We start from the raw sequence: 60948 nt of genomic DNA on the forward strand, positions 1-60948 counted from the left end.
ATTTTGAATAATTGGGTTGATCCTAGTATCTCACCCCATTTCTAGCAAACAAAAATATTTTGTTAAACCTTATAGTTTGTGTGAGATGTTCCCAAGTTGCCCAAATTATTGTCCCAATTACTCTTGTCATTTTAATAGTCCTTATTGATCATGGTGAAGTTCTAATGACCTAAGGAGCCAAACACATTCCCAACTCCCTCCTTAAATGACTAAATTCATTCTCCGGAAGGGGTTTGGTGAAAATGTCGGCTAGGTTTGACTTTGACTCCACATATGTGAGCACAATGTCACCCCTAGCTACGTGATCTCTAATGAAGTGATGACGCACTTCAATGTGCTTGGTCCTTGAATGATGGACTGGATTTTTAGTTAGGTTGATCGTGCTAATGTTGTCACATAGCACTTGTACACCCTTATAAGAAAGTCCACAATCCTCTAGGGTGTGTATCATCCACAACAACTGTGATACACTCTCTCCCATGGCAATATATTCGTCCTCGGTCGTGGAGAGAGCAACACAATGTTGCTTCCGACTTGACCAACTAACTAATGATGAACCTAAGAATTGGCAACCCCCACTAGTGCTTTTCCGATCCAATTTGCACCCAGCATAATCGGAATCGGTATAGCCTATCAAGTCAAAAGACTCTGTACGAGGGTACCATAGACCTACTCGAATTGTGCCCTTAAGGTATCTCAATATTCTCTTAACTGCAATTAAATGAGATTCCTTGGCACAGACTTGATACCTAGCGCACATGCCCACAGAAAAGTATGTCCGGTCGACTAGCTGTGAGATATAGAAGACTACCAATCATGCTTCTATATTGCGTTAGATCAATTGGTTTTCCACTCTCATCATTGTCAAGGCGAGTGTTTGTCGCCATTGGAGTGGACACTTCCTTAGAGTCACTCATATTGAATTTTCTAAGCATCTCTTGAGTGTATTTTGCCTGATGGACATAAATTCCATCTCGAGTTTGTTTGATTTCAAGTCCGAGGAAGAATGTCAACTCTCCTACTAGACTCATCTCAAACTCACTTTCCATGTGAGAAATAAATTCATTCAAATAGCCCTTGTTATTTGAGCCACAAATTATGTCATCGACATATACTTGGGCTACAAAAATATTTTCACCATCTCTACGCAGAAATAGTGTTGGGTCTATTTGGCCTCTCACAAAACCCTTTTCTAGTAAATATGTTGACAACCTTTCGTACCAAGCTCGTGGTGCTTGTTTAAGCCCATAAAGTGCTTTCTTGAGCTTGTACACGTGGTTTGGAGCTTCGGTATTCACAAACCCCGGTGGTTGTTCAACATAGACTTCTTCTTTAATAAAACCATTTAAGAAGGCAGATTTAACATCCATTTGATAGAGTTTGAAACCTCTATGTGCAGCAAAAGCTAGCATCAAACGAATGGACTCTAATCGTGCCACGGGAGCATAAGTCTCATCATAATCGAGACCTTCGACTTGACTATAGCCCTTGGCTACAAGTCTTGCCTTGTTTCTTACAACTTCTCCCTTTTGATTTAACTTATTTTTGAAGACCCATTTAGTTCCAATAATGGTGGTCTTTTTCGGTCTAGGAACCGTCCCACACTTTCAAATTGACCTAATTCGTCTTGCATAGCTATGATCCAATCAGGATCGTGCAATGCCTCATCAACTAATTTTGGTTCAATCTCTGAAATCAATGCGACTTCATTAGACTCATTTCTGAAGAATGATCTAGTCCTAACCCCTTGTTGGATGTCTCCCACAATTTGGTCTTGGGGATGCCTAGTGGCTATCCTAGATTGTCTTGGTGTTGGTGGTGCCTCATGAATGGTCTCACTCGGCACAGGCGAGGACTCAATATCAGGCAAAGGATCAAATTGAGTTCTTTGTTGCCTTTGCTCATCAACATCAGAGTCAACTTCGACTCGTTCTTCATTTTGATCATTCAAACTTAGATTTCTAAGTTCAAATTGAATTCCTCCTACATCCCTTGGTTGATCATTTAAGTTAGGGATTTCTTCAAAGGCTACATCAGAGGACTCTTCAATCAATTTGGTCCTATTGTTGTAGACTCGATAGGCTTTGCTGGTAAGAGAATACCCGACTAGTATCCCTTGATCAGCCTTAGCCGTGAACTTCCCAAGATGGTCCTTGGTGTTCAAAATAAACACCTTACAACCAAACACCCTAAGATGTTTAATTGTAGGTGGTTTCCCAAACCAAAGTTCATGGGAAGTCTTTCCTAAAAACCTATGTATTAAAACTCGATTTTGCACATAGCAAGCTGTATTCACAGCTTCAGCCCATAAGTAGCTCGGTAGTGAGTACTCATTGAGCATGCTTCGTGCAGCCTCTTGTAAGACTCGGTTCTTTCTCTCCACAACCCCATTTTGCTGTGGGGTCCTCGGAGTAGAGAACTCATGCCTATATCCCTTTTCTTGACAAAACTCTAAAAACCTATGATTTTGAAATTCCCCACCATGATCACTTCTAATGGTTTTAATTGTTGTCGATTTTTCATTTTCAGTTCTTCTACAAAAGGAAATAAAAATATCTATAGTTTGGTCCTTATGTTTCAAAAAGAAAGTTCATGTGTATCTAGTAAAATCATCAACGATTACCAAGCAATATCTACTTCCATTCAATGATATTACACTACTGCAATCAAATAGGTCCATGTGCAATAAATCTAAAGCAGTAGATGTACTTACAATGCTTTTACCTTTATGAACACCTTTTGTTTGCTTACCCTTTTGACATGCATCACATAGTTTGGTCTTATGGTACTTGATGCTGGGTAAGTCTCGCACTAATCCTTGGTTGGCCAACTTCCGGATGTTCTTCATATTGACATGTGCCAACCTTCTATGCCATAGCCAAGACTCTTCTTCTTTTGACATGAAACACTTAATCAAAGCATTAGTAGCACTTTTAAACGCTACTTGATAAATATTATCAACCCTTGTGCCTACTAGTACCGTGTCAAGTGTGTCAATGTGTTTAACCAAACATTGACTTGAATGAAATTCAATTGTGTAACCCGTATCACACTGGTTAGGGATACTTTGGAGATTGAAAGTCATCCCCTTGACTAGAAGAACATTCTTAATGTGGAGACATTCGGATATATGAATGTCTCCAACCCCTATAACCTTAAGACTACCATTATTGCCAAAAGACACATTACCTCTATTTTTATTTTGTATGGTAGAGAATAGTGACTTGTCCCCTGTCATGTGCTTGGAGCATCCACTATCAACAAACCAAGTTGATAGACGCTCCCCCTCGACCAATGCCTACAAGACACGAAAGACGGATGTTTTAGGTACCCAAATTCTGGGACCTAATGCATCTACAATGAGAGACTTAGGCACCCATGCCTTAGTCACCTTCTTCCTAGTCTCATGAACCCTAGAAACATGTGTTCTATGAAATTGGGTTCTTGACACTAAAGAAATAAAGCTAGACTCCTTAGGTTGGTATCCTAATCCAGCCTTGTTGTAAACCGCCCTTTGGGCATTTAGAATCATGTCTAAGGTCTTAGAGCTGGTTGAGAATTTCTCAAGCATTTTCTTGAGCTTCTCAATTTCACCCTTCAAGGTTTTGTTTTCATCCTCTAGGGCCTCTTGATAAAGGTCATCGACCTCATCTTCCCTAAGGGCCCTTAATTTCTCTATTTCATCTTTTAGCAGTTTAGTTTCTGTTTTTTATTTTTTAAGGGAAGTAGACAAATGTGCAATTGTTTTATAACACTTTTCTAAATGGGGAGATGTTACCTCTTCATCATCCGAAGATGATGAAGTGCGGCTGAAGAGCTTGAGTCCTCACTCTCGGACTCGGACTCCTCTCTTGCCATGAGGGCTAACTGCCGTGTACTCTTCTCCCTCTTCTCTTCCTCAGATGAACTTGAAGAAGACTCATCCCATGTAGCTTTTAGAGCCTTCTTCTTCTTGACTCTTTCCTCCTTCTTTTTGGCTCGTTCCTCCTTCCTTTTAATTTGGACACTCGCTCCGATAGTGTCCCTTTTTGCTGCACTCATAACATGTAACATTAGTTTTGTCAATATTTTGTTCACTAGGTTTACCTTTCCTTTGTATCTTCTGCTCCTTCTCATGATTCTTCTCACGAAGTTGGCCATCTCGCTTGATGATGATTCACCTTCATCATCGGACTCGGAGGAGGATGAAGATGAAACAATTTCTTTCTCCTTCTTCTTTTCTTTCTTCCTTCTTCCCTCCTTGCTCTTTTCTTCTGCAACCAAAGCAATACCTTTCTCTTTTTGCCCTTTGTTAGCAAGTTCATGTAATTCCATTTCACAAAAAAATTCATCTAACTTAACAATGGAAAGATCCTTGGATACCTTGTAGGCATCCACCATAGATGACCACAAGGCATTCCTAGGAAAAGCTTTTAGAGCATACCTTACGAGGTCACGGTTTTCTACTCGTTCATCCACCGAATGGAGACCATTGATGATCTCCTTGAACCTTCCATGTATCTCACTTACAGTTTCATTTTCCTTCATGACAAGGTTCTGTAGTTGGTTTAGGAACAAATCTCTCTTGGCGATCCGAGAGTCTCGAGTCCCTTCTTGGAGCTCGATGAGCTTGTTCCATAGATCCTTCGCACTAGTGAAAGGACCAACCTTGACAAGTGGATCCTTGGCTATCCCACATTGCAAAGTGACAACCGCCTTGGCATCGGCTTGTCCCTTGCGAGTTTGCTCGGTTGACCATCTCGATGAGTCAAGTTCCTTACCTTCTTCATCCTTTGGAGGTGAGAATCCCTCCTTGACGGAGAACCACATGGAGATATCGGTCTTGAGGTTATACTCCATGCGGCTCTTCCAATACTGGAAATCTGCTCCATCGAAGAAGGGTGGTCTGTTGGTGCTGAATCCTTCCTTCATGGCCATCTTGTTGCTCCTTGGAATGTTAGTCCAGATGAAGAGCAGCTCGTTCTCTAGGACCAGATAGTCGGAAAGGGCTAGGGAGCTCATTTTTCAGAACTATGTCAGAGATTTCTCAAGAACTGAGTAGAAAAACTGAAGAAAACCGAAGAACACAGCAGACACAAGGATATACGAGGTTCGGGGATAACTTGCCCCTACTCCTCGGCGTGTCCGTAAGGAGGACGACTCCTTGATCTTTCGGTAGATCACACCCCGGACAAGATCCGGCTAAAGATGTCTCCTTCTCGGTGGAGCAACCTCTCAACAAGGTCTCAGATGATTATAGATTTAAGCACAAGACTTACAGTGGCTGAGAAAAATATTAAGATGAGCTTACAGCCACGCGGAGAAGAGAACAGAGCAGAGAGCGCACAATCAACCTTCTCAGCAAAGAGCTCACAGCTTCACCAACTTGCTTTCTCGAAGGCTTGATCACAAAAGACAGAGAATTCGAATCCCTTTCTGAACTCCTCTTCTTCCTTCTTATGTCTCTCTGCTTCACTGGCTCGAATCACCGCCGTCTGTAGAATCGCTGCTGCCAGCCAGGCGTAGCCAATCACACCTCCTCCTCTTCTGATTCTCTGAACCCATGCCAATGGAAATCACTGGCATCTCTGGATACGAACCAATAGCTAGAGGTCAAACTGAGCAGCCCAATCGTAATCAGATTTCGTCAGAGAACGTTGATGCCTCAAATGCATCTGTTGCAGCAAATTACAGTGAAAAGGGTACTTGTCTCCTTCTCTTAATGAAGCTTAATTTGAATCCAAACATGAGAATGTGACCTGCAACCTGCAAGCTAGAAAGACTCACAGCAAATGGTTAAAAACAGATAGGTGAATACAAATACGGCAATCAGAAAAAGTGCATGCAAAGCAAACAATACCGTGGGTCGGTCTGCAGACCGAACCACGCTTTCTGGATCATCTCTGATCGGTCTGCGGACCCTAAACCCTAAACCCTAAACCCAGACCGATCAGGCATCGCTCTTTCCGAAGGTGCGCAGCTTCTGATCGGTCCGTGGACCGATCAGGCACTAATCTGATCGGTCCCCAGACCGATCAGATGTCGCTCGTCCCAGTGCTTAAAGCCTCCTGATCGGTCTCCAAACCGATCAATAAAAGCTCAGTAGGCTACTGATTGATTTCTGATCGGTCCGCAGACCGATCAGTAAAATCACAGTGGGCTACTGATCGATTTCTGATCGGTCTGCAGACCGATCAGTAAACGTTCAGTAGCCACTGATCAATTCCTGATCGGTCGGCAGACCGATCAGGTATAAAGGTTTCACTGGATCGGTCTGCAGACCGATCCAGCTTCTTGACTCAGTCCGGGTCGAGCCCTCTCTGACCTAGTCCGGAGAAATGAGCTCCCTAGCCCTCTCCGACTTCATCTGGTCCTAGAGAACGAGCTACCGAACCCTCTCTGACTCCGCATGCCAAGTTTCCTTCTTGGACTTTTCAACACCAGATGTCCGATCACCCTTGATCCATCTGGATTTTCCCTTGTCCGGCTTCACTCACCAGGACTTGCACCTAGCTTCACTCACTAGGGTTTTCACCTGGCTTCACTCACCAGGACTTGCACCTAGCTTCACTCACTAGGGTTTTCACCTGGCTTCACTCACCAGGACTTTCCAACTGCTTCAATCAGGTCAACCTAGTCAACCTGGATTAGCAATTAATCTGAGTTAATTATCTGATACAAACTTAAATCAGTGTCAACAGCAAAACAACATCCAGGTCAGACTGTATCAACAAATAGGACCTAACCTGACTTGGTTGATCACATCAAAACTACCTTGGAGTACTAACAATATCTTTTTGACTGAGTTAACATGTTAATTATGTATATGATGTTGAGTGTACATCTGTTTGGTATGTGCTATAGGAGTTATAATGTTGAATATCCATTTATATGTTGGGTGAGCACATGTGCCTAGTGTAATGATTGGAGATTCATGCTGATTATATCTATGTTGTAGTATGCATACGTGCCTGGTATGACTATTAGAAGTATCATGTTGATTATATCTACGTTGTAGGGTGCGTATGTGTATAGTGTGTATATATCTGGTGTTGCTACTTATTGTATTTATGGTTTAGTAGATACCAGTTGGATCTACCCATATCTATAGATATGGGTGGTAGATAGATCATATACTGGAGGTATTTATGATAATTGAGATGTTGCATTGATGATGATCGTATTGTTATCATGATTATTTACATCATGTTCATCATTGCATTGCATGATGATGACCATTATCTCCCTTGTAGTGTGAGAGAGTCATCAGTCATTTTTAGCTGGTCATTCAACCACTCAAGGGGAGTGGTAGCTTGGAGTGGAGCTTGTCCTGTCATGCCACCTAGCCACTCAGGGGTAGTGATATCCAGCATTGTGAGAAGTCAGGAACCCCAATGCTATGTAGTGAGATAGCTACTTAGCGAACTGTCCACCTCGACCACTCTATAGTAGTATCTGATGGGTAGTACAGTTGTCATTGTCTCAACCTCTTAGACACACAGGGGTTGTTGTGTCTTGAGGGGTGGGCGGGAGTGACCATGTTGCATGCACGTGCATATGCATATGATGCGTGGTACATCTTTCAGATATATATCTATATTTGCTTGTGATTGTTGCATTTGCTTGAGATATGTTTGTTGCATATGGTTGTCATGTTTCACACATATTCATATGTCATACATGTATATGTTGTCAATTATGTTGCTCAGGTGTTTTGAGCAGATTTGTTGCTGATTCCTAGTGAATTTATTGATCACTGTATCATGCGTGTTAGATCTAGATTGGATATGTGCATTTATTATGTCAGTTATGGTTATGCGTATTTATTATATCAGTTATGGTTATATGCATTGATTATGTCAGTTATAGTTATGTACATTGATTATGTCATTTATGATGATCATGTTCTTATTTCCCTATTGAAATTGTATACTTTGATTTCCATGTTTTATATTGACCATGCACTATCATATTTAAAACCTGCTGAGTCACTTGGTCTCACCACCCCACTTGTCCTTTTATATTTTTCAAGTAGTGTGTAGATGATTGTGGAGTCACTTGGAGTATCCTGTCTGTAAGTTCCATGTCACATCCGAGGATGATTTCTAGTTTTGTTTCCTGCTTTACTTGTATTATGAATTTGTGGACTTGGCATTGTACAATTCAACTTGGTTTTGGAGTTTAGCTTTGTGGTGTCATGTATTCGCCTTGTGGTTGTTATGTAAAACCTAGTCGACTAGCAATCTATCATTTTTAGTTTATGAGTTTTCCTTTTGTCTTTTGCTATTTTTTTAGTATAACCATGTGGACTGCTAATATAACTACGTGGTTGTGATTATTTCTAGTCGTGCGGGCTGCATATATAACTTCGTGGTTGTGATTGTTTTCCAACCGTATGGGTTGTAGGTTATTATACTTGTACAGCTGTGTGACTATGTATCTTGGATCCATTGGTCACTGTTACAGGGGAGTTACTGTCTGTTTGTCGGTCAGAGACTCTTTTGGGGCGTGACAATATCTATAAGTAACTAGGATATCATCTAAATTTGTTCAACTGAATGTCTCTCCACTTGTTCATTCTAAAATGTATCTTTATGGGCATGATGGAGCTCGACATTTCTATGGTCGATTGAGGTTTCATTCAACAAACTATTAAGTATTCACTATATCCTCTTCTCTTTGTAAGGTATTAGTATAGAAAATTTGACTAGCTTGTACCATAAAAATGAAATCTTTAAACTTGTTGAATTTTTTATTAATATTGACTTCAACTAAATTGTAGTTCGAATGTACTCTGTACATATTCTAGGAATCAGATCATACCATGAACATTTAAATAACATTAATCTTTGTATGGGTAAAACAAGATATTCCCTCTCAATGATTTTATCAAGATTACTGATGTGGATATATCCTAGGGGTAGAGGAGAAATTAGAAGGGGGAGGAGGGGCATAGGGCTCTTTTCACTGTGTGGGCCATTAAAGGGGAAAGAGGGCACTGTTCATTGGGAGTTCTCTTCATGGTTTTGCCTTCGCCGCTGCCAAGGAAGGAGTGATTTCTTCCTCTCACGCTCTTCGTCGGCGACGACGACAGCCGCCAGGACCTTCTTCCTCCTCATGCTCCTCGCCCGAGCCGACGTCGACCGCCACCTCTTCTCCTCTCCTTCTCCTCCTCTTGATGCGATGCCACCCTCCTCAAGCATCGCACCCTCCGACGTCACCCCATGCCTTAGCGTCGTCTTCTCTTCCTCACACCCCTGCCACTGCACGGACCCAAGCAATGACGCCGCAGCTTCTTCTTCTCTCGACGACCACGCTACCGCTAACACTGCTGACTCCTACCCTCATCTCCTTTCCGCGCGCCTTTACTACCACAGACACCGTGGCAGTCTCGTCCAGTAGTCTAGCTGGCCAGCAACTCTTTGCGACCACGTGCACTGTCTTTCCCTCTACCGAGCAGTGCCGGAATCAGCCAAGGAGGCACCGAGGCATTGCCTCCCCTTACACTAACAGCCAATACCTGCACCCTTGCTACCGGCTTCGCCGGAACCCCCTCTCTTGTCGCTGCTCTTAAGCACCGATTTGGTTACTGTGGCCGTAGACCCTATGGTGGCCGATCTGATGGTGTTACACTTTCGTTGTGCTCTGGACTTCGCGCCAATTTGTGTGTGTTGTCCCGACCTTCGCATTGATTTGATTTGCGTGTCATGTTCTGGCCTGCGTGCTGATGCTTTATCCCGATCTATGTACCGATGTCATAACTCGGACTACGTGCCGAGGTTGCTTGTGGTTTCGTGCCACCACTTCCAGCTCCATGATGCATCCGGCTCCGCTTCATCAGATCCAGCTCCTCATCCGACGCATTCATCTACCATTCTGGGTCACGACAACTCGAGCAGCGTCCCATCTGAGGGCGCCCCCTGGGCCAGGGTACGTTTTTCGTACTCGCCCCTCATTTATTTCACTATTATATTATTATCCTGTTACTTATATATTCGTTGGATCTGCCTCGAGCCTCGGGGTTCTAGGGACCGGGGGCAACCCGGTTACTGACTGCAGGTAGCGTTGACCAAAGGATTTCTGAAGACTTGATAAACACAGAAGCCATCTCAGCACACCCTCCTCCGGGACATCGCGACTCGATCAACATTCCATCCACCTCACTCGGCGGTCCATCTGACTTAGATTCCGGACAGGATCAATTTGGCGCCGTCTGTGGGAATCTTCTTCACCTATTCTTGAACGTAAAGATGGACGACGTTAGGAGGTTCTCTATCATTATCACAGTTCTGGAGGATCCCGATGAACATATTATCTTCTACCCTCACTCCACCGGTATTCGGGAGTCGAGGGATCGAGTGGAGCTTCAGCTGGCTGGCATGTTAGTTTTCTATTATGTTTTTTCCTTAGCTCCACGGGTATTCGGGAGTTAAGGGACCGAGACAAACCCTCAGCCGGTTGGCATGGCTCCCCGATCAGGTATGTTACAAGCTCTGCTCCCTTTTTACAGTTATAGGAGTTCCTATAGCTCCCTGATAGGAGAGTAAGATCCTAGTTCCTTGATCAAAGACTAGGGCCTTCGATTTTTGATCAGACACTAGGGGCTCAGCTCCCCAATTATACACTAGGGACACAGCTCCCCGCTCATACACTAGGAACACAGCTCCCCGATCATTGACTCACAGTACGACTTCCAGATCAGGATCTAGGGGTCTCACTCTTTGATTATAGGCTAGGGGCCTTACTCTCTAATCAAGGACCAGGGGCCCAGCTCCCCGATCAGGTGTGTTATAGGCTCTGAACCCTTCGCCATGAGGCTCTGCATCCTCTTACTACTACAGGCTTTGCACCTTTCACCATGGGGCTCAACATCCTCTTACTGCTATATGCACTTTACTCTATTATTATTATATGCTCTGCATCCTCCATCTGTTTTGCATCCTCTTACGTATACAGACTCTGCTACCTACACCCACGGTGCTCTGCTTCCTTCTATGGTTACGGACTCTGCTCCCTCATATGGCTATGGGTTTCACTCCCTTGGACGATCAAGGTTCAAATTATTCTCTCCCTGACTCCGCGGACATTTGGAAGTCAAGGGATCGACACTATTTCTCTCACTTCACCATCAGGTATGATAAAGTCTCTGTCCCCTTATATTGCTATGGGCTCCGCTTCTATGGGCTTCAAGGCTTATCCTCCCCCGGTTGGGGTCGAGTTATCGCCACTGGTCTCAGACCAGAGTATCACCACTGGTCTCGGATCGGAGTATCGCTAACGATCTTCCGGTCGAGTTTCTAGACCAATTCTCGGTCGGGCTTCCAGACCAACTCTCGATCGGGCTTCCAGAGCAATGCTCGGTCGAGTTTCTAGATCAATTCCTAGTCAGGTATCCAGATCAAATACTGGTCAGGCCTCCAGAACATATCCTAGTCAGGCCTCCAGAGCATTTCTTGGTTAGGACTCCAGAGCATTTCTTGGTCAGGCTTCCAGATCTTTTCCTGGTCAGGTCTCTAGATCAAGTATTGGTTAGGCATCCAAAACGTTTCATGGTCAGGCCTCCAGAGCATTTCTCGGTTAGACCTCCAGATCATTTCCTGGTCAGGCCTCCAAAACACCTCTCGGTCGGGATTCCAGACTCTCGCTCGAGTGCGAGTTATAAGTGAGCATGCTCTCACGCCTCCAGACTCTCGCCCCAGTGCGAGTTATAAGTGAGCATGCTCTCACACCCAACAACCTGCCCGATCGGTGTCCCAGACTCTCGCCCCAGTGCGAGTTATAAGTGAGCATGCTCTCATGACTCCAGACTCTAGTCTTAGTGTGAGTTATAAGTGAGCATACTCTCACGCCCAACGGCCTGTCCGGTCGGTGTCCCAGACTCTCGCCCCAGTACGAGTTATAAGTGAGCATGCTCTCACACCTCCAGACTCTCGCCTCAGTGTCATTACAAGAAAATTGGGATTCTACAAGACTTAAACGACAACGCTTTTTATAAAAAGCATTGTCTATTTTTTTTAACAACGCTTTTAGTGAAAAGCGTTGTCTATTTCATTATTTTCTTATTAATAGATAACGCTTTTCTAAAAACCGTTATCTATTAGTGATTTTTACGGGTCAAAGACAACGCTTCGTAAAGAGCATTGCCTATTAGACTTTTTTTTAGTGTCTACGACAACATTTTTTAAAAAGTATTGTCTATTGCTAAGTTCTCATCTAAATCTTGATTAATACAAACCGTTGGATTTAAGTAAGGAGTAGAAAATCCGAACCCTTCTCCCAACTCCTATCTTCCAATCATTTTTGATCCCGATCCCTTCTCCCAACTCCTCATCTCATGCGGCCTTCTCCAACCAACTCCTCTCCGGCAAACCCCTCTCTGGCGAAGCCCTCTTCGCAAACCACTCCTCCGAACTCCTCTCTGTCAAGACCACACCTTCGTCAAGCTGCAGATCCCGATGCTGAGGTGATTGACCACAATAGATTGACCCATCTCTTCGCCTCCTTCACCCCCGACGTTGAGGCGGTGACTGGTATAAAGAGGACAAGATGAGCGTGAGTCCAGTGTCGGCCTCGGACACCCATGGCAACCTGGACGAGCAGATCGCGTAGCTCATGCAGTGCAAGCCGCTTGCCGAACAAGAGGTTACATCTCGCCCTTTCCCTTGCTTATTTTCGTCCGATCGCTCCTTCGATTTATTCCTTCTCTGGTCAGGATGTTTGTTTTCGGGGTTTTCTGCTCGATTCATGCGTATTCTTTATAGATCTGAGGTTGAGTGGGTGTTTAGCAATTTACAGATCTGCGATGCTATTATGGCGTGTGGTTTGGCTGAGATGTTTGTTTCTAGTGATTACTGGGATCTGTATATGTAAAATGGTAGATATTGGCGTTAGAACTATTTTAATCTTTAGTCGATCTTTCTTCGTAACGAATTGGTTCGGTTGCAGGTCTTTGATCAAGTTCCCTGGATTGTTCCACATATCCTATGGTTCAAGCTTTAAACAATGGAGTTTGTAGAGAAATTTGAGCTCTTCCCAAACTTGAAACTGCTAATGTAGAACTGGCCAATCCATATTTCATTCCTGGACTGTAATGATTTTCTTTGTTGGACTATGGTGTGGGTTAGTGTCGCTTGTTAATGAATAATCTGATGATTTATTTATCCGATGTGACTTAATTATTTCTCCTTAATACAATTATAAATGCTTTAATTTGTTAGAGACGATGGGAAATAGTTTATCTAATCAGCATGTCATTCGGAATTCAGTTTTTGATTGAGCTGATTTTTCTTGTAAGTTATATAGAAAAAATATTTGTAGAGGTTTCTATTGTATCTTTTCATAAGCCTCTGGAAATTTATGAAATATTACTCAAGTTATAGGAGGACTCCTCTAGTTACATGCATTAACTGTTTGTTCTATTAACAAGGAATAGAGGTAAATGCTTCTATTCCCTTCTTGTGTCTTGCTAATTGCTAAAAGTTCACAATGAGTTCACATTGTTAAGACATTAGCTTTTGCATTCCAATATTTGTTTAGTGTTCTTTTTTCCCTATGAAAATAATATTTGGAATTTCTTGCAGTTTATCATTGTGAGTTAATAACTATATTTATAAGTTTTTAAATAAAATTTCAGGTTAGGGTGCTTTGCGAAAAAGCTAAGGAGGTTTTAATGGAAGAATGCAATGTTCAGGTAGACATTTCTTCTTTTAAGTAAGTTATTCAATCTAGTTAAGGCCCTTGTTAAAGTATAACGCTGTTGAATTTCCTTAAAGTTGTTCACTCGCATGCTGGCCATGATCATTCTCTATTAAAATTAGAAAGGAATGTAAACAACACAAACCTCAACTGATGTCTCATAAGAAGTTCTTATAGAACTTCATTGGTTGTAGGCATAGAAGCTTACTATAGATCTGTATTATTGAACTTCAGGATATTTGCTTGTATTACAAGATATATACTTCATGTAAATATGAAATAAAAAACACAGATGCAACATAAGACAAAAACTGAGAAGTTATATTAAGTACTATAAACCACAGTTTATTATATTATAGTTGATTTTTAACAAAGTTTCACATTTTGAACTCGTTTATTTTGATTTGAAATGTCTAAAACTTTTACTAATGTTTGCTGGTAAAATTTGGTGTTTGGTTCTTTATGCAACTTTTTATTGTTTGCTATGAAGTCGCCATAGCAATGTTGTAACCTTCACAACTCTAATGTTGATCAATACCAGTGGGTATTCTCTGAGTACCTCCATTTATGTTCAGAAGTTTCTTATATGGGTTGTTCACCTTTTTGGCATTTCTGTTTTGAATGTGGCTTTTGAGCTATTTCTAGAACAGGACAATTCCTGTAAGGTCATTGGTATGTTGATTTGTTAACCTTGTATAATATTGGTTAATGTGAGTATTCATTCATTCGTCTCCAATGATTGTTTTGTTTCTTTTGAGAGCCATCAGTAATGCTCATGTATGGACTTGAAACATATTATTGCTACTTTTGTACGTGGATACAGGACAGTCGAGATCAGTACACTAAGGAGCGTCTGGATTCAGTAATTGATGAGAAATTTCTCATATTCTAAACGTTTCATTTTAGCTTTTTTTCTGCAAATATTGTATGCATTTTAGAATGGAGAAATACTGTATGCATTTTAGAATGGAGAAATTGCAAGCTTTCCTGCATATTAGAAACTGCACAGTTTGAAGAATGCAGTTTAGAAACTGCATGCATTTTAGAATGCACATTAGAAACTGCATGCATTTTAGAATGCAGTTTGAAGAAACGTTGCTTTTCTGCAAGCCAAGCTTTCTTTCTGCAAGCTTTATTTCTGCAGTCTGAAGAAACGTTGCATTTCTGCAACAACAGTGCTTTTTGCAAGAAAGTGTTTGCAGAGAAGAAAGCGTTTCATTTATGCAAGCTTTCTTTCTGCTGTTTGAAGAAACGTTGCATTTCTGCAAGCTTTCTTTCTTTCTTTCTGCAAGCATTTCATTTCTGAGTAATGAGTTTTGGTTCATTTATTGAAAATAGCTAGTAGAAGTAATTTTTTGGTTCAAACTATTGACTGTAATTTTTTGTTTATATTTCAGGCCAACTGTTCAATCTGTTCAAAGCTCACAAAGATCCTAGACAAAATCCAATTGCTTATTCCTGTAATAGATTGAGAAAGACAAGCTACTTCTTCAGTATTGTGGTAGTAATTACTGTATTGTTTTGTCCTGTTCTCAAGCTGATAATAATTTTTGAGTGTAGCTAGTAGAAGTAAACAGATTGTTGGCTTCGAGGTCGGCTAGTTATTTTGTGCTCTTTTGTTTTATTTGTGAATATCACTATCTACTTTGAAACAGAATTAGTGTTAATTTTGATATTTACTAGCTTCTCATGTAATTAAATACTAATATTACTTCAATGTCAGAATTCTATTATTTTGGTATGAGTTTGAAATCATTAGCTGAGTTGATTATATGTAAAATTCGAATCTATACATGGTAAAAGAAAAATAATAGTTTCGTAAATATAAAAATAATGATTTTTAAATAATTTTTTTAAATTTTTTTCTTTAAAATGACAACGCTTTTAAAGCGTTGCAAAAAGTGTTGTCTTTGCATAAACCGACAACGTTTTTAAAGCGTTGCAAAATCGTTGTCTTCGCTACAAACGATAACGCTTTAAAAGCGTTGTCTTTGAGTAGACTTTTAACAACAGTGCCTTTAACAACACTTTTTCAAGCACAAAGACAACGCTTTAAAAGCGTTGTCTATTAGCTTTTTTCTTGTAGTGTGCGAGTTATAAGTGAGCATGCTCTCACGGCCAACGACCTGCCTAGTCGGTGTCCCAGACTCTCGTCCCAGTGTGAGTTATAAGTGAGCATGCTCTCACGTTTCCAGACTCTCGCCCCAGTGTGAGTTATTAGTGAGCATGCTCTCACACCCAACGACCTCCTGGTCGGCATCCTAGACTCTCGCCTCAGTGCGAGTTATAAGTGAGCATGCTCTCACGCCCAACGACCCCTCAGTAGGCACTCACTCCTCACTCGCCGCTCTGCCCGACACTCATCACACTTGCTTCACTTGCTGCTCTACCCTGCACTCTCAGTTCGCGTTTTCGCTCATCGTTGTTGCTCGATCGGCACTCATCTCACTCGCTACATTGCTGGAGACTTGAGTCTCACTCGCTGCTCGATTCACGAGCTCTGCGCCTACTCAGCTCAAGGGCTTTGTTCCCGTTTGCCTTCGATCTCATTGGCTCCATGCTCACGTCGTTCACGAGATCTGCTTTAGCTCTGCTCATGAGTTTTGCAACCATTCGTCATCGACCTCTTGGTTCAGCTCGACGATTGTCTCTTTACCTGGTCGTCATTTTTTAGTCACCCAGTCGTGGTTATTGTCGCTTGGTCGGTATTTTCCTGGTCGCGCGCTCGACATCGCTCGCCCGTTCTCATTCTGATCGATCGGCATTATCTTTGTTTCTTGGTATGTATTTTCTCGGTTGCGTGCTCGACATTGCTCGCCCGTTCTTATTCCGCCCGACCCGCATTTTCTCTATTTGCCCGGTCGACATTTTTCGATCGTCCGGTCGTGATTTATTGTCGCTCAGTCGCACGCTCGACATCACGAGTTATAAGTGAGCATGCTCTCACGCCCAATGACCTCTCGGTCGGTGCTCACCTCTCGCTCGCAGCCCTACCTGGAACTCATCACACTTCACTCGCCGCTCTGCCCGACACCCATCCTTAGCGTTTCGCTCACCGCTATTGCTTGGTCGGCACTCATCGTTCACTTGCAGCCCTACCTGGCACTCATCACACTTGCTTTACTCATCGCTCTGCCCGACACTCTTCCTTAGCGTTTCGCTCATCGCTGTTGCTCGGTCGGCACTCATCGCTCATTCGCAGCTCTGTCTGACACTCGTCATACTCACTTTACTTGCCGCTCTGTCCGACACTCATCCTTAGTGTTTTGCTCACCGTTGTTGCCCGGTCGACGCTCACTGCTCACTCACTGCTCTGCTCGACACTCGCCATTCACGTTCCGCTCATTGTTGTTGCTTGGTCGTTTGCTCGACTATTCACTAGTACCACTCGGCTACTCGTTTTATGCCGATCGATCTATCGCTTGACATTTTTTCTCCATCGCGCGCTTGTCACTGCTTGTCCATCATTCTCTCTATTGCCCGGTCGCGATTTATTGACGCTCGGTCAATATTTTTCCCGGTCCGGCTCATGACTTTGCTCGTCCATCATTCTCTCTATTGCTCGGTCGCGATATATTGACGCTCGGTCAGTATTTTTCTCGGTCGCGCTCATGGCTCTGCTCATTCATCATTTTCTGTATTGCCCGGTCGTGATTTATTGACGCTCGGTCAGCATTTTTCTCGGTCGCGCTCATGGCTTTGCTTGTCCATCATTCTCTCCATTGCTCAGTCGCGATTTATTGATGCTCGGTTAGTATTTTTCTCGATCGTGCTCATGGCTTTGCTCGTCCATCATTCTATCTATTGCTCGGTCACGATTTATTGACGCTCGGTCAGTATTTTTCTCGGTCATGCTCACGGCTCTACTCGTCCATCATTCTCTCTATTGTCCGGTCATGATTTATTGACGCTCGATCAGTATTTTTCTCTGTAGTGCTCAGGGCACTGCTCGTTCATTATTCTCTCTATTGCCCGATCGTGATTTACTATCGCTCGGTCGATATTTTTTCGGTCCCCCGATCGTGATTTATTGTCGCTCGATCGCGTGCTCGACATCGCTCACCCATCGTCTTTTGACTTGCTTGGCATTCTCGATCACTCGGTTGACACTTTTCGGTCGCTCGATCGTTTTACGCAGCATCTCTCGACCGTCTGCTCGATATCGCTCGACATTCGCTAGATCGCTCTTTCGACACTCGCTCGATATTTCTTTTGTCGCTCGGTCAACACTTATTCTTTTCGTCGCTCTGTCAGGCACTCGCCGTTTGCAGCTATTCGTCCGAAGTTATAAAACAAGTCTAGTACGTGATTTGAGTTTGCGTTCAATAGCAATTCTGTTTTACGTGGGGATTGGTCTAGTCAGTCGGACTTGTGCCTCCTTCGACTAGACTTGAAGGGGAGGCTTGTGATGTGTATATATCCTAGGGATAGAGGAGAAATTAGAAGGGGGAGGAGGGCATAGGGTTTTTTTTTCAGTATGTAGGCCATTAAAGGGGAAAGAGGGCACTGCTCATTAGGGGGGGGGGTTCTCTTTGTGGTTTTGCCTTCGCTGCCGCCGAGGAAGGAGCAATTTCTTCCTCTCATGCTCTTCGTCGACGACGACAGCCGCTAGGACCTTCTTCCTCCTCACGCTCCTCGCCCGAGCCGACGCCAGCCACCACCTCTTCTCCTCTCCTTCTCCTCCTCTCGACGCGGTGCCACCCTCCTCACGCATCGCACCCTTCGACACCACCCCATGTCTTAGCGTCGTCTTCTCCTCCTCACACCCCTGCCACTGCACGGACCCACGCGATGACGCCGCAGCTTCTTCTTCTCTCTTCTCTCGACGACCACGCTAATGCTAACACTGCTGACTCCTGACCGTCGTCTCCTTTCCGCACGCCTTTACTACCGCAGACGCCTTGGCAGTCTCGTCCAGCAGTCTAGCCGGCCAGCAACTCTTTCCGACCATGTACACTGTCTTTCCCTCTACCGAGCAGCGCCGGAATCAGCCAAGGAGGCACCGAGGCATCGCCTCCCCTTACATTGACAGCCGAGACCTGCACCCTTGCTACCGGCTTCGCCAGAACCCCCTCTCCTGTTGTTGCTCTTAAGCACTGATTTGGTTACTATGGCTGTAGACCCTATGGTGGTCGATCTGATGGTGTTACACTTCCGTTGTGCTCTAGACTTCGCGCCAATTTGTGTGTGTGCTATGTCCCGACCTTCGCATTGATTTGATTTGCGTGTCATGTTCCGGCGTTGCGTGCCGATATTTGTATCCTTGCTTGTGTGTCTATATTTTATCTCGGCCTACGTGTCGATGCTTTATCCCGATCTATGTACCGATGTCATAGCTCGAACTACATGACGAGGTTGCTTGTGGTTTCGTGCCACCACTTCTAGCTCCATGATGCATCCGGCTCCGCTTCGTCAGATCCAGCTCCTCATCCGGCGCATTCATCTACCCTTCTGGGTCACGACAACTCGAGCAGCGTCCCATCCGAGGGCGCCCCCTAGGCCAGGGTATGTTTTCCGTACTCGCCTCTCATTTATTTCACTATTATATTATTAGCCTGTTACTCATATGTTCGTTGGATATGCCTCGAGCCTCGGGGTTCCAGGGACCGGGGGAAACCCGGTTACTGGCTGCAAGTAACGTTGACCAAAGGACTTCTGAAGACTTGGTCAACACAGAAGTCATCATCTCAGCACACCCTCTTCTGAGACATCACGATTCGATTAACATTCCATCTACCTCACCCGACAATATATCTAATCATCTACCATGATAATCAAATTTCATGTCAGGGTGTTGAATCGTGTTATATCACATGAAATTTGAAATTAATAAAATAGTAACTAGAGTAAACTCTTATGTTACCAAAAAAAAAAAAAAAAAAAAAAGTCATGCTGTGAGATCCTTTATCATTTGATCCTACACATTTGACCTTAGCTCCTTCGCTTAAAAAATAGTTATGATAAATTAGTAATGATATAAATTTATGATTGTATGATACAAGTAAAGAAAATTTCTAACTTACGTGGCTTGCAAACTATAATTTAAATTTTGTCTCTAAGTTTTTTCTCCACCCCCATTGATAAATTTTATAATTATATTCTTATTCGTACAAGCTACCATAGAAGCAAATTTTAAAACGTACAGTATAATTTTTTTTTCTATGAGTTCATTAAACGTAAGGGTTTGATAAATACAATATTTATATCCCCGCCCACCTACGACCAACCTCTACTAAAAACTTTGAATTATTTTCTTTGCCTATTCTTCAGAGGATAACTCTTTTTGTTATCGAGTTGTATGAATATTTTCAATTCTGCTAACCACCCAGTCCTTGTTCAGGCTTTGCTCTCTCTCGCAAGGGTAACTTGCCATCATTTTAGCTTCCAAGAAAGGACTCTGAGATTGAAAACTGGCAGCCTGCTACATCACAGTTTCAGTTTGTGAAATGTTCCCAATGGGCAGTGGCAGTCCAGAACTTGTATCTCTCAATGCCAAGTAAGATTGCATTGAAATCTCCACAAATTAAAATTTTACTTTGAGCTGATTGATCGAGCCTAATTTTCAAAAGAGGAATGATATTTGTCGCGACAATTTGTTTGCCGTGACACACTCACTGATCAATCTATAGATCGATCAGGAGGCACCCTGATCGGTCTACAGACCGATCAGTGAGTGTGTCGCGGCAAGGTGTCGCGGCGAATTGTCGCGGCAAATATCATTTTGCTTTTCGAAAGCCGTTACTATTTCAACCATGGCAACGAGACTGTCACCCGCGGTATGAGAAAAAGAAAGCAAAAAGGAAAAACGAAAAATAAATATTTTCTTCTTTATCCAAATAAGAATACAGTGCCTTTATCGAGTGGCGGAAAAGTTGAGGTATTAAAATTAAAAAAAAAATAAAGATAACATTCCTTGCCTTCTCTTTTTAATATAAAAACAATAATAACAAAGTTGTGTTGACAATCTATCATATATATATTAGAAAAAATTTTGAATTAAAATTACAATATCAAATCAGACCTATTTATTGAAAGGTCTGAGCATATAATTTTAAATTGCCAGTTGGACTAATTTCTATCAAATATTGCCTAGTCACCGATTGTCAACTTCGAGTGCTGATCTGGCTGACTGCAAGTCGCTGAGTTGGGACTTGGGAGTCAATCGTCTTACTCTGAGTCGTTCCCAACTGCAAACCGCGAGTGAAGTCAAGTGCTCCGGAGTAAAAGTCTTGTACTCTCGAGTGGATGCAGAGTTGGTCCCGAGTGAATCGCTGAGTCGGGAAAAGGTTCTCCCGAGTGGATGCTAAGCGCTCCTAAGTGGAAGGTCGAGTCAGGAAGCGTCGAGTCCTCTCAAGTGGATCACTGAATCAGGAACCACTGAGTGCTCCCGAATGGGTTTGTAAATCGCTCATGAACAAGTTGTCGTCAAGTCAAGAATGGAAGATCCCAAGTGCTGAGTCAAGAAGATGATTCTCAATTCAAGAAAAAGATGCTTCAACTGTGCTTTGAGATTTTCTCGATCTATTTCTCAGGATATAACGATAGATCGTTATCGCCACCAAGCAAGTGGATCATGGCTAATAAGAATGTACTCGATTGCTATCACGGATAGAAAGATGCACGACAGAGATAAAAATAGGGGAATGAATTGGATGAAGATTTTATTTTTCCTTATATAATAGCAACATCTCTTATCTGTATTGAACACCAAGTAAAAGTCATTCAATACCCAAGGTTTTATGATGGTCGTCGGTAAAAGAGATAAAGAGAATCATCAGAATTGATCAAATTAAATCATTAAATCAAATTAAATTAATATTAAGATTATTCTAATAATTATATTATAATTATTAGAATAATTTTATTATTTATTAATTAGTCAATTGACCAAATACTACTTAAATATTATATATCTTACTTTCTTTAAGACATGAACAATTTTTATTATTCTTATATTTTTTTTTATCTTCATTAATTATTATTCTTATATTTTTTTTCTTTGTCCTCTTCTTATGTTTTTTTTCTTATATGATATTAGAGTTAATATTCTTCTACTTTCGCGGCTTTCACCAATAAAGGGTGAACCAATTTTTAATCTCTCATAATTTTTTCCCTCGTTTTTAATTCCCTCCTCTGTCCCTCTCGTTTTTAATTTCTCCTCCTAATTTTCTTCTCCTCCTCCAAACAGTAGCAGCCCCTTTCTGTTTCTCCCACGTGCCAAACCCTCATTTTTTAATTCCCTTCTCCAAACAGTAGCTTCAAGCCTTCAACGCTCCTGATGTTTCGGCCGCTTCTTTTCGGCCCAAATTGTTGCCTCTTGATGCCTCTGCTGTCGAACTTCTTCTCTAGATCCATACTTACCGATCACAAGATAGAAGATAGAAGCTCTTCTTCTTCACAATCTGCAGAGTCAACATTACTTACAGGATAAATTATTTTGCTTCTGATATCAAATACTCAACCATATCAAAGAAATCAAAAGTAATGTTCAGATCGATGTCAAATTTATCACATCGTTAATCATACAGAAAATCTATGTCTTAAAAAATTTGATTGGTCATATACTCAGGCGAAATGTTAAATTTGTCTCAGAAATGAATATTTTGATATTCAATGTCCTAATCAATTCGACTCAAATTTCATTGGTAGTCCTACAGCTTCAAGACAACCATCTATTTTACAAGTGTATCCTAAAGTTTTCTCGTCCGTGCCTACTTATAGTAAAACCCCAGAGTTTTCATCTACTAATTGATATATTGATATTGGAGCAACTCATCATGTCACATCAGATTATAATATCCTTATAAACGTAATATCATGTTATGACTCAAATATGGTTCAAGTAGGCAATGATTTAGATTTACAAATTGCTAATTTTGGAAACACATGTTCATTTATCTAATCGTACTTTTCACAGCACAATGTCTTTTATATTCTATCTATCACTAAAAATCTACTTTCTACACATCAGTTTTATCTTGATAACAATGTCATTTTTGAGTTTCATCGTAATCATTATCTTATAAAAGATAAAGAAATAAATACTATTATGTTTTATGGGAGAATCAAAAATGGCCTCTACTATCTTCAAAGTTCTTCAATCAAAGCTTTTGTTGGTGAATGCACAAATAAACCAGCTTGGCATGCTCGACTTGGTCATCCTTCCCTTCGCATTGTTCAGTAAATCATTAATAGGTATGTCACTTAATAACTCTCCTATACCATCAGAATCACCTTAGGTTGCTGCTCCAATCTTGGAAGCCTCGTCGGTTGAAGATAATATGCTCTCTAGTTCTAGATCCTCGGATAATGCAAGTTCGTCATCTACATCACCATGTTACCCTACTTCCTGGTTGTCATCAACAAGTGACTCAGATGATAATGCTCCTCGTCGTATGCTTCCCGTTAGTGACATTTATGAACGTTGCCCACCAAATGTAACTCGACATCCTCTTCCACGAGCTCTGGTGGTCTCTTCAAAATACATTGAACCAACTTGTTTTACACATGCAAGTAAGGATCCAAATTGGCGTAGTACAATGGCTATAGAATTTGATGCACTTCTCGTAATGGAACATGAAATATAGTTTCGCGCGCTCCCTCAATGAATGTTGTGGGCTCTAAATGGGTATTCCGTCTTAAGCATCGAGCTGATGGTTCTCTTGAATGACACAAAGCTCGACTTGTAGCCAAAGGATTTAGTCAACAATCAGGTATTGACTTCAATGACACTTTTAGCCAGTCATCAAAATTACATCTGTTAGACTATTATTATCGATAGTTGTTAGTTCTAATTGACACGTACATCAATTGGACATTTCAAATGCGTTTCTTTATGGCCATCTTGAGGAAACTGTATTTATGGAGTAACCACCTAGGTTCATTCATCCACAACTTCCGTCTCATGTTTGCCAACTTAAGAAATTCTTATATGGTCTTCGACAAGCTCCTCGTGCATGATTTCATCGACTCTCTAATTGGTTACAAGCTCAAGGATTTTCTGGATCAAAGATTAACTCGTCTCTATTTCACAAATATAATGATGGATCTATGATATTTTTTTATTTATGTGAATGATATTCTGATAATCAGCAATGATCATAAAGGTATCACAACTTTATTAAGTCTTCTCAATTAAGAATTTCCTATTCGAAATTTGGGTATTACTCGTTTTTTTCTTGGTATTGAGCTTATTCGACATGAGGATGATTATTTTCCCTTTTAGAGCAAATACATTATTGGACTTCTTAAAAGGGCCAAAATAGATGGAGCACGTCCGGTCTCTAGACCAATTGCTATAAACAACTCTCCAACTTCAGCATCTCCTGCTCTCTCTAATCCATAGATTTATTGAAGCATTGTTGGAGCCATACAATATGTGTCTATCACACGCCCTGATATTACTTTTGCAGTAAATCGTACTTGTTAATTCATGCATGATCTAACTAAACAAAATTGGGGTAATGTAAAAGAAATACTTCGTTATCTTAAAGCTACTATTCTACATGCATTTTCTTTTATATCGCCATTCGTCTCAAGATTTACATGTCTATAATGATGCGGATTGGATAAGCTTTCCTGAAAATAGACGCTCTACTAATGAATATGCAGTATTTCTTGGATGAAATTTTATCTCATGGAATTAAAAAAAACAACCTACGGTATCTCGTTCAAGCATTGAGACAGAATATAAAAGCTATAGCAAATACAACATTTGAAATTATTTGACTTCAATCACTTCTCTCTCAACTTCATCTTGCATCAAATATTGCACTAAAAATTTGGTATGATAATATTGGAACAACATATCTCATAGCAAATCCAATCTTTCATGCTCATACAAAACATGTGAAAATTGATTTTCATTTTGTTCATGAACGTGTAGCAACTTAACAGTTATCCGTCTCTTATATTTCCGCTAAAGATCAAATCGCTGATATCTTTACTAAGCTATTATCCAGACAGCATTTCAACAAGTTAATAAGCAAACTCAACGTCAAAGATCTCCCGTTAAGTTTATCGGGGGTAAACGAGATAAAGAGAATCACTAGAATTGACCAGATCAAATCACTAAGTGGCGTTTGGTTAAATGATGGGAATGACTATGAGTATGAGTTTGATAGTAAGGTGTAATGGGGATGGGAATGGAAATGAAACTCACCTAGTTATATGAATTTAGTTGATTCCCATTAATCTAGAAATAATTCCCAAATTGTCATTCTTAAACCCACAATCCAAACACCATCTTTTACTATGATTCCATTCCTTCATTCTCAAACCCATCAACCAAACACCCCCTAAATCAAATCAAATTAGTATTAGGATTATTCTAATAATTATGTTATAATTATTAGAATAATTCTATTATTTATTAATTGATCAATTAACTAAGTACTTCTTAAACATTAAATATTATCTTGTTCTTAGGATAACTAAGAATGAATAATAATTAAGATTAATTATTGCTCTCATATTCTTTCTTGTCCTCTTCTTATTCTTCTTCTTACAGTTGGCGGCTTATTAGTTGTTTTACTTGGGTAAATTTTATCTTGATCGGTCCGAGTCCACTTGGCACAAATCTATGTTTTGTAGCCCTAACACCCATACATGTGAGAAAGTCTCTCCTATGCATTTGTTCATATCATGTGTGTGTGCAACAATATAAACTAACAACTTTACCTTGAACTTTCAATATGAAACTAAAGTCCATTCAAAGTAAAATTTCTTTCCCCTCTAATTCTATCAAGAACCTTAACTCGAACTTCCAAACAACCGTTGCGGCATCATCGTAAACACCTACAAATCTTTCGCCTCTTCCTTAAAGTAATTAAGTCCTTATAAGTTCTCTTTCACAATAACTTAAATTCACTTAACCATTCATTATCAAATTTTCTTCTTCATCATCTCTTTCAATGATTTAAAAACAAAAAGAAAACTGTAAATTGTCTCTACGATCATTCTCACACAATGACGTAACAAAAAGTCATTACAATATGTATGAACTTGAAAGTAATCAACATCCATCAATTTTGAGATGTTTAGTTGTTTTGTTAAACAGCTACTGTGCCAAAATGATGCTAATAAACTGTGTGGGATATACTAACTAAAGACTCATATAATCATATAAAAATCCTTATTGTGATATTTAAATGCTTAAAGTTTTGCCAAAAATCTATTAGCCAAGTTATTATATACAATCTATCATTGCATATTAGTCCGTTAGCGCTAAATTGATGTTGTTCGTTGGAGTATGAGATGATATCGCTCATCCTAAGTGATCCAGTATCGTCAATCCTACGATAAAATATAGACAGATAAATTACAGAGGCATTTTACCAGGGCCGTCTCAAGATTCCTTGAGGCCCTAAGCAAAAAAATTAAAAAACAAAATTTTTTAATATATTTTTAAATTTCTTTAACATTTTTCATTTAGATTTGGGACCGAAAATAATAATTTTTTTAAAAATTTAAAATTAGTTATTAAAACGAATTAAATATTATTTTTTTAAAAAAACTAATTTTTGATATAAAATTTAGTTTTCTGACGGGTTTTTTGATAATAATTTTATTTTTTATTAATAAAATTATTAAATTATTTAATCTTTTTAGTTAGAATGTAAAATAGACTTTAATAATTTTAATTTTAAAAAATTTATTTTTGCTAATGTATTTTACTTTGTATTTTATGATAAAAAAATTTCTAATTCATATTATTATCGAGAAATAAAAAGAAAGAGCGAGGAAGAAATATTATCGGCAAAAGAAGAGAAGGATGTTCTCTCCGAGTATCATCGGTGAGGAAGAAGAAACATGCAAAATCGCTGATGAAAAAAAGAAAAGGGCACAATGCATTGATGAGAGAACTATTAAGATTTTTAAGAAATATTGAGGAGAAAAAAATTCATTAGTTTTTATAAGAATAGTAGTACTAATTGCAAAATAAAATGGGAATCGTAGTAATAATAAAAAAAGAAAGAAATATGTCAATTTAAAAATGAATTATATTTAAGGCAGAATAAAATCTCATATAAAATTATGGTAGACAATTAATGAGGAAATAAAGATATCTACAATGTATAAATTGGAATCGATAATAAATTAATTGACAAGGTGTCATTAATGAATTAGCAAGACATTTATAATTAATTAATATTAATGATGCTAATTTAATTTTTTCAATATCTTTAATTAATTAAGGAATAGGTCCCAATAAAATTGGAGCCTTAGACATAGATTTTAATGGCTTATGCCTTGAGCCGGGCATGTATTTTACCCTAGATAACGACCCTTTAAATGAAAAGATCATATATCTAACAAGATATTTTACCTCCGTTTAAAATTGACCTTAAAATTTATTAAAACAAATACAATATACGTGGACAAGAGTGATATTGAATATTGGTTGCGAAGACCGACACCAATAGTCAAGTTATTTTTTACAACTTGCAATGCCTGACAGGGTTATTGAAATGTATAGTAGCTTTAAGATAATTAACTAACAGTTAAGCTATTTCAATTTTTTGCCAAAACATATGCTAAACAATATGTATTATATCTAATCCTTTCTTTGGAGAAAGGTGAGGTTTTTCCAAAAAAAAATTAAAAATTAAAAAAAATAAAGGGAGATTCGATTTGTACAAAACTATTAAGAGTTTAATTTAAAAATAATTGCTCTAATAATAAAATTGTGCATGTGATTTTCTTCCCTGATTATTTTGTTTTATATTGGATCAAAAATATTTCATCAAATTCGATTCAGCATAATCGAACCTTACTCAAACACGCAGTCGTTTTTGCACCACCAATTTAAGTTTAAATTATTCCAGAAAGTACAATTTGTAATGAAAATAAAATTCCAAATTTGACCAGAAAGTACAAATCATAAATGGCGTTGTTGAAGGAGGAGGAGGAGGAAGAAGGCAGGGAACTTCCCTCTCACTCACACAAATGCAGATGGAGATGGGACGCGGGATTGGGTAGGCCATTCCATCTGTTATTTATTAAATTTCTCCTTTTAAAATATCTTATGAACAATTTTTAATACTTATTCTGAGAAATTGGGTTGGAGCAAATTGCCCATTTTCATTATCCTATTTATTTGTTTTCTTTATATAATTAATTCACATCCCTTCATCAACTTGTTCTCTGATGCAGGGCATCGCTTCTTCGTTCTTCTCTGTCTCCTGCCACTGCTTCTACTTCTTCTTCGAATTCTTTCTTGGATGTATTCAACTGGAATCTCAAATCCTACCCAGGTATGTTGACGCCTAAGCTACTTTAGATGCTTAATTGGCAGAGGATACTTCGAGTATTCAGAGACGTGGGATGTTCTTGTTGACCAAATTTCGAACTTTATGTGATTTCTAGCCCTTTTCCCCCTTTATTCCTAAGAAAAACGATTTTTTGGTTCTTGTATGTCGGGATTTTTGGAAGGGGGTTGGCTAAGGTGAGTTGGGCTTTACATGAGATTTCTATTGCTTTTTGGTGTTGATTTGGAAATCCCTCATGGGCGGAGCTGCACTGCCTCTAAATAACGCAGGGATCTTTTCTCCCTATCGCTTTCCCTTTGCCTCGAGGTCTCTTTTGATGCTGTTTCTGTCTTTCTTTCTTTTCTTTCTTCTTTCTCATCATGGTTATGTACATGCCAATATGTGGGTGGAATTATGCATTTGAGATCTTTGAACAATTGTTTTTTTATTTGCCATTTGCTTCCTCCTTTGTGTTTCTTTCATTTTCTGATTATGTCTGTCTTGGTGAATAGTACGGGAGTTGATGGTTTTCATGGTGAATATGCAAATCTTTCTTCCTTTAGCTTTCAGGCACCTTACCCTCGGGTAGGATCAATCATCTAAGTGAAACGGTTACTAATTTCTGTGTATTTTAGTTGAAACTTACTATGGATCCTGGACTAGGAGTCTAAGACACAACTACTGTTCTTTACACTAGTTCTTTTCTCTAGTAAGTTCAATCACTTGCTTTTGGTACAAAGTTTACTTATTGCTAAGTAAATATGATAATTGTAAAGTGTCACAAAACGTTAGGACGACCAAAAAGGATATATTTTTGGAACTCATTTATCAAACTATAAAAATTAAGCAAAATGATGCCATCAAAAGTTGTTGGATGCTTGTTGATCATTTTTATTGATTTCACCTAATTGATTCCTCTCACATCCTCCTTGTAATCCTCTCCTCTTTTATGCTTTTATGTGGACATCTTGTATATGTGGTACTTATTCGTTCGAGGGAAGTTGTGATGATTTTACTGGTTATTTTGTGTCTTTATCCTACATTTCTCCTGACTATTGAATTTATCACATTAAAATATCTTTTAGTTGTGTGGCTGCTTCAGTTATTAGAACAACAGAAAGAATAAGTTGATGCTCATCCCCCTATGGATATATCTTTTTTCAGATAAATTCTCGTTATGATGTAAGTAGTGGAGAAAATGCAAAGGAGTGTTCACTTGGATGATCTTTCAGTTAATCTTATTCAGATTTGCTAGATTCTTTACAAGCTACATAGTGGTTATGCTTCAGGATGCAAAGATCTGCAAAGTATGCAGCCTTTGACAAACACCAGAAATCACCGTATCAAAACTCCATGCCTTCCGGATACAATGACTCTCAATTTAGGCCTCAAGATCACCAATCCGCAGATTCCTTCACTTCTGAAGATAGATCTCAGCCAAAAACCACTCAATCACAGATCAATCATGTTCAGTTCTGTACTCTGGAGTCCTCGTTAGCAAACACTAATTACACTAGACACCATTCTCCATCTTTTGATTGCACACCTAACAGTGGAAGCCCATTTTCCCCGCAAGATTCTCAGTCTGATAATATCTATGGATCTCCAATTAGTGCTTCTTGTATTACTGAAGACCCAAAGGATCTTAGAAACAGGTTGAAGGAGATAGAGGCTGCTATGCTTGGGCCTGATTCAGATATGGCTGAGATCTTTGAGGACACCTACCTAGGCCATCCATCGCTGGAGCCAGAGAAGTGGAAACAGGCAATGGGAATTCCCAGAGGAGACCTGAAACAACATCTGATAGCCTGTGCTAGAGCTGTTGCAGAGAATGATCTGATTGCTGTTGAATGGCTAATTTCAGAGCTAAAACATATGGTTTCAGTTTCCGGGGAACCGATGCAACGATTGGGAGCATACTTGCTTGAAGGCCTGATTGCTAGATTGGCTTCCTCAGGGAGTTCCATTTACAAATCTTTGAAGTGTAAAGAACCCACTAGTTCGGATCTTCTCTCTTACATGCACCTTCTTTATGAGGTCTGTCCATACTTCAAATTTGGTTACCTGTCTGCAAATGGGGCAATTGCTGAGGCTGTAAAGGATGAAGACATGATTCACATTATTGATTTCCAGATTGCCCAGGGAAGCCAGTGGGTAACACTCATTCAAGCTCTTGCAGCACGACCTGGTGGTCCGCCATGCATTAGAATTACCGGAGTCGATGATTCAAATTCTGCTTATGCACGAGGTGGTGGTTTATATTTAGTGGGTCAGAGGTTGTCACGACTTGCTGAATCTTGCAAAGTGCCCTTTGAATTCCATGGTGCTGCTATTTCAGGCTATGATGTGGAACCTGAGCTTATCAGCATTCGACCTGGGGAGGCAGTGGCAGTGAACTTTCCTTTTCAGCTGCATCACATGCCAGATGAGAGTGTGAACACAAGGAATCACCGGGACAGGCTTATAAGGATGGTTAAGTGCTTCTCTCCCAAGATCGTTACACTTGTCGAACTAGAATCCAACACAAACACTGCTCCTTTTTTTCCTAGATTTCTCGAGACCCTGGACTTCTATACCGCCATGTTCGAGTCAGTAGATGTCACTGTTGCGAGAGACAGCAAAGAGAGAATCAATGTAGAGCAGCATTGCATTGCAAGGGACATAGTTAACATAATTGCTTGTGAGGGGGAGGAAAGAGTGGAGAGACACGAGCTCTATGGGAAATGGAGGTCTCGGTTTATGATGGCAGGGTTCAGACCATGTCCTCTTAGTCCTATGGTTAATGCAACCATCAAGATTCTGTTACAGAACTACTCGGAACACTATTGGCTTGAAGAGCGAGATGGTGTACTTTATCTTGGATGGAAGAATAGGACTCTGGTTGTTTCATGCGCTTGGAGATGAACTTAATGACCTGACAAGCTAAATCTTCAGTTTTTGTTCATGACTATGATGTAGATTGAAAACATCTTTGCTGTTATTAGACTAGAATTTTTGTCTACTTATCGTCGTGAATTGATTGTAAACTGGTCATAAGATGTAGGCATGTAGATGGATTAGCAACGAAGCTATTAAAATGTCTAGAACTGGCTATGATCTGGAGATACTACTTCTGATGTTTTCTTACTGCATTTTAATAGAATTATGGCCAGTTGTAATGGTTGAAAATAATTATGGAATTGTATGAGATGTGTGTTTCCTGAATTAGTTTGAACCAAGACAGGAGTCACTTATAATCTGGTGAACTTGCCTTATAATTCACCAGCCAGTGTCGATTTGCTTCCATTAAGAAAAGTTCGAGTTACAAAACTTCTGACGTGTCTCCCAAATGAACTCTGATTCAGTCTGATTATCCATATATTGACATGAAGGCCAGGTAGGGTTGACAGTGAAGAAAGGACAAAAAAATATCTTTTTGGGTATATAATACAACTAGGGCTACCTTAGGCAATAAAAATTCATTTATTCTGTTGTTTTCTACCCTTAAAAAAGGAGATGAAAGGTAAAGGAATCATGCCAATACAGTTTGAAGAATAAGCTTCTGCAATCACATTTCAGAAGCAAACAAACATCCTGCACCAAATAACATTCGGGAGAGTGTTCAAAATTAGCCAATGTTAAAGTTTTATCTAGTGGAGAAACTGATCTTTTAGAACAGGAAAACATACATGAAAGTACAAATCTTATATTTACTTTGTTGATCGACCATTCCTCCTACTTCACATTTCAACTACTACTATCTCACGAAAACTCATCCAAGTTCTTCATACTCCGGCTCTATGTAAGACAAACCCTATAAAATTTTGGACTATAGGTTCAAGGGTCACTCATTCATCATATAACGAGCAACTTAGCGATTTTGGAGTCTACTATTCCATTTAACAAAGGTGATAAGATTTATGTTGTTTATGGGCAAACTCTTCCTATTACTAGAGTTGACTCATTGAACAATAAAACCTCCAAACTCACTAGTAAATTTGCTGAGAGTTTTATCTCTGTCCAAGTGGCACTTGTAGCTTGCAGAGAAGACAACTCCCTCTCCCCCTTCCACACATAATTTTTTGTATAATCTCAAACTTAACATTTATCGGTTCTTGTTTTCTCAAATATAATTAGATTGTGTTGAGTAGAATATAGTCAATTGATGGAAAAACATTCCTCAAAGAAGTGCATCCTTGATTTTCTTCCTCGATCATTAGAAATAATTTTACTTAGATGATTTTTTTCAACCACCTTTGTAGTGTTTCTAAACACTTCAAAGGTCTCAATCTTGTTCTCGATAAATCTCCATATCTCATACAACCATTCATGAAGGTTATTCTTCATGGTGAAAGGACAAAGGCTGTAACACCTTTGGTAAGTTCTTGGACAGCACATGTCTGCATTTTAATTTAAATTGTGTATCCTTATTTAGTCTCTTGATCATACTGAACTAAACTTATAGTCATCCGACCAAGATTGTGTATGGTTTTTAGGACTATTTGTCCTCACGGGATGTCCAGTTGGTTAGAGAGTGACAAATTTGTTATAATGGAACAGAGATTAAATCCTAACGGACACATGCCCTCTGGAAAAAACTCCTCCCACTCTCTATTCACTTGATGGTCAACTATAAACTGATCTCGTGATTTACCTTCTTTCACATAACCTAAGGACGAATTGTGAGGACCATCATATATGAGCGTAATTACCTTTTGTTACAATTTAGATGGCTTGATCCAGAGAACATACATCATTTGAATTTCTGATTTTACCAAACTAAAGCTACAATTGTTCACCTGTTTGGAGGGTGTGGGATGGAATTATCTTCAACAGCATGAATGCTTCCAACAAAATGCTTCATTTGGAGGATGCTAAATAACTGATTTTACAAAGTTCCCTCTGCTTTAAGAGCAGACTAATTTCAGAATTCTTCTGGAAAGATTAAAGTTAACATATATGATCATGGTTTATTAGTAGCCACAAGAGATGAATATTATCCTTTTTCGGAAGGTATTCCGCTGTATTTTTAGAGCTGCAAGTTTTCTATTCTACTCTAGACATACTACTGCAGTGGCTGGAAATTGCAGTATGATAGTTGTGGGCGTGGCTCTAAGTTTCAGTAGACAACTGAATGATCTTCCCACTGCTGGTTACATTCTCTTCTTTACTGTAACCTTCCCACTTTGTCACGAAATCAGCAACTTCTCTCCTTCCTTTCTTCATTTGTTATCTTTGCAACTGCATATTGAGGTACATAACAAAGCTCATTTATTCTTCTCCCATAATAAAGCCCTGAGAAGAAATATATATATAGTGCACAAAAAAAAACCCAACAAAATATAGAAACAAAACTACAGTATGTTAGAGTGCCAGCCGATGAGCATCCCTAGGTTATATACTCCATAAAAAATTCCAGCAACTATCAACTCCAACCAACAAAAAATGTTCTTAAGAGCATTAACAGTCCTGCAATGCATTAACCTGTACATGATATTAGGCCCAACCTCATGTTCAGAAGTTCCATACCAACCGCACCCAACACAAATGTTCCAGGCTCAACTCAACCTACATCAGAAACCAATGCACAAGTGGCAACATCACTCAGACAGCTTAAATGTCTACAATTTTTGTGGGTGCCAAATATGTTCTGACCATGAAAGATAGCATTTTCTAACCAATCAACTTGCACTCTCACGATTTTAACATTTTAGTTTCGTTGTGGCAAGAAAAAAACAGAGTCAGAATTGCCTTACAATAACATATCAAAAAAGACCAACAAATAATAAGTAAAGGCAGTGTCCCGTGTACATAAGCTAGGACCTGCAAATCATTTAAACATGAAAACCTACACTGCAATTTAGCAAACTCTGATAAATAGAATGAATTCCCCTTCAAATGCATACAGAAACTTTTTTCATCTTCAGTTGATGTAATTCAACAAGTATATGCTAGTCACTAAACAGTAAGAAGATAGTCCACGTGACAGGATCTGCTTCATCATCGTCTCTTTGATTTCTTGAATGCTTTCTTGGTATTGACAGCAAATTCCTCGGCTTCATCATCATCATCATCTCCTCCTTTCTTTCTCTTCTTATTGCCATTACTTTCCTTAATTTTCTATTTAATCAGAAAGATTAAGACCAAATTTCCCAAGCTATAACATAATGCGGGAAATTAAAGCAACAGTCAAAAATTAAAAAAAAACTATCATACCGCAAGAGCAATCCTCTTGGCATCTGAAGTACGTTCAAAGAACACAAGAACTTCAGCTTCCTCAGCTGGGTACTTTGGTAGCTTTTTGCCTGCAAAAAATATTATCTCAATCCTACCATGTGATATTTATAGCAAAGACTAATAGTGGTGGTACCAACCAATAAGCTGCTCTATCTGCATATACCATGCCACTTCATACTGGTTTACTAATGATATGGCCATTCCAGAACGCCCAGCACGTGCAGTTCTGCCCACACGATGAACATAGTCCTGCATTAATTTAGCCAAGTAACTTAAGTCATTGCTTAATAAAAAATAAAAGGTAATTCCTAATGTGAAGATGAGAATTTCCCTGTTGATTGTTGCCAGTAAACAAAAGGAATTATCTACAGTGGGCAAATTTCTTAAGGAGACAAAGGATAAACCATAAGAGAAGCAACTAGAGAATCAAATAGGGGTCACATATAGAAGGATCAACAAATTGAATTTATCAAATGCCAGAAAAAATATATATATGAGAATATCAATAATGATGCTACAGAAAGAGAAGTTGCAAAAAACTACTTCAACAGCATATCTCACACGATTGCAGAGATGATTGAAACATCAAAGATACAGAAAAATTTATACGGGTTAAGGTCGAGATTCAACAGATATGTAGGTCTGCTCGCGTGGGGTGCAGGCCTTGTGTAGCTAAGGTGGAGAGGGCATCAAGAGATTCCACCTAAACTCAACCTGGGTTTGGCCAAATTCCGGGCAGTGCAATCTAGTTGCAGAACCTGCTTAGTAGAGGTCGTTGGAGAGGAGTTTCAAGGTTGGGTTAGTGTCTGAGGTGGGATTGTATCATCCTTTTCTCCTGTCCAGGAAGCCTGGTTATAGGCCTCGGTGTGCATGTTCAAGTGTACAATGTTGGCATGTGTTATTATCTGTCCTTGCTACCATGGGCCTTAGATCCATGACGTGTATACCTAAAAGAGATCCATATGATGGCCTAACCATTTGCTCTGCTGTGAGTTTCTATTACTCCAAATCAGTTACTCCCTCACTTTGAGATTAACAATGATATGTTGAACTCGCGGCAACAAATATAAAGACATCAAAATGGAAAAACTTAGAGTCGTTTTTAGAAAAGACATCAAAATTTGCCTAAACCTATAAATATAAAGATTTTAGGCCATATTGAACATATGGAAAAGTCATGCACCTTAGAATTTGTTGGTATATTATAATTGATAACCATATCAACTGAAGGAATATCCAGGCCCCTGCTAGCCACATCTGTGCATATCAGGATGTTACAGTCACCCGCTTTGAATCTGTTTAGAGCCCCCAACCTCTTGTCCTGTCATATTAATTTACCAGAACAGAGTCAATTATGAGTTTGTGCAGGCAATGTATTGTAAAGAATTCCTATGACAATTTAGTAATAATTCAAAATTCAAATAGCCAGCCAGGTCTGAAGGCTATGACAAGGCCATTCAACAACTTGAGTTTCTCAAGATTGCTTTTACCTGGCTCATTTGACCACTAATAGGAATTGCTCGCATCCCTATATTTCGAAGAAGTAGGGACAGAAGCCGGGTTGATTCACAGGTTCGAGTGAATACCATTGTTGTACAATTCTGCTTCTCATTAAGAATGTAGACAAGATAACAATCCTGAATTTAATAGAACTACAAATTAGTTGCCTGCCAAATGAGAGTAACTATCACTAGTTGAACAAATTTAGTTGACATATGGATGATAATAACCAACTAAACCAGTTGCAAATCCACATAAAAATAGATAAGATATAACAGAGAAAAACAATTCAATAAGGGAAAAAGTGGAGTGTATCCAAATAATATTTACGACTTCAAAATAACAACTAACAAACAAATACACATGTAAATTAACTACATTCTAGCACACCCCTAAAAACAGAGCATTAGATATCCATCAGTGTCTAACCTATCAAACTAAATAGAAAAAGATCTCATTGACTCCAAAAAATAGATACTGATCATATCCAGTTTAGAAGCACTGGTTCAACATCTGACATCTTCTAATGATGTGATGCTAAAGTCAACTTCATTGGAACCTGAAACTATCATCTTCTTCATTAATTCCCCTCAAACTAAAGATAATCACAAAAATCTGAAGCTTCCGAATACAGTACAAATGTCTAAAAATTTCAAATGAGAAAAAGATATATTTACAAATATCAACTCCAGAATTAGACTTTGGAAAATATCAGGAGAGGTAATGAGTAAAAACCTGGTGTTACTCTAAGTGAAATGTCGAAGAAGTAAATAAGATCAGTTTTGACATACTTGACAAAGAGAGAGCATATACTACAAGATAAAAAATAATTAATCCAGTTTTTAAAGTGTGGTGACCGATGAAGAGAATTGATGAAAATGATTGCCAACAAAATATCGGAGAAATAGGAAAAGAAAAAGAGTAAAATTTTGACCATTTTACTTCAACAAAGATAAAATATTGAAAAATAAAAAAGAGAAACATTGATTACCGAAGTGAGATTATAAATGAGAAGTAAATAACTAATTTCTTAAAATCTAGCAATCTACAAACAAAATAGTTGACAAGACAAGAAATTGATAATGAATAGGTATTTGAGAAAAAGAAAGACTTAAACATCCTTGTGTTTCTTCTTCCTCTTTGTCCCTTCAATTTCCTAACAACTCTTCTTTGTCAATGCGGTCATCAACTAGGCATGGCTGAGGTTTGGTCAACATTGAGAGAAAGATGTTAAAAACTTGATAGCTGGGTTGAAAGGTGCGGAACGCTTATGCTAGTCCTCAAGATCATGTAAAGGAAGGATGTCAAAGATCTATAGAAGAGGTCAAAAGAAAGCGGCATCAACTTGAGGTGGACCTGAAGTAGCGCTACTGGCAGGTCTTCAAGCAGTGGCGAGAAGTTGCAACCAATCTTGAGGTGGGATCATTGTAATCAATAAATGAAGGGTGTCGCACTGCGGTTTGGTGGAAGAATTCAGAGTTGCCATTGAACCCAAGGAAGAAAGTCAACCAGGGATTGTGCATCTCGGGCTTACCTTCACCTGTAGCAAGTATGGTAGATTGCCAATTGCCATAATATCATTTATGTTGGTGACTAGAAGTTGTTAGTGGGGTCTGTTAGCAAAGGAGGAATGGTGATTTGCACACATTGATTTGGTTATGGCAAAAGTAGTGTCTTCACATTCTTGCACAAAAGGCAAATGAGGTTTGTGCAGTGGGTGTTAAAAGTAAAACAGAAAAATTAAATAAAAATGGTAATCACATTAGGACTTGAACTTGATATAGTCAAATGCTTTAACAAAAAAAACAAGATATTATAACAAAATTGCTTCAACAGGCTCAACGTAACCAAATAAAAGTCTTTATAACAATGGATCAGATCTTATGTTGCAATTGCCAGCCTAGAAATTGTTACAATCTTAACAAAAATTAAACTAGAACGAAATTGTCATAAATGCAAGAAGGAGATGCTTAAAAGGCATTTCCACAGAAATAGTAGCTTTTAAATAATATAATTCATGTATCAAAATCAAAACAATGTGAAATACCACTACATTTAACTTAAATTATTCTCAACTATTAAATTTCTAAAAAAGTGAAACTAATAAGATGTACGAACAAACTCATTCTGAATCTACGAAAAGACAGAACAATTGAGGAAATATTTTTAACCTTATGCTTTGCAGGAATAAAGCAATACTGTTGATTAAGGGTATCCACCGTGGAATATTTAGTATCAGCTTCTATCTGTAATCAACAAGCAATTGACACAAGCTAGATCTGTGATGATCAGAGCAAAAGAAAACCAAGAAAATGCTAAGATATAAAAAGAGGAAAATTAGAGGCAAGATGGCTGTTAAACAGACCTTCACAGGATGCCTTAAACAAGCTCGTTGAAGTTTACTGACCTACAGAATCAATAACACAACACAAACAGTTTGAATAATTTGTACTCTTTATCTTTCAACAAGTCTTGGGCAAAAATATTGAATACACCATCAGAACACGATGCAAATCTTATCATGCAAAGCATGCCTTGAATACAGTTCAAATATGATGTTAGGCAATTTTATGTACTACTATAAACAAGGCAAGAGGACAGGCAAATACGAAGATTGAGTGCACTTTATTTAGTTGACACAACCTTTTCATGCAATCATGGTGCATTGTCTATGTTCAAACCTAGGGAACTGAGACATTTTCAGTTACAAAGCCAATAGCCTATTGTGATATGTTCATGTTCCTCATAATCAAGTGCAACAACAAGAGAAGATGCATGCAGGACTTGATTGAAATAACCACATTCACACAGTCTTCTCATAATGGCAGATTGTGATTTTCTAGTTATTAGCTAAGTCTACCTACCGCTTTTACCACATACATATTAATATCCGCAAAGCAATGCAGAAATATTGAAACCCTAAGAGATAGAAAAACATCATCAATATGCAGAATATAAGAAACTTCTACCGACCTTTTTGGTCATTGTAGCTGAAAATAAAAATGTATTCCTTTCAGAAGGAATAACCTTCAAGATATCATCAATAGCTTTCTCAAATTCCAAGTTGAGTAACCTATCAGCCTCATCAAGGACCTGGACAGAAAAACAAGCAATTCAAACCAATTAGAAAGTAAAAACATAATGTGCCTTATTCAATATTAAGAATCATGCTATGGGACTTGATCAAAATGAATATCCATGTAAAACAAAAAGGAAAGAAGATTCCTCTGATGCACTAGAATGCAACTTCTAGAAAATCAATTTGCACTTAATTTAAGTGATTTTGTGATATATTTGAACTTAATTCCACTTTTTTAAATATATATTTCTCAGACAATTATTAAATTCCTTCTTTAACTTATGGTAGAATCAGTTAACATTTTTTTATACTTGCCATCTTCAGAATGTAAAAAATTCATAAAAATCAAGATTTTCTAGTTTACTTAGGTTAAAGAATACTAACACTTCAGTCATGGTTTAAAATTTCATTTCATGCCGGGTAAAACGGACAAAATTTATCGTTTCACCCGGCACCACAAGCCGCTGCGGGGTTATGGTAAACTTTGCGGCCTTAAATCCCACGACCGCCACTGGTCGCGACAGGTCACAGGGCAGACATTCACGAGAACAAGAGTGGGATGCAAAATAAAAGATAAATAATTAAACTTAAGTTAATAATTTCAATCAACTCCTAACCATAAATATAAATAGGATAATCTAAACAGACTTAATCAAACCTTAATAAAACTATCCCATTAATTTAATATATATTTTTAATTTATTTTGATTTCAAAAATATATAATAAATAAATTATTTATTTACCATATGGAGGTGCCACAATCCTATAATTTTTTTTAAAAAATATATTTTATATTTATTTTTTGTATTTTTAATTTTTAGATTAATTTTTTATTTTTAATTAATATATTTTATATTTAAAAAATATCAAAACCATATCAACATGGCATGATACGCTACCAAAATCATACTGTTCCAATCATAAATCAAAACTTAAACCATGATTAATTAGGTATGGCTTGAATTAAATTATATGTAGAAACTATCAACAATTGGCAGGGTCTATGACTAGTTTGCTAATTGAAAATATAATTTTCTTCAACCAATAGAAAAATAAAAAACAATTATAAATAACTAAGAAGCCATTTCCCTGACCAGGTAAGTCTACAACCAGATGGAGAGAGATATCACTCTTCCATTATTCCCCTAGATGAATAAACAAAGAAGACATATTTTGAACATCCATCCTTAACTCATCCTCTCAAAACTAGATGGTGAACTAATTGGCAATTATTCAAGATAGAAACTTATCCATCCTTTTATGTATATCTATTTAAGGAAACAATTAAAAGATTTATTTCTTTTTTGTTCCTCCATTATATTCTCTCATCTTTCCAAGCCATCCATTTTTTCAATTCACCTAGGAAATGGGATAACAAATTAAAACAGTGGATTTCAAGATGAATATTAAACAGTAAGTATTTTGCAAAAAGAAATTGTAAATATCATAATGTGGCAGAGTTCATACCAAATACTTTATTGTGCGAAGGCTAAAACCTTTTGTATTGGTTAAATGATCCAAGAGACGCCCCGGTGTGCCCACCTATGAGAAATAAAATCAGCAAAACAATTAAAGTGATGTTTGAGACACATACAGCAATTATAGGGAAGATCTAATGGTTCATTACAAAAGGCCAAAAGTAGCCATTTTTTCTATGTTGAAACTTTAATAAAGGTACCATTCTGAACATACTCTGTAAAGTCAATTTCCAAATCACAAACTATGGAATATGGCATAAAAATTCATTGATGGCACAAGACCCGATACTATGGAAGGGAGTTTTGAATTACAAATGTGTCAAAGAATTAATTAGTTCCAATAAATCCTGAGGGATATTCTCATGTATAGAAAAGCCTTGAATGGAACATTCTCTTCAACTGTGAAAAATTTAAAATTCCTTAGATCAAAATGTTTAGTCAAGCACTCAATAGAGGAATTTCTCTCAAAGAAATACAATTACAAAGTTTACATCCATATTCTTTGAGAAGAATTTCTGTGAGCAGAGCTAAATTGAATGTTTTCTAAAACTTTGGCCCCAAATCCTGTATAACTGAGAAAGTATGACAGCATTCATGTCTAAGTGATTCTTGTCTAGAAGGCATATACTTAAGCCTTACAGATAGAAAATCCATGTTCACATTCTACAAAGAGCCAACAAAAAACACAATGATGATCATTACTACATACCACAATATGTGGGCGCTTTCCAAGAGAAATTGCTTGTTGTGTCATGTCAACACCTCCCACTAACTGTGCAAAAATAAAGAAAACAGTTCATACAGAAAGCAAAATTGAAAAGAAGATATATTGATCTCTAATGCAATTACTAAGAGCATCTACACTAAGCTTCTTTTTCAAGGACTTTGATTGAACAGTCGTACAATCTGATTGGTTTGTCATATCTACATTACCAACTAAACCATAACTAATTTATGCAGAGAGATCTATGTTTGGCTAAGAACAACTGTGCACATAAGCATTCCCTACACATGCAAAAAATCAGAAAGGTGCTAACCACAGTGCATTTTACTCCAATGCCAGATCCTAAAGCTTCAAATTGTTCAGAAATCTGAATTGCCAATTCCCTGGAGAGGAAAAAAAGGGGAAAAAAAGGGGGGAAAACAAGTCAATATTCGTAATAACCAACTAAGAACTGTCATTAAGAATTCCTGGAGAAAAACAAAATCAAACCTAGTAGGGGAAAGTACACAAGCAAACAATCTTTGTGGAGTGTCCAATAAAGCTTGAAGAATTGGCAATGCAAAAGCTCCTGTCTTGCCAGACCCTGTTTGTGCCAATCCAATAATATCTTTGCCTACACCAATATCAAGAACAATGTTTTCCCCCATAAAACTCCATTTTCAGTAACAAAAGTCAACTTGAAATACACATCATAACAAGAAAAGGAATCAATTAGCAAAGTTCCATATCAAGCTTCCAAATTATTTTCATCCAAAACCAATTAACAGTTTAAAATGATAAGGACAAATAAACTAAAAAATGGGAAGGGAAGAGAACGAACCTTCAAGAGCAAAGGGAATTGCCTCAATTTGGATCTTTGTAGGGGCTTTCCACCCCAAAATCTCACAAGCTTCCACCAACTCTTCCTTCAAACCAAGAGTTTTGAAGGTCTGCGGAGACCCGTCTTCCTCCATCTCTGAAAAACTAAGCTAGATCATGCATGTTGTAAACATAAACTTAGAAGAAATAAGCTAAACGATGACAATATATGTCTTGACTCTTGAATGAACATGTTATTAAACATCAAAAATGTAGGCATCATACATCCTCAATGCACAAATATACGAACATAACAACCAAAAAGAAGGGCCACATTTTGACAACCAACACCGGTAAATAGGCTACGCCTTCCAAAACCCTAGACCTTAGGAACCCACCCAAGGGCCTTCTTGTTGTTCATTCATATAGGTGCACAGAAGTCACGAAGACAAAAGGATATTCAAATCAAAAGGAGCTTCGAAAATCAAAGAAAGAAGCGAGTTATCGGCGAGTGATAATGACTCAAGGAATGACTATACCTTGTTCGAAGGAGGATGAACGGAGATTTAGAATTTCGGCGTGAATAGAGGAATATGAAGGGTTTTTCGGCAGAGAAGAGGAAAGGTTTTCGGAGGTTATGAATGGGCGTTGTGGAAGGTTATGGACAAAAAAAATCTAAGGAAAATAAAATTAGAAAAAAAAAAAGAAAGAAAATGATACAAACAAAATTAAAGAAAACATTTAACGAAAATAAAAATAATTAAGATTTCATAATTAATTTTTTATTATAATAATTATATATTAAATTTTTATCAACAATCTTAATAAACTTTATCATAAAATTTTAAAAAATAAAAATTCAAATAATCAAGATTTAATAAAATATATATCAATATAATACATTTTAAATAATATTTTTAAATTTCTTACTGGTTAAAGTAAATATAAATATTCATTATTATTATTGAAATAATAATTTGTATTTATTAAAATTACTGCTCAATTATTTTTAATGGTAATTTTATAAAATTTTATTTAAAATAAAACTAACTTGGTGGCAAAATTTTACCAGAAAAAAAATCATAAAAAAAATATATTTTATTTTTAATTTTTTAGAAATCAAAATTAATATAATTATTAGATATACTTTAGGCAAAAGAAAAAGGATGAAAAAAAATCATGACCAATTTTTTAAAATTTTTACATGATAAAATTTAATATAATTACTTATAAAATAAAATAATGTTAATGATATTTAATTTTTAGATGTTATATTTAATTTTTTGGAAATAAAAATTAATATAATTATCAGTTATATTTTAGACAAAAGAAAAAGGAAGGAAAAAAATCAGGACAAATTTTTTAAAATTTTTACATGGTAAAATTTAATATAATTACTTATAAAATAAAATATAATTAATTATAAAATAAAATAATGTTAATGATATTTAATTTTTAGATGTTATTTTTAATTTTTTGGAAATAAAAATTAATATAATTATTAGTTATATTTTAGACAAAAGAAACAGGATGAAAAAAAAAAGCAGGACCAATTTTTTAAAAGTTTTACATGGTAAAATTTAATATTGCATATAAAATAAAATAATGTTAATGATTTTAATTTTTAGAGGTTATTTTTCATTTTTTGGAAATAAAAATTAATATAATTATTAGATATATTTTAGACAAAAGAAAAAGGATGGAAAAAAATCAGGACCAATTTTTTTCGAAATTTTTAGATGGAAAATTTTAATATAATTACTTATAAAATAAAATAATGTTAATGAAATTTAATTTATTAAAATTATCAATTAAAATTTTTATGGTATCTTTATTAAATTTTATTAGTATTTTTTTTAAAAAAAATATGTTAAATATTTTATTTAAAGAATAATATATTTAACTAATAGTATATTTTAATTAACTAAATAAAGTTAAATTTGACTAAATATTCAAAAAAAAATACTAACTAAATTTGATAAGATAAAATAAAAAATACTATTAAAATTATACAACAAATTAAAATAGTGGTAAATAACAAAAATTGTCATCCAATCTAATTTTTGTAGATAAAAATTTAAATTTATCGATTAAATTTAACTTTGGCCAGTAAAAATAAATATTGCTAACCAAATCTAAATTTGATTGATAAAAACTAAATATTGCCGGGCAAAACTAACTTTGATTGGTAATAAATTTAAAATTACCTGTGACAAAATTTAAGGAATAGCAAGGGTTTTTCGGAGGTTACGTACGTGGGCGGCTGGGCACTGTTGAAGGTTATGGGAAAAAAAATCTAAGGAACATAAAAATAGAAAAAAAGAAAAAAGAAAATGACTAAAGAAAAAAATTAACGAAAATAAAAATTAAGATAAATAAAATTTCATAATATAATTATTGATTTAAATTAAATTATAAATTATTTTTTTATTATCATAATTATATGTTAAATTTTTATCAATAATCTTATGAAACTTTATCATAAAATTTAAAAAAAAAAAAATTCAAATAATCAAGATTTAAATATATATATATAATAAAGTTTTAAAAAATATTTTTAAATTTTTTACTGATTAAATTAAATATAAATATTCATTATTATTATTGAAATAAAAATTTGTATTTATTAAAATTACTGATCAATTATTTTTATTGATAATTTTATCAAATTTTATTTAAAATAATATTAACTTGGTGACAAAATTTTACCAGAAAAAAATCATACAAAAATTTAGATTTTATTTTTAATTTTTTAGAAATGGACATAAATATTAATATAATTATTAGTTATATTTTAGGCAAAAGAGAAAGGATGAAAAAAAATCAGGACCAATTTTTAAAATTTTTTACTTGGTAAAATTTAATATAATTACTTATAAAATAAAATAATGTTAATGATATTTAATTTTTAGATGTTATTTTTAATTTTTTGGACATAAAAATTAATATAATTATTAGTTATATTTTAGGCAAAGAAAAAAGGATGAAAAAAAATCAGGACCAATTTTTTAAAAAATTTTATATGATAAAATTTAGTATAATGACTTATTAAATAAAATAATGTTAATCATATTTAATTTATTAAAATTAAAAATTAAAATTTTTAAGGTATCTTTATTAAATTTTATTAGTATTTTTACAAAAAATATATGTTAAATATTTTATTTAAAGATTAATATATTTAACTAATAATTTTTTAAATTAACTAAATAAAGTTAAATTTAACTAAAAATTCTAAAAAAATACTAATTAAATTTGATAAGATAAAATAACAAATACTATTAAAATTATCGGACAAATTAAAATAGTGGTAAATAACTAAAATTATCGATCCAATCTAATTTTGGTAGATAAAAAATTAAATTTACCGGTTAAATCTAACTTTGGCCCCTAAAAATAAATACACCAAATCTAAATTTGATTGGTAAAAATTAAATATTGTCCAACAAAACTAATTTTGATCGATAATACATTTAAAATTACCGATCACATCTGACTTTGGCTAGTAAAAAATTACAATTATCAGCTAAGATTCACTTTGGCCGGTAATTATAATTATTTACTAGTTAAAATTTATTATGATCGGTAATTTAAATATTTACGGGTCAAATTCATTTTGAACGGAAAATTTTTACAGTAATCTCATTTTTTCTCTAGAAGCATCTCTTTGATCCCAAAAGGAACTCTACTTAAGCTTACAGTTTGATCATTTGGTGGTGTGGTATGAGAATATGACCCTTTATGCTCTGTTACTTTAAAGCACGAATGAGGAAAAGGACGGATGACACAAAAATCAAGATACTTTCTCTTGTCTACATGTACAAAAATAAAGAATGGATGAATTTCAAATCCATCAACTGATTATTTTTATAAGATCTCGAAATCTGGCATAAGAGAGTGGATGGAAGCGAGCGAGAAGTCTGTCATCTCAAAATCCCCTTAGTCTTCTCCTTGGACTCTTTGCCGGAGCACTCCACCTGCAGCACCGAGCAAGCTTCTCCATCCCAGAGTCGATCCAATCATCGCCACCTTCTCTTCTACTTCTCTCCTGCTCCTCTACTTCTCCCCTCCCCCGCCACTAGAAACCACAATAGGGGCAGAGGATTCTGTGTGGCTATTTTGTAGAGGAAGCGGCGGTGGTGCAAACGAGATCAGTGGAGAAAGAGACGACGTCGATGAGGAGGAAGAGTTGCAGGGCTCGCGGGGTGAGGTTGGCAGTTGAGGCGATTTTATAGAGGAAGTAGCAGTTGAGGAGAAGGTAGTTTTGGGAAGTCCATGGCAGATAGAAGGCATGCTTGATTTGTTTATATACGTACAATATCACGAGGCCATAGTGTAACTTGTAGAGTTTACTCTTGTATGTGATTATTACTGCTTACTTATCATTATTAGTTTTGATGCTTATATATATCCTGTCTGCCCACGAGACCATCTATGGTAGAGTGTTACTCCCGCAGATAGTGACTACCTACCTGACTGTCCATAGGATCATCTATGGTAGTGTTTCACCCGCAGTCAATGGTTGAGGAGCTAGATAGCTACCTCATCTTTTTTGCCCACAGGACCATCTATGTTAAAACGTTTCTCCCACGGATAAGGACTATTTATACATCCTGGCTGCCCACGGGACCATCCGTAGTAGAATGTTTCTCCCACAGATAGTAACTACCTACCTGACTGCCCATGCGACCATCCGTTTCCCGTAAGCAATGACTAAGGAGTTAGATAGCTACCTCATCCTGTCCGCCCATGGGACCATCCGTGGTAAAGCGTTTCTCCCATAGACAGAGACTAATTATATATCCTGTCTATCCACGGAACCATCCGTGATATAGTATTTCTCTCGCAAACAGTGACTACATACCCTGACTGCTCACGAGACCATCCATGATAGAGCGTTTCTCTCACAGTCTGGTTGAGGAACTAAATAGCTACCTCATCCTAAGACCATCCATAACAGAGCATTTCTCCCGCGGATAGGGAATACTTATATACTCTGACTATCCACGAGACCTATTCGTAGTAGCATGTGTTACACGAAGTCAAAACTTGGTAATTTACATTTACGGGTCAAATTCATTTTGAACGGAAAATTTTTATAGTAATCTCATTTTTTTTCTCTAGAAGCATCTCTTTGATCCCAAAAGGAACTCTACTTAAACTTACAGTTTGATCATGGTGTGGTATGTGAATATGACCCTTTATGCTTGTTATGTACTTGTTTTATACAGATAGTTTTCGGATGTACTATATGTACTCCTGATTTACTGACTATACCTGATTTAGCAGGTCAGTGGAGGTTTATGTAATTTATAATTTTATTTGTAGTTAATTTTATTGGCGCTCTTACTTTTGTAGTAAGTATTTTACTTAAGACTGCTTCCTTTAATCTCTTTATACTATATAGTTCATGCACTATCTTTTCTATACCCACTAAGTTATAGTTATTGTACTCACTACCCCTTGTTTTCCCTTTGACTTCCAAGTTCGCAGGTAGAGGATGTGTTATATCACTCAGAGGCCCTAGTTGTCGATCCCACACGAGTTTAGATTTCTTTTCGAGTTGTTTAGGTTATTTTTCCGCTGCTTGTATTTACAATTTTTTTTCCATATCGAATGTTTGAGTATTGGTTTAACTTGTTTAGTTAGTATGTTCACATATTCATGCATATATACACACATTAGAATTTTAAAAACTTAAGTGATTTTTATATCGTGTTGGTGTTTGTGTTGACTTTAATTGATTTGATATCAATTATTTCTTATATTGTCACTAGGGGGAACCGTCAGTTTTAGTAGACAAGTATACCCTCAGGGCATGATAGTAACAATCTTACCGACCCTTAAAATAAATCAATATGAAAAGAAGCGTTACCAAATGTCAGGCTCGTTTGAGCTTGTAGTGGCATTGCGGTGTTGTTGCGTAGTTTAAAGCTTGAGCGCAGGAATGAGGCACAATGTTTCGATGTCTAGAAAGCGTAGTAGAGCACGTAAAATTTGATACTAAGGTTCTGTTCCAGACCTTTTTTTATGACCGACTCTGGCGCCTGAATCAGTTTCGAGTGCCTCCAGCAAGGCCTATTTGATCTGACTCCATCGGTGACTTAATCATCTCCGGGTGCTTGGATGCCTTTCGAACCACTAGACGGTTGATGTGGCATGCACAAGACAAAGATTGATCTGACCTCTTCCGCTTTGACCTTATCCCTTCCTAGGTGGTTGGTTATTGATGTGCACCACCTGATCAGGGCGTACCACCTCATCTGAACGCGGGGCTCAGTTTCGATCTATTAGGGCGCCTAGATCCACTAAGGGTGTCTGGACCTCCGATTGCCTGGAACCTCTTTGGGAGCCCGAATTTCCTTAACTATGGCCAACTTCCAATTACAACGTTCTACATCACAGTGTTGCACAAGTAAATAATATTATGATTGACAGCTTTCCAAGTTGTCTGGTCTCAACTTTAGGTCTCTCATAAAATCTTAGGTTGGATCAATGCCTACTGCTCTTTTTTTTAGAGTGCATTCTTACTACTCCTTTTGGGAGAGTTTACATTGTGTCAAACCTAGTCCACCCGACCTATTTGTATTTTTGTTTAGCTTAATCTCAACTCACGGGACTTTTTGTTGGTGTAAGTTCCCTAGGTCAAGGTTGACCAGTTTAACTAAATTTGAGTTAGCTCAAACTTAGTCTTGATGTTTGAGTTTTGATGTATGATAATATATGAAAATTGCAAGTGCAATTATCCGTTTGGGGGGATTATTAATGTAATTCCCCTCTGGTCAAGATTTGACCAATTTAATATGAAGAAGAGTCAAGTAGGTAGTCCTAACTGGAGGTCAGGTAAGGACAAGACCAACAGGAAGGTTGAAAAAAGAAAATCCAAGTGGGTTGATGCTGACCAGACACTTGGTGTAAAGGTCCTGTGAGTGAAGCTAGACATATGAAAATCCTAATGAGTGAAGCTAGGCGATGAAAAATCCTAGTGAGTGAAGCTAGGCGATGAAAAATCCTAGTGAGTGAAGCTAGGTGATGAAAAATCTTAATGAGTTAAGCCAAGTAAAAAGTCCTAGTGAGTGAAACTAGACAGATGGAAATCCTAATGAGTGAAGCTAAGTGATGAAAAGTCCTGGTGAGTGAAGCCAGGTAAAAAGCTCCAGTGAGTGAAGTTAGGCAGTGAGGAAGTTCTGATGAGTGAAGTCAGGTAGTTGAAAATCCAAGTGGGTCAAAGGTTGACCGAACACAAGGTGATTGGAAGTCCAAGTGGGTCAAGGCTGACCGGACACTTAGCACAAGATGGTAAGTCCAAGTGGATCAAGGTTGATCGGACACTTGACATAAGGAGAAAAATCCAAGTGGGTCGACGGATTGACCGGACACTTGGTGAAGAAGTCTCAGCAGGTCATGTTTGACCAGACGCTAAACAATAGGGAGTCCCAACAAGTCACGATTGACTAGATGTTGGGCAAAGAATCCTAGGACTCGAGTTCAAGAGCTAGGGTTGCTAAATCACTTAGGGTAAGCGATTCAGCAGGCCTTAAGCAATTAAGGTGATCGCTTAAGGTCGTCTGTGAGGAAACAAAAGGTTGTAATCAATTAAGGTAATTGATTGCGACATGTTTAATCAATTAGGGTAATCGATTAAGCCAGTTTTGCGTGTTTAGAGAGGTGCCTAATCAATCAGGATAATCGATTAGGCACATCTTAAGCGATTGGGACAATTGCTTAAAAAGCTTTCTGCTTGAAATAGAAGTTGTGGTAAGCGATTAAGCAGGAAAGCTTAATCGCTTACGGGGTTTCTCTAACATGTCACTAACATATATGCACTCCCATATAAGCAGATATAGTCTCGCTAACATATATGCACTCATATTAGTAAATAACTATACTATAGTATCACTAACATATGGTTACAAGCCTAAGTTTATCACTATATGGTGCAAATGTCTTAGCAACTATACTACAGTAATACTTAAACAACCCATGCATGGAAACAAAGAAGATTGCATAGATATTAAATAGATCAAAAGGTAAGATCAAGCAATAAAATATAAAGCTCAAGAAGTAGCATAAAGTAGATATCAAGGTACAAATAACTACTACACAATCAGTGTAAATAATAAAATCATGTACTAAGGTCAAAGATACTATAGAAGACAAGTAGAAACTGCCCACCTCAAATGTAGGACTTCCTAGTAGTCTTCAAATCCGAGGCTCTATCTCGAGCCCAAACCCTAAAGATAAACAAATACAGAGGCTAATTAAGTATCAACCTAAGGCTAATAACAGACTTCGTATAACTAATTTATTCCTACATTCTTTTGTATTAGCCGTATCAATTTCCTAATTACTTGTTATTAGGTCCATGGCTCCCTTAATCCAGCTACCCATATACCATTTTATAAATCTAATGAATCCGCAATTAACTCAATTAAATTACAAGCTTATTAACTAATCAAACCCATTAGTAATAGGGTTTAACCAACCTTACCCTACTGTTAGCCAGTGTCATTAAATTCAATGAGGGTTAACTCATCGACATCACCGCTAACAGAGAGTTACTCAACCCAAAGACAACAACCGGATTTTTCATACATCCAGTGGGCCGGATTGACCTACAACAATTAATTGAAGGGAACTTAATCCATCCACCTCACTGTTAACAACAATCTCCCAAATCAACAACCAACCTCAAATTCCAGACTCCACTCGGTAACAGAATTAATTTGAGCAAAACTTAGTTAAGGAAGAATTGTTACCTTGGGTTTCTTCTTCTCCGGCAGTCGCTCCCGGCGGCCTGCAGAGGCAGCAGCAATAGGGACTGCTGCCCGAGGTCTGTCAACTTGAGATGACTGCAGATCGGCGCTTCAGCCGTGTCCCAGGTCTCGGGAGAGGGTCCACAACAACCGACAGTAGCCTCCTATCCGACACGGCAACCGCTGGCAGTGGCAACGAGGCGGCGTCGGGTGGAGGTGGTGCGGCGCAGGCGGAAATTACAAGGGGAAACCGGCGCTTCCACAGCGTCCGGCGACGTCGGTGTTGCCGACCTAGCCCCACACGAAAGGAGGGCAATGGCTCGTCGAGACGGCGGCGTCGACGATCGAGGCGTCGCGGGGGCGGCGCGATGAGGGCAGAGTCGCGGAGAGGTGTCGAAGGAATAGGTTTACGAAAAATAAAATAAATTTTATAAATTAAACATTTGCTCGTTTACTTCCTTTATATCTCATTTATCTCGAAAAAAAAACTCCTATAAAATCTAAAAAAAACTCGTAAATTCATATAAAACTATTTCTACATCAATATAAATTTATTTTCTTAAACAAATTTAATTATGTTAAATTTTAATTATTTAAAATATATATATATTTTTAATATATTACAATTATTGATAATAAATTGTATGAAAAAAACTTTAATATTTCAATATAATAACAAAAAGACTACATGAATATAAATTAGTAATAATATTATTTAAAAATATAATGAAAATACTTATTTATCACTCTTGATTTTTAGCATAATTTGGCTATCTTCTTTCTGTGTAAGATGATGGTTGTTAAATGACACTATAACATAGCCTAAGTTCCAAATATTATTCAAACGTATAAGTTCATCGGTTCAAGTTATACCCTATAAGTCGAACTAGTTAGATAAACATGTAAGTTAGATTTATTAATGTATCTTTCTATGCTATTCAATATTAGCATCATATTTTAAGTCTTAAATATTGCTTCCACACATAATATTGAAAATATTGCACCTGTGTGTTCTCTCTCTTTGTCACTTCTCATATTGCCCCGGGCAATTGTTTAGCGGTTGAATCCTTTCAATTTTTTAGACATCTAAGGATTAAGTCCTAATTTTGACGAATTAACAAATGAATTTTTCTTAATGAGTCATTAACTTAAGAACACTGGGCTGATGGATCACTCGCTGTGAGCATTTTCTGATTTATCTTAGTATCCAATGTAAAACTTCTATAAGATCAGAATTAGTCGGTATAAATTAGATACTTGGTACCAACTAAAAAATATATGCTAATAACAAATAAAAAGCAACTAAAAATACGATAATAACAAATAAAAAACATTTGAAAAGAAATACAAAGGTCGTGTGTAATATAATACATTGAAATCATATTGACCTTTTATAATGAAATTATATTAATTAAAGCATTTTAGCATTAAAATACTAAACTAGAGTCATTAGGGTGAAGCACCTGACTTTTGAAAATCTGAATTATTTGGGTATTTGAAAATCTGAATTATTTGGATTTTCGAGTGTCACCCTTACGTTCAAAATCAAGAATTAATTATTTGGGTAAGATTCGTCAGACCCATGCAATAGTGCAATAATGCAAGGGTGACACTAGAGAATCCCAGCAACAAACTACTGTAACCGGCTTCCCTATGAAAAAAATTAATTTAATTCAATATTATACTTATCTTAGTAAAAAAAACTAAGAAAAGTAAATTTTTTAACAATGTCGGCCTAAAATATTTATAGAAGCTTCTTTGATCATAGTGTTGTCAATTCTAAGATGTAGGACTAAAGAGAACTATATTTTTTTTTATATAAAACAACTAGACAAAATTAATTATGAGAAAAATTAATAATAATACGCTGCAGTTGAGTCTCGAACTCTAGATCATTGATTGTTTTGCTTGTGGAATTACTAATAAATCTTGGAATTATTTTTAGTGTGAATAGAAAAAAGGATATTAACGTAAATTTATTTTAGGCTTCACCAAAGTTAGTTAGTAAAAGGGAGAGATTTTTAATAAAATAGTATGATTTTAATGGTCATCACTATTTGAATTATAGACATGAATAATTTTTAAATCATCATTATCAAACTTCATCACTACTAGATATCTCTCCATTATTTAATTATTAGTAAATAACATTTATATCTGTGAGATACGGTAAATAAATAATAAGTGTTATTGGAGAAATAATCGTATAAATTTTTTTTAAAATTTTTAAAAAAATTTTAAGATTTAAACGGAGTTCGTATGACGCGTTTAAGGGAATGAATCAATTAGACTTACAGAAAGTCTCTTTGGATTATTACTTGAGTGGGAGTTGATTAAGTTGATTAACCTAAGGTTGGAATTAACTAACCTAGGTATAAAAGAGAAAACTGAAGTTCTCTCCTCCTATTCACCCGTGCCCCTTTCCCCTGCTCTTGATTCTAGCCAGCCCCTCTCCCTACTCCTCTTTACATCGTCGTCGACCACCATGGTCGATCATTGGACATGGCCTTCTTCCTCGCCGCGGATCTGGCCCGGACTCCTATTGTCGAGCCCTCTCTTATGTCCTACTTCTCTTCTTTCCTGATCTGATTTGAGCACCGCTTATCCTTTCCTAATAGGCGCCACTCCAATTTGCCCGATCGCCGCCCTATCGCCATATTGCTTTAACTGCGAGTCGTCAGCGCCCTATGCTATTGTCGCAACAATCATTGCTGCTCTTCTCCAGTCTTCACCACCGGCCTACATTCCTCCTAGAGCCTACACTACCAGTTACCACAGACCACTGCCGATTGAGAGAGGGATGCCACTGCCCTACCTCTAACTATTGTCGAAAAGCCATCGTCGGTTGTGAATGGGGGAGCAGGACAACCATCAAAAGGAGATCTTTATCCCCTCATAGTTGCGTCTAAGATCTATTAGTACCCCGGGGTAATTTTAATATAGTCAACCAAGTTCAGTTAAGTCATGTTGTATTTGATCTTTGTGTCTAAGTGTGCAGGAGTTTAGAAACATAAGAAATCGAGCAGAAGACGCAGCTAGCGAGAATGATGGCATGGGAAGAGAGTCAATGGACTCGGTGCATCCGAAGGACGAGTTGTTGCAAAGAGTACACCGATGACGAGAAAGATGTTGGAGTGTATACTGAAAGCCTAAGCTTTTGTAAATATTTATTTTGAATAAAGAATCACATTTGGTCAAATTATCTACATTTGTTTGTAGTTGTTCAATTAATTTATATTGTAGATAACATAGTATGTGGTGTCACATGCAGAAGATGATGTTATCAGTACTTTATAAATTATAAACAGTAGCTCACGACCAAAATGAAAAGGAACAAACCATTAGAAGGTCGTAGTGTAATTAGGTATTAGTTTATCTTGACTATATAATTACACTAGTACACTCAGAGTGTATTGAGTAGGACCATTTGAGGTCGTTTCTTTTATACTGACTTTATAAAGGAACAAAGACCTCAGTTATTATGGAAGTGTGTGCTCTTAATCCTAATATAATAACAAGCATATATATTTGATATTTATTTATTTAATTTATCAATGGGTGAGATTTAGTTCGATGAATCAATAAGCCCGATAAGTTGGGAAATGATATCACTTATAGTGTGTGTTGTTGATTATAGAAGGAAACTGTGTCCTAGAGATACTAGGTTGATAATGTCCCCAAGAGGAGCTCATAAGGATTGTCATGTTAAACCCTGCAGGTGGACTTAGTCCGACATGATGATAAGGTTGAGTGGTACTACTTTTGGACTAAGATATTAATTAAATGAGTTGTCAGTAACTCACTTAATTAGTGGACATTCGATATCTTAAACACAGGGAGATTAACACACTCATAATAAGAAGGAGCCCAAAAATATAATTTGGGATTGGTGCGGTAGTTCAATAATAGTTCTCTAGTGGAATGAATTATTATTGATAAAATTAAGTTGTGTGTTCGGGGCGAACACGGATGCTTAATTTTATCGGGAGACCAAAACAAATTCCTCCTCTCGGTCCCTATCGTAGCCTCTTATTTATAGAGTACTATACCTACCTTCTATACCCACCTAAAGGGGGCCAGCCAAGCTAGCTTGGGAATCAAGCTAGGGCCGGCCTAAGCATGGTTTATGGGTGGCCGGCCCTAGCTTGAACCCAAGCTAGAAGGGGCTGGCCTTAATGAAATTAAAAAGAATTTTAATTTTAATTTTTATTATGTGGAAGATATAATTTATTAAAGAGAATTAAAATTAAAATATCTCTCTTAAAAGGATCTATAAAAGATTAAAGAAAGAGATTAAATCTCTTTCCTTATTTGTAGATTGGAAAGATATTTTATTTTCTCTTTGAAAATTATTCACATGTTGAAAAATTAAAATTATAGAAATTTCTTTTTATCAACCATGAAGGGATTTTTGAAGAGAAATTTTATTTTTAAAAAATTCCGGAAACAAATTAGGAAGTTTTAATTTGTTGATTGAAACTTGTCTAATTTGTCTCTCTATGATGTGGCCGGCCATTATAAGTTTAATTGGGAAATTTTATTTTATTTTTCTCAATTAATTCATGTCAAGGAAAATTAAGGAAATTTTATTGTAATTAAATTTCCTAATTTACTAAAGCTAAGGAATATAAAAGAGGGGGTTGGGGTGCCTTCATGAGGTACAACCTCTATTATTTTTCTCCCTCTCTTATTCCTTGGTGTGGCCGACCATCCTCTTCCTCTCTTCCTCTTTGTGGTGGCCGAAACCTCTCTATTGGCTTGGAGCTCTTGTGGTGGCCGGATACTACTTGGAGAAGAAGAAGAAGAAGGAGAGAAAGCTTACATCCCTTAGAGCTTGGTTGGTGATTTTCTTCATCCTTGGTAAAGCTCTTGTTTTGGCCGAACCTAGCTAGGAGGAGAAGAAGGTGCTTTGTTGGTTTCTCATCTCGGAAGATCGTTGTCCACACAACGCCCGAGGTTAGAAGAGGAATACGGTAGAAGATCAAGAGGTTTTTCTACAAGGTATAACTAGTAATTTTTCCTTTCCGCATCATACTAGTTATTTTTGGAAATAATACCAAATACAAGAGGCTTACGATTCTAGTATTTCGAATTTATTTTCGATGTAGTGTTCTTATGTTTATTTCTTTTCCTTGTGATTTGATTGTTCCTTTCGGTTAACCTAAAGTTATTTTAGGAAATTAAATATTAGCTTTCCTTAAAAGGTTTTGTCTAGTCGGTGGTGGTTGCTCCCATATCCAAGAAGGTCATGTGCCTCGCCACGTCAGTACTGGGAACCAATTATGGAAATTAATATTTAATGGAATTAATAACTTAGGTGATTTGGATTGAACGTGTTAAGTTCCGCAGGAGATCCAAATCAAAACCTAAAAGAACAAATAGATTAAGTTTTGGATCAAACGTGTTAAGTTCCGCAGGCGATCCAAAATTTAATTTAAAAGAACACATGGTAGCTAGGAAAAGGTTCAAACCTTTGTACAAAATTTTTGTACAGTGGAACCTCTAGATTTTTCGAGTAGCAACCAACAATTGGTATCAGAGCTAGGGTTTTGCCTCTGTGTATTTGGTATTAGTTTAATTATGCACATGTCATACATAATTTAGGCAGGATAATAGTAGGATGTGCTAACTTTGTGGATGCAGGATCCAACTATTATGGCTTATAGTTTTATGTGTGTGATTGGACCCTTGGACATGTCAATGACATTTATATGTGTGTGCATGATTGTATTATAAAATACAGCAGGAGCTGTATTTAGTTTTATTAGGATTTTATTTTTGATCTAGATACATGTACATTCCTTTTATGGAATATAGAATCAAAAAAAAAATGTAAAATTCTATTTTTGTCGCGGATCGAATCTTGCAAAGCGTGGAACCTTTTGAGGACCAGAGGTGCAGCGGAACAAGGAGCAAGATGGATGCGACAGCTAGACCCGGTAGCGGTGGCCAAATATGGCAGCAGCTTGGGATGACAACACACGGAGGACAACTATAGATAAAAGTCATAATAGTTAAAAATTAGATTTTCTATTTATTGCTTTTATATTGTGCTGTGTGTGCATGTTAGTATACATGTTTAGTAGGCTAGCATAGTTAAAATTCCTCATTTATAAATAACTAAGTGGGAGAGGGATTTTTAAATAAATCCCATAGTCTCCATTACTGGTTTGTAAGTGATGCAAACAAGCTTGCGCGTTGGCTCTGAGTGCCTTCCTCCATATCGGATGTGTTTGTTTGTGGATCACTAGAACAGACTTCCATTTTGGATGACTATAGGAAGTTAATTAAGAGCGTGTGATCTTCCCCATCGGAAGGGGCATAATCTTATTAATGGACTTAGTGTCAAGTAATGGTATACACTTAGACACATCTAATAGTATCCTCCCCATCGGAGTCACTGCTATTATTTGTGTGACCAAAGGATACCAACTATTAATTTTATTTGTCAAAAAGTTAGGTTGACAAGATAATAAAATTAATGGGTTAAACCCTCCTTTTACAAATGCTAAATTTGTATACGTCCACACTATCGTGGCATACAATATTCACGGTGTTTTGAGGTGTTGGTTAATTTAAAATAGTATTGTTTGAGGAGTCAATATTATTCTAAATTTAGAGTTCTGACCAAAAGTTATTTGTGATTCTTAGGATGACTTTCAACCCACTGTCTCCATCATACTTCAACAGAATAGACTTACTGGACCTAATTACATAGATTGGAAAAGGAACCTGGATATTGTTCTTACTGCTGAAAGTTATAAATTTGTACTGACTGAGCCTTGCCCTGAAGCACCTACTGGTGAATCTACCCAAGAGGAGATTGAATATCATAGGAAATGGGTAAAAGCAGATGAGATAGCGCGGTGTTACATTTTGGCTTCAATGTCAAATGTATTGCAACATCAACATCAAGATTTACCAACAGCTTATGATATTATGAACAATCTTAAAGAATTCTTTGGTCATCAGGATAGGGCTTCTAGGCAAGAGGCCATGAGAAAGATAATGACAGCCACCATGCAAGAGGGTACTCCTGTGAGGGATCATATCCTAAAGATGATGGCTTATCTGAACGAAATACAGATCCTTGGAGGAGAAATTGATGGGGAAACCCAGATCGATATGATCCTCCAAACGCTACCTAGAGTTCCGTCTAAACTATAATATGAATAAAAGGATATATTCATTAGCGGAACTACTGACAACTTCAAGCAGAAGGATTATTTCGACACAATTCTCAAATTCACTATGTTGAAATGGTTCTACTTCTAAACCGAGAGGAAAGAAGAAGAAGACAAGTTGGCTCAGGAAAGAAAGTGAATAAAACTCAGAGTCTGGATTTAAGGAGTAAAGAAGTCAAGGGCAAGTGCTTCATCTGCAAGCAGACATGACATTGCGGACTGCCCTCGTAGGAACCAAAACAAAGGTATATCTCATGCTCTAGTTGTTGAAACATGTTTAGCGGTGTTATCTACCAACACCTGGTGTGTAGATACGGGAGCCATTGTAATTCCTTGTAGGGGTTCCAGGAAACCCGACGACTATCTGAAGGAGAGATTATCGTCTACATGGGCAATGCTACTAAGGTGGCAGTTGTTGCAGTGGGAGACGTCTACTTATCTTTTAGTAGAAAAAGAAATTTGGTTTTAAGAAATTGTCTTTATGTACCCAGTTTTAGAAAGAATTTAATTTCAGTTTCTAAACTGTTTTTAGATGGATATTCAGTTTCCTTTAGTAACGATGTAGTTATTAAGAGAAATAAAGTGATTATCTGTTCTGGTACATTAGTTGGCAATTTATATATTTTAAATCCAATTTCTCCCACAAAGCAAAACATGAAAATTTATAACTCATCTTCTAACTCAAATAAGAGAAAAGAACCTTCGGAAATGAACCAAGAATATCTTTGGCATCTAAGGCTTGGTCATATTAACTTAAGTAGGATTCAGAGGCTAATAGCCGATGGACTTTTGGGTTCATTAGAGTTGGAAAATTTTCCAACTTGTGAATCTTGCTTGGAAGGTAAAATGACCAAGAGGCTGTTCAAGGCCAAGGGGTATAGAGCCAAAAAAGTGTTAGAATTGGTTCATTCTGATTTGTGTGGTCCTATGTCTGTCCAGGAAAGAGGTGGTTTTGAATATTTTGTCTCTTTTATAGATGATTATTCAAGATACGGATATATTTACCTAATGCGCCGCAAGTCCGAGTGCTTTGATAAGTTCAAAGAATACAAGGCTGATATGGAGAAACGACTAGGTAAAAGCATCAAGACACTACGGTCTGATCGTGGTGGCGAATACCTCTTAGGAGAGTTTAGGAATTACTTATCAGAGGTTGGGATTCAATCCCAATTGTCTGCACCTGGAACACCCCAACAGAATGGTGTGACAGAACGAAGGAATATGACTCTTATGGAGATGGTTAGATCGATGATGAGTTATTCAGAATTACCAAATTCATTTTGGGGATACACTCTGGAAACAGCAGCGTACATTCTGAACTTAGTACCTTCTAAATCAGTATCTTCTACTCCCACAGAATTGTGGAATGGGCGGAAACCCAGTCTAAGACATATTCGGATTTGGGGTAGTCCAACACATGTGCTGAAACTAGATGTTGATAAGTTAGAATCTCGTACAGAAGTTCGTGTGTTTGTGGGTTATCCCAAAGGAACGAAAGGTGGTTTATTTTATAGTCCTAAAGACCAGAAGGTCATTATTAGCACCAATGCCCAGTTTTTAGAAGAAGATTATAATGGATCACAAGCCCAGTAGCAAAATTGTTCTAGAAGAACTTAGAGAGGACACATCTATTTCAGTACCAACAGTACAAGATGAAGTACCACAAGAGACTGCAACACATGTCACATATGATACACAATCACAGATGGTGCCTCGTCGTAGTGGGAGGGTTGTAAGGCAGTCTGAGAGATTCATGTTTTTGGGAGAGTCTTCAGACTTGATCCCGGGCAAACATGAACCTGATCCCCGGACATATGATGAAGCACTCCAAGATATAGATGCAGTATCTTGGCAAAAGACAATGAATTCTGAAATAGAGTCTATGTACTCTAATAAGGTCTGGAGCTCATAGAACCACCTGATGGTGTAAAAGCATTGGATGCAAGTGGATCTACAAAAGGAAAAGAGGGACGGAAGGTAGAAACCTTCAAAGCTAGGCTTGTTGCGAAGGGTACACTAAAGAGGGAATCGATTATGAGGAGACCTTTTCACCGGTAGCCATGCTTAAGTCTATCCGGATACTCTTATCCATTGCTGCTCATATAGATTATGAGATTTGGCAAATGGATGTCAAGACAGCTTTCCTTAATGGAAGTCTTGAAGAGAACATCCATATGAAGTAACCAGAAGGATACATTGAAAAAGGCAAAGAGCATCTAGTGTGCAAGCTCAATCGGTCCATTTATGGACTGAAGCAAGTTTCAAGGTCTTGGAACATCCGGTTTAATGAAGTAATCCAGTCATATGGATTTATTCAGTGTCCGGATGAGTCTTGTGTATACAAGAAGTGTAACGGAAACGTGGTGGTATTTCTTGTACTATACGTAGATGATATTTTGTTAATTGGCAACAATGTCAAGGTATTATCAGACGTAAGGGTATGGTTGTCCAAATAATTTGATATGAAGGACTTAGGAAATTGTGCACACATTCTTGGGATCAAAGTTATAAGGGATCGCAAGAAAAGAATGTTGTGTCTGTCCCAAGCTTCATATATAGATACAATCCTTGCTCGTTTTAGTATGCAAGATTCCAAGAAAGGTTTCTTACCTTTTAGGCATGAAGTAACTCTATCTAAAGAGATGTCTCCGAAGACATCAAAGGAAATAGAGGACATGAAAGCAGTTCCTTATGCTTCGGCTGTAGGAAGCCTTATGTATGCAATGCTATGTACGAGACCTGATATTTGTTTTACCGTGGGCAAAGTCAGCAGATATCAGAGTAACCCTGGACAAGGACATTGGACTGCGGTAAAGCATATATTAAAGTACCTGAGAAGGACTAGAGATTATATGCTAGTTTATCAAGCAGACGATTTGCTCCCTGCGAGTTACACGGATTCAGATTTCCAATCAGATAGGGACAACAGTAAGTCTACATCAGGCCATGTGTTTACTTTAGGAGGTGGAGCCATTTCATGGAGGAGTGTTAAGCAGAAATGCGTTTCAGACTCAACCATGGAAGCTGAGTATGTAGCAGCCTCTGAGGCAACTAAAGAAGCAGTATGGCTCAAGAACTTTCTAATGGACTTAGATGTGATTCTTGGTTTGCCCAAAATCATCACAATTTATTGTGATAATAGCGGTGCAGTTGCAAACTCGAAGGAACCACGAGCTCATAAGGCAAGTAAACATATAGAGTGCAAGTACCACCTGATACGAGATATCGTGAAGCGAGGAGAAGTTGTCATCGCCAAGATTGCATCAGCGGATAACCTGGCAGATCCTTT

At 37.3% G+C, this 60948-nt stretch overlaps 2 protein-coding genes and 1 long non-coding RNA gene across 5 annotated transcripts; 2 read left to right on the plus strand and 1 right to left on the minus strand.

Moving 5' to 3' along the window:
* Positions 1 to 13317: 13317 nt before the first annotated feature.
* On the plus strand, positions 13318 to 13652 carry LOC122014519. Its single transcript, XR_006120695.1, has 2 exons — positions 13318 to 13413; positions 13613 to 13652. It is a non-coding gene; the product is annotated as an uncharacterized LOC122014519 (long non-coding RNA).
* Positions 13653 to 27617: 13965 nt separating this feature from the next.
* Positions 27618 to 31110, plus strand: LOC122014870 (scarecrow-like protein 21). The gene is made up of 3 exons (XM_042571360.1): positions 27618 to 27650; positions 27829 to 27929; positions 29088 to 31110. Exon 3 carries the CDS (start codon positions 29214 to 29216, stop codon positions 30825 to 30827), a length of 1614 nt encoding a protein of 537 aa, XP_042427294.1. The 5' UTR covers positions 27618 to 27650; positions 27829 to 27929; positions 29088 to 29213; the 3' UTR covers positions 30828 to 31110.
* Positions 31111 to 33478: 2368 nt separating this feature from the next.
* Positions 33479 to 50901, minus strand: LOC122016026 (DEAD-box ATP-dependent RNA helicase 10-like). Of its 3 annotated transcripts, none has more exons than XM_042573158.1 (15): positions 50479 to 50899; positions 49895 to 49953; positions 41742 to 41876; positions 41411 to 41534; positions 41235 to 41304; positions 40907 to 40969; positions 40187 to 40261; positions 38613 to 38732; positions 38005 to 38046; positions 37811 to 37885; positions 35630 to 35776; positions 35323 to 35460; positions 34277 to 34388; positions 34119 to 34207; positions 33479 to 34022 (listed from the first exon to the last, which is right to left on the minus strand). In XM_042573158.1, the coding sequence occupies exons 3-15, from the start codon at positions 41872 to 41874 to the stop codon at positions 33903 to 33905; spliced, it is 1308 nt and encodes a 435-aa protein (XP_042429092.1). In that variant the 5' UTR covers positions 41875 to 41876; positions 49895 to 49953; positions 50479 to 50899; the 3' UTR covers positions 33479 to 33902. The 3 variants fall into 3 exon arrangements, 2 of the variants coding, with proteins under 2 accessions (XP_042429092.1, XP_042429093.1); XR_006121035.1 differs by having other exon boundaries at positions 33762 to 34022; positions 34119 to 34199; positions 50479 to 50901; XM_042573159.1 differs by lacking the exon at positions 49895 to 49953.
* Positions 50902 to 60948: the final 10047 nt, after the last annotated feature.

Source organism: Zingiber officinale, chromosome 8B (assembly GCF_018446385.1).
Source record: "Zingiber officinale cultivar Zhangliang chromosome 8B, Zo_v1.1, whole genome shotgun sequence".
Lineage (NCBI taxonomy): Eukaryota > Viridiplantae > Streptophyta > Magnoliopsida > Zingiberales > Zingiberaceae > Zingiber > Zingiber officinale.

Bases quoted from the DNA above. Each gene is read 5' to 3' on its own strand.
- LOC122016026 (XM_042573159.1), bottom strand. From the start codon at position 41,874: ATGGAGGAAGACGGGTCTCCGCAGACCTTCAAAACTCTTGGTTTGAAG. The intron at 40,970-41,234 runs GTTAGCACCTTT...ATTTTTGCACAG, and splicing joins TTGGAGTAAAATGCACTGTG to TTAGTGGGAGGTGTTGACAT. The intron at 38,733-40,186 runs GTATGAACTCTG...TTTTCTGTCCAG, and splicing joins TTCGCACAATAAAGTATTTG to GTCCTTGATGAGGCTGATAG.
- LOC122014870 (XM_042571360.1), top strand. From the start codon at position 29,214: ATGCAAAGATCTGCAAAGTATGCAGCCTTTGACAAACACCAGAAATCA.